Source organism: Lolium rigidum, chromosome 2 (genome assembly GCF_022539505.1).
Source record: "Lolium rigidum isolate FL_2022 chromosome 2, APGP_CSIRO_Lrig_0.1, whole genome shotgun sequence".
In the NCBI taxonomy this organism is placed as follows: domain Eukaryota; kingdom Viridiplantae; phylum Streptophyta; class Magnoliopsida; order Poales; family Poaceae; genus Lolium; species Lolium rigidum.
This window is the reverse complement of record NC_061509.1, coordinates 41,515,398-41,587,103: the sequence shown is the minus strand read 5'-3', so window position 1 is coordinate 41,587,103 and position 71,706 is coordinate 41,515,398. Positions and strand designations below refer to the sequence as shown.

General features: G+C 45.1%; 3 protein-coding genes, 5 long non-coding RNA genes and 3 pseudogenes across 8 annotated transcripts; 3 read left to right on the top strand and 8 right to left on the bottom strand.

Moving 5' to 3' along the window:
- Window positions 1-621: 621 nt before the first annotated feature.
- On the bottom strand, window positions 622-1,043 carry LOC124691649. Its single transcript, XR_006999055.1, has 4 exons — window positions 1,007-1,043; window positions 870-919; window positions 741-802; window positions 622-641 (listed from the first exon to the last, which is right to left on the bottom strand). It is a non-coding gene; the product is annotated as an uncharacterized LOC124691649 (long non-coding RNA).
- A 6,142-nt stretch (window positions 1,044-7,185) lies between these two features.
- On the top strand, window positions 7,186-8,588 carry LOC124689587 (annotated as a pseudogene).
- A 3,422-nt stretch (window positions 8,589-12,010) lies between these two features.
- On the bottom strand, window positions 12,011-14,658 carry LOC124691646. The gene is made up of 5 exons (XR_006999052.1): window positions 14,604-14,658; window positions 14,414-14,511; window positions 13,601-13,681; window positions 13,338-13,436; window positions 12,011-12,143 (listed from the first exon to the last, which is right to left on the bottom strand). It is a non-coding gene; the product is annotated as an uncharacterized LOC124691646 (long non-coding RNA).
- A 44-nt stretch (window positions 14,659-14,702) lies between these two features.
- On the bottom strand, window positions 14,703-15,124 carry LOC124691650. Its single transcript, XR_006999056.1, has 4 exons — window positions 15,088-15,124; window positions 14,951-15,000; window positions 14,822-14,883; window positions 14,703-14,722 (listed from the first exon to the last, which is right to left on the bottom strand). It is a non-coding gene; the product is annotated as an uncharacterized LOC124691650 (long non-coding RNA).
- Window positions 15,125-21,259: 6,135 nt separating this feature from the next.
- On the top strand, window positions 21,260-22,680 carry LOC124689586 (annotated as a pseudogene).
- A 983-nt stretch (window positions 22,681-23,663) lies between these two features.
- Window positions 23,664-25,406, bottom strand: LOC124691644 (pentatricopeptide repeat-containing protein At2g17033-like). The gene is made up of 2 exons (XM_047224923.1): window positions 25,128-25,406; window positions 23,664-25,027 (listed from the first exon to the last, which is right to left on the bottom strand). Exons 1-2 carry the CDS (start codon window positions 25,404-25,406, stop codon window positions 23,840-23,842), a joined length of 1,467 nt encoding a protein of 488 aa, XP_047080879.1. The 3' UTR covers window positions 23,664-23,839.
- A 3,158-nt stretch (window positions 25,407-28,564) lies between these two features.
- On the bottom strand, window positions 28,565-29,703 carry LOC124689585 (pentatricopeptide repeat-containing protein At2g17033-like). The gene is made up of 2 exons (XM_047223094.1): window positions 29,535-29,703; window positions 28,565-29,489 (listed from the first exon to the last, which is right to left on the bottom strand). Exons 1-2 carry the CDS (start codon window positions 29,561-29,563, stop codon window positions 28,565-28,567), a joined length of 954 nt encoding a protein of 317 aa, XP_047079050.1. The 5' UTR covers window positions 29,564-29,703.
- A 1,395-nt stretch (window positions 29,704-31,098) lies between these two features.
- LOC124691647 lies at window positions 31,099-32,174 on the bottom strand. Its single transcript, XR_006999053.1, has 2 exons — window positions 32,064-32,174; window positions 31,099-31,516 (listed from the first exon to the last, which is right to left on the bottom strand). It is a non-coding gene; the product is annotated as an uncharacterized LOC124691647 (long non-coding RNA).
- Window positions 32,175-32,179: 5 nt separating this feature from the next.
- On the bottom strand, window positions 32,180-35,879 carry LOC124691645. The gene is made up of 5 exons (XR_006999051.1): window positions 34,882-35,879; window positions 33,967-34,101; window positions 33,019-33,762; window positions 32,780-32,896; window positions 32,180-32,277 (listed from the first exon to the last, which is right to left on the bottom strand). It is a non-coding gene; the product is annotated as an uncharacterized LOC124691645 (long non-coding RNA).
- Window positions 35,880-45,815: 9,936 nt separating this feature from the next.
- On the top strand, window positions 45,816-47,598 carry LOC124689584 (protein NRT1/ PTR FAMILY 2.6-like). Its single transcript, XM_047223093.1, has 2 exons — window positions 45,816-45,825; window positions 46,268-47,598. The coding sequence occupies exons 1-2, from the start codon at window positions 45,816-45,818 to the stop codon at window positions 47,596-47,598; spliced, it is 1,341 nt and encodes a 446-aa protein (XP_047079049.1).
- Window positions 47,599-48,581: 983 nt separating this feature from the next.
- LOC124686309 lies at window positions 48,582-50,320 on the bottom strand (annotated as a pseudogene).
- Window positions 50,321-71,706: the final 21,386 nt, after the last annotated feature.

The following is a 71,706-nucleotide window of genomic DNA, read 5'->3' as shown; positions in this document are numbered from 1 at the left end:
TCAGATTCGTGGAATAGAATAATCCATAAATCTAGATCGAAGCAGTGACAATAACAAACTATGCTGGCAAGTACTTCTAAATAGCACAGATTCAAACGATCAGTACCGCCAAAAAGGAACCAGCAATCACTCAATCGATATCCAAATATTACAAAAACATCAGTACAACAAAAGTAAGTGTCCAGGCTGTCAATCAGAGAGCACTAAGTAAATGGGAATAACTGTAGGCAAAAATAAATTGCAAAACAAGCTAGAAAAAGTAGGGCGCCCTTTCCAATTTATTAATATTTGCACTAGTAAAAATGAATAAAAAGGTTACGAGGAACTCTCACGTCTGTTCGTTGCATTTTCTATCACTGAAACCAACAATCTTGAATTCTATATTGCCATGAGCGAATATGATACTCCAGATCTTGAGAGCATGCTTAGCCTGTTACGCGAACATATCATAATTATCAAAAACATATATGGTTGGGTAACTTTTCCCGCAATATTATCAAGAGCACCAAAAATGCAACTTACCTTTTGACGGTCAATTCTGTCAGGGTGATCAACTTTATGGTAACCAGTTACCACGAAGAAAGTCGATAACAAGACCAGGTTTAACAATCATTGTACTAGAATCATTGTACTAGAAACATCTACGGGTTAAAATAAGTTTAGACATGAGCATGTAAAATTTGATGGTAGAAATAGCAAAATGAATGGAGTCATACAATATGATAGAGTGAGATGCGTACCGATGTTCAGGGACTCAAATAAATGACTGAAGGGGCCATGTCCAATGTCATATACAGGAGACCTGAACCGATTAATCAGAAAGATCATTAATATGAGAACTTAGTGGAGCCACAGTTAAGAACACCAACCTGCGATTTCACACTGTGCACTCAACGCAATCAATGCCGAGCTCTTTTCCCTGATGACTAAAGAAATGCATAAGCTTCACCAATACTATTACGAACTGTCAGTTGGCAGTATATATCAGCAAATTTGTGATACATACCTAGTTCATTTGAAGATTTTGCATAGCCTACTCAGCTGGCTGATAAGCACCTAACGAATGTTCAAAGCGTGTGTGGACGGCCTCTATTTATTGACACATCACACATGTAAGACCTGCAAAGTTTCTGGATACATCACATATGTAAGACCTGAAAAGCATAGAGAGCATGTTACACAGACATCAATATAAATCATCTAATTATAATGTTAATTCCATAAAAATGGATTTACCATTAAGGAAACTCATAGCTATTCTTGTTTTCATAGGGTCTTCCCCATTTTCAAAAAAAAACTTTGTTTGTTTTACAAACAAAATTTTAAGAACATCCAAATGTCCATCTAAATCATAAACAGTGAACACTGGTTCACAAAGAAGTGAATAGTCAACTAACACAGTTTAGGTAGCAATGCACTCTCATTGTTCACTGGACAAATGATAAACACTAAACACAATCATGATATCTTTCCAATCATAGGTCTCATTGTTATTTTTTTCGAAAAATGCAATGACATCGCGTTTCTTTTCATTGCAAAGAAGAGATTGGTACAGATACAACTGGCCTATAACCAGAGTAGTAAGAAATTATATTAAATTTTACCAGTTCGTAACACTTAAAGTGTAACCAATGCTACTGCCATGCATTGTGTAGAAATGCTCTTTAGTCTTTACCGATTATTCAAATTCATAAAACAGCAATACTAAATCGTATGCGAAAGTCCTTATGCAAAATGCTATCCATGGTAGGAAGTAAAAGGGACCCAGTATAGCTTAAATATAAGCCAGTCAAGATAAATTCATCATCGAAATTAGAATGGACGTCACAATATGTCATATGCAGCTGCTGCACCACAACAAGAGTAAATGCAGTGCAGTACATCAAAATGCTGACGCCTCCAAGCCAAAAATAGCGATGAAGTGAAATGCCAAAAGTGTTTTACTCCCAACAATACTCTCTGCTATCTGGGTTGATCCTATTGTATCCTATACTAGTAGTATAATATATGTTCAATTAACAAGTACTATAGGCTAGTACTTGGAAGCCGCATGTTAGAGCCCGAACACTAATCAATAAACAAGCCAAGCAAGGCTTATTTATTACCCCCATAAGACAATAATATCTGTCGCTCTAAAAGTTAACCCGACGCATAACATTCCCCGGTCGAAATTTAGAACATAATGGCAAATGAGTAGCTAAATAAGCAGTTGATACGCCACGACAACGCAAACATACTCGAATGTGAAAAAGAATAAAAATGGCCATGCATAGTTAGCTAGTAGTAACTACTAACACATTCATAGCAAACAAACTGTGAGACAATAAACAAACTGTGAGACAATAGTACTACTTTTTCTTATTGTTTCAGAGACCGCAAAAAACGAACAAGCCTATCGTGTGTGACCAACTGCTCTGAAATCGGATGAAATTGCAGTATATGAACTACATCAGGATCAAACAAACATAGTTTACATAATATAAATCAGCCATCCAAGTAACCAATTGCAAAATAGTCATATATTAGACTGTTGGGTCAATAAGACAAGCCTTTTTATGTTCAGAAAAGAAGCAGCAGGTGTACTGTTCCACTTGTACCGGATGTAGAGCATTTAGACTCAAAATGGAAACCAATTGAAATGTTACTGAAAATTGATCCAATGCTACTGCATCATGTAGAAATGATCTGCATTCTTTACTGAGCACTTAAATTCAGGAAACTGAAATACTTAACTAGTATGCAATACATGGCAGAAGCAAATAAAACGCAACATTGTGTATTATAGAGGCACAGAGAGGAAGTGTGGTGTTCACTTGGTCAGAACAAAAAGCATTTACCTTATTTTTATTTATCCTAAGAAAACAGCGTTACAAATTTATGCCTGGGAGGGCGACTAAAGAAGACAAGACAGGATTTGGTAGTAATAATCATCGCAATTAACCAGATAAACCTTCACATATAACCAGGGAAGCAGAGAAAAGACAGATTTTGGTAGCAAAAATCTTCACACTGAACCCGAGAAAATCTTGCAAAGAATCATCCACAACACGAAAATAAGAGGGAGAAGCTGTTTGTAATACATACACTCGCCCATGTACAAACCAGAGCAAAACATGTACCCAGGTGAAGCATTTTCCTTCTTTTTGTTTAGTCAAGAAACATATGTTCAAAGAATCTTCATGCCTGGGAAGTCGAGGAAAGAAAACAAGACACAATTTTGGTAGTAAGAATCTTCATGCAAAACCAGAGAAAATCCTGCAAAGAATCCACGACATGAAAAGAAGAGTAACTAAGAACCGTAGCAGAGGCTCGCTATTGTAAAAAACAGAGCAAAACATGTACCCGGATAAGGGGGTTTAACCCTCTATGCAAGACAACATGAACGAAGGCACAATTATAAGACGATCACATCACAATGAAACATGAAGGGGTACAGGTGACAACACAAAGGCCACTAGTTGTCTACACGGCTGCTACAAATCAGAGAAAACATGTGCAGAATCTGAACATCGTGCAAACGTGTACATACATCCAGAAAACACCAAAATTTCCTAGAAAAAATTCTTACAGAAAGCCTGCTTTCTCATAGCCTATTCCTTGCATTTGGCAAGAACACACAATAGATCACCATCTGCACCAACCATGAATATGAAACCAGAAGGGTTGAAGAGAGTGGAATTACCTCATAGCCATAGTTGATGCCAAGCAGCAGGCCGTGAACACGACAATGTTCTCTTCGGACAAGTTCAGAGCTATCATCTGTTGCCAAGAGAGATCACTACCGGTATACTTTGGCGCGACAGACAAGTACTGGAAGGCTGGCTCCAGGGGTGCATCCACTGCTGATGTCGATGTTGAGCCAGAAGCCGCAGCCATGGGTAGCTGCAATAAGTTATTAAGGAAACCTTAGTGAAGCCGGAAATGACTAGTAAGTAGTTGATTCAAACAAGAATGATAATTTCATCACCGCCTATGAATGCTAAGCAGAGAACTATGAAAGAAAAAAAGAACCGAGTTGTATACATGATAAGCCGACAAGTTTCTAATCGAGTGAAAACAGATTTTCCCGCTTCCACACATAGCATGCTTCTCTCTACCACCTAGCCATTCATCCATGAACGGGATATAAAAGTAACAAAAATCAATCACGGACGTATGTGAGCACGACCAAGACGGGCTTCAAAAATCTGCATGCCAACCTTCCTCGGGAACTAAAGCACCTTCACACCACTTGACGATATGTGCTAATAGTAACCTGGCAGCACATACACGAGCGGGCTAGCAAGCAGCAGCCCAAATCTTAATAAATCGATTCATCTACAGCAGTCTGCAGATAGCACCACACCAACGCAGCACATACACACAGGACAGAGCAGCACGCCAGTAGCACATACACGTGAAGGAGTACGTCAGGGCTGAGGCATGACGGACAGCGGAGACGAGGTAGCCTGCTTGGAGGAGGGGAGTAGACATCCCACCGGCCTAGAGGAGGAGGTGGAGGGCACTGGAGGCGCAGCGTCACCGGCGGAGCAGCAAGGGTGTGCTGCCGCCGCTTCTCTCCCCTGTCTCTCTTTGTGTCTCGTGTGCGGGGAATGGTCCATTGGGGTGCCCAGGTACCCTATATTCTACTTGTCCCTCCCACCTACCCTCAATTTTTCGCTTTGCTGCCGGCGACCATGGACGCTCAATGCGCTTTCCTTCGCTTCTGCCCGCTTCCGCGCGCTTAGGTGATGCTCATCGCCTAATCGCAACATTTAATCGCGCTCAGCGCTTAACCTCCCGCTCAGGCCTGAAACAAAGCGGTATTCCACCACTTCGCTATAATGACCGCTTAAGTGCGCCTGAGCATACACTTTTTTGAACGTTGAGTTTTCATGGAAAAAAAGGGAGGATTTGATTATCAAAAAGTATCTATAGGGTAGTAACCCAATACAAAAACTGCAGAAAGGCTACAGTAACATGAAACATAGCTTTTGAAAAGCTTGACTTCATTAGAGAAAAAAAAGAGCCAAAAGCTTTTAAGTTTTAGCTAGCAATCACAATAAGCTCAAATTTCAGGCCACAAGAAGAAACCTAACCAAGCTGGTTGGCAATTTGAGGAAGAAAAAGTAAAACAACACATAATCCAAAGGAAAAAAGAAAGGTGAACTCAAGATGAGAAGATACTGAAAAGCATGTGCACATCAAGGAAGGTTAAAAAGAGGACCGTATTATCTTAGGAATAAGCAGAGAGAAGCTTTCGCCGAAATTAGAAGTGACAAACCATGAACAAAAGTGTAACAAAGAAATGGACTTCAACCCGAATAAGATTAGAAGTGGAGGCGCATAGTTTTAACAATTTTGAATGTTGTGAGACTGCTTTTATATCAGTAAGAAACTGCTCAGGTAAAACATTACATAAACCTCCACTCCAAGTATAGCAACAAAGCTCAATCGGAATCAGAGAAGGGACAGGTGAGAATTCTTTCTGATTCATCACTGCCTTTCAAGCACAACCAATATATATTAGAACCCACTTATATGAAAGCAAAGAAAGTCAACAAAAAAACAAGTCTGAGCTTGCCAAGAGACTGGTTGTTTCTCATGAGCATATTGATATCCATATACCAAATCAAGTGAAGTTTCATATAACATAGAAACTCCGATGGTAAATACAAATTTTTTAAAAACTGTAGATCATCTTCTCTTGTTAGTGTTGGAGATAGGTGGTTAGATTATCTGAATTTATCTGAACCTGTTATTCTAAATAAGGCATGCATAAAGTGCTGGGTGACATACACGTGCAGTATGACAAGTTGATGAAGATACAACAAGATTGGTATGAGCAGCCTACTATGGCATATATAAGGTAAAGATTCAGATTTTAGTAATGAGAAATAGCCGTGCCCTGCAGAAAAATGCAAGGTCAACCCTAATCATGTCCCACTCTCCACTAATAATCATATCACACACAACTGTACCCAAATCAATTGTTGAGCTGACATAAAAATGCACGCATGTGAGGCAAATCTCAATACATCCATGAGAAGTTAGGTTATTTGTAACCCACAACCACAAATAGTATTTCACTCAACGTGATAGATAGATAGATAGATAGATAGATAGATAGATAGATAGATAGATAGGGGATTTGCAAGGATGCTCACCGGGAGTGAGTGGGAGGCATCAGCGGGACAGAGAGGTGGATGGCGCGCGTGGGGAGCAGCAGGTCCAGTCCAGGGATGTTGCCGGCGCGCGTGGGGCCGGAGAAGATGAGGGGAGGTACGGTGGTCGCGCCGGCTGCAGCATCCTGGTGAGGCACCAGGCCTTCCTCCGTCGATCCCCCTGCTGGCGTCCGGCGGCGCCGAGAGCCACACGGTCTGGCCGCCCTTGTTGCTCGGACGGGCCTCCACCAGCTGGATCCCCGCGCGCGATCCATCCTCTTCCGTTGGGTACTCGTCCAGGAGGCGGGTCGGCGCTGCGGTGAGGATTTAGGGGAGCCGCGGCTAGAGAGAGGCGGCGGAGGGAGTGTGCCGGCGGCGAGATTGATCAGGGAGAGGAGGTTGCGTATCCAACAGAGTGGGGAATGAATGAATCCTGAGATGGAACTCGCAATTAGTGTGAGTTGGTTTGCGACTGCGCAATTAGTGTGAGCCTGAGACGAGGCGGTGGAATTTCTTTTCTTTTTTGAGATGTGGAGTGGAGGAATTAATTAAGGCGGAGACGAACGGGCGCGCTGCAAGTTAAGTACTCCAGCCGCTACTACTCGTCCAGCCCCGCGTGCTTAATTTGTTTTGCATCGTGCGCGAGCTCCATGGTCACCCCCATGTCCGTATTGTGGCTCTGCGACCTGATTTACGCGCGCCTAGTGGGTTTTGCACTGAACGCCAAAGACTTTACCTGGAGCCAAATTCTTGGTTCTTCACAGCACCACCTACTGGAAGTTGGAGCACGCCGGCCAGTATCACACTGAATCGAAGTGTGTGATCAGTTCAAAGAAAAAAACTTTACAGAAAAGAGGCTTTCTGAAAAGAAGTCGATATAATCCATTATCATACTCTTCTTTATAACACTGTTGTAATTTCTCAACTGAATACTCCCTCCGTCCATAAATAGATGCTAAAGATTTATCTAAATTCGGATGTATCTATATACTAAATCATGGCTAGATACATTCAAATTTAGACAAATTTTTGGCATCTATTTATGGACAGAGGTAGTATCATTTTACAGGCCTTCGTGCTGTTCACGCTCTCCGCGGCGCTGCCTTCCCTGCGGCCGCCGCCCTGTCCAACGCCATCCACCGCCGCTTGCAAGCACGGGACGCCCGGGCAGCTCGCCGTGCTCTACGCGGCCGTGTTCCTCCTCGCCGTCGCACCGGCGGGACGCGCTTCAACGTGGCGACGATGGGCGCTGATCAGTTCAGCAGCTCGCGCGACCAGGACACCTTCTTCAACTGGTACTTCGTGTTCCTCTACACATCCTTCCTGATCGGCGACAAGGCCATCGTTTACCTCCAGGACGGGGTATCCTGGGCTCTGGGGTTCGGTGTCTGCCTCGCCGCCACCGGCTTCAGCTTGGCCTTGCTTCTCGCTGGCGCGCGGTACTATCGGAAGCCCGCGCCGAAGGGCAGCCCGTACGCGGAGCTTGCCCGTGTTGTCGTGGCTGCCGTGCGCAAGGGCCGTGCCGACGTTGGCAGCGCACGGTACTACGTCGGAGACGATGGCTCCGTCGCGGACTCGGTCGGCGAGGGTGCTCCAAGCAAAAGACTAAGATTTCTTAATCGTGCCGCCATGATCACCGCAAGCGACAACTCCGTGGAGACATCCGGTGGCCTCCGTACCAGCAACCGGCGGCTGTGCACGGTGCAGCAGGTCGAGGACCTCAAGTCCCTGCTCGGCGTCCTCCCGGTGTGGTCAGCCGGCATAACGCTAAGCGTGTCGATCGGCGTGATGATCGGCATGATCGTCCTGCAGGCTCTCGCCATGGACCGCTCCATCGGCGACCACTTCAAGATTCCGGCGGGGTCCATCACCGTCTGCACGCTCGTGGCATTCATCGCGGTCACCCCGGTCCTGGACCGTGTCGTCTTCTCGCTTTGGCGTCGGATCGCCGGCACGCCGCCCTCGGCGCTGCAGCGCGTGGGCCTCGGCCACGTGGTGAACATCGTGGGCATGGTGGTCGCGGCGCTGGTGGAACGCCGGAGGCTGAGCATCGTGCACGAGCTCCATGGCGCCGAGGAGGCCGCTGGGTGGGTCACCCCCATGTCCGTGTTGTGGCTGGTACTCCCTCTTGCCGTCGTCGGCATCGGGGAGGCCCTCCACTTTCCAGGAAACATGGCCTTCTACTACCTGGAATTCCCCAAGTCGTTGAGGAGCTTGGCGACGGCCATGGCGCCGCTGCTCATCGCCATGGGGTTCTACCTCGGCACGGTGTACGTCGACGTCGTGAGGCGAGTCACGCCGTGGCTGCCCGGGAACATAAACCAGGGGAGGCTGGACAACGTGTACTGGACCTTGGCTGTTGTGGTGACTATCAACTTTGGCTATTTCCTAGTTTGTGCCAGACGATACAAGTACCAGGACCAGTCAAGTAGAATTACAATGTAGATATAGATTGGTAAAGCTCCGTCTTGTTTTCTTTGTTCATCTTGAGGAAGGCTTTTGTCTTGTTAATTCTCGGTCGAGGAAACTTTGAATTTTGATAGTATGTAATAAGACGGCAGTCTGCATCAAATGCAAAAATCGGGGCTATGCTCCCCATTTTGAAAAAGAGTCGAGGAAGGTTATTTGGCCATACAGTTTCATGATTAGGTGCGTGATTATATTTGGTTCTGCATCTCTCACTTTCCAGGGGTCGGCCTTGTCCACGCCGGGGATCCTGTTTGGAAAGGAACCAAAGGTTTGCTTTGGACTAGGATTTCAAAGATTACCGGGATTGAGAGTTTGGGGTTCGATTTAGCTTCCATCCATAACTTCAAGTTTTAACTCTTCCTAGTTTGTGCCAGCCGATACAAGTATCAGAACCAGTCGACCACAATTGCAATGTAAATACAGACTAGTACAAATGCCCGTGCTTTGACACGGGTGCGGTGCATAAATGTATCAGCTGCCATTTTATTTTACAAATATAATCATTTTTCACCTCATACCTCTTTATCCCAACTTTGTAACATCATGTCATATTCCTTCTCTACCCAAAATCAAGTTTTAAGAATGCTTTAGTGCTTGCGTGGATAATTTCAGCAAATGAATCAACATGTGTAGTTCATTTTCTGTTATTTATACTCTATTGCTTGCCAGTTGTTAAATGATATAGCATCTTTATTGAAAAATGATCAATACCACAGAAATTGGTACATGGATCAACAAATTGGTGCAAAAAATGAAGTCACCAATTCACAATTATAAATATGATAAGGCACATTTATCAAGAGAAATGATACACATTTTTCCTTATAACTTGCTTAGCCTCCTGGAAGGGCCCCGATGTCTTTAGGTGAGCTTAAAAACTAACTCATCAAACGAAAAAGAGAAGAACCGCGTTGCAGTGTGACCACCGTAATGTAGTCCTGCAGTGTGAATGCATCTAAGCCACGACATCTTTCTCGTACTCTACCCATCTCTTCTACAGCCCATGGCCTTGCATTTTACTCCTCCACCGAAGCCACCTCACCGCCCATTTATCTCTCTTGAGTTCTCCACTTGCGTCGATCGATCTTCGTACCCCCGCTGTCATCTCCCGCGACATCAGGTCTGGATCCCACTGCACAACAATAATGTGTCCCTCAAAGGTCATCAAGGTTTCATCGTCAACGCAAAAACCTACGGAAAGCAGAGAATTTTAAGTGTGTATCCTAGTAAGTGGAATCATATCATGCAGTTGCTATTATCAAGGGGCACATTTGACGATTTGGAAATGATTCCCAGGTAAGCGTTGCATAGTTTACAAATTTAACAATATAATGTGTAGATATATTGCATAGTTCTGATTTTCCTGAATAACAACAGGGCCGCACAATTTGTTGAACAATAAAAATGCATGAATTAATATATGCCTTTACGTCCTATGGAGGATACATGATGATCAGTGTGAATAAGAAGAATGCCAAAATTAATCTACCCTGTTCATCCATATTGATGATACAGAAATAAAACATTTATGCATGATGAAAGATGATTAATGAACTAACAGTTAAAAGGTTCCCATATTATGTAGTATGTACATATAACATTTTTTCTTTGAAAGTGTTGAAAATTTCAAACTCAAGGTTCATCTTCAAGACAATATAAACAACTACAGTCGGGTAGCTATTAAAAATATAAACTAATATTAACAATCAGTAGGAAAGAATGTATGAATGGAACGGAAACTGGAAATACTTCATGGTAAGTGTGAATGGCAATATCAACACGGAGCAAATCTCAGGTTATCCCACTGAAGCACAGCATTTCCTTCATCATCCATGAAACCTCCTTTTAGCTTGATACCGTAGCTTTGCCAGTCCATGCTCATGAGAACATTGAAGGATGATTGTGACATGGGACAGTGTATGAAGTCTTCAAAATGCAAAAACTACAATTAGGCATTTCACCATCCATCAGAAGCAATGAGGCACGTGGAATAGTTGAGATGAGTTGTCTGCAGTACTCTTCCATATCATCTTCAGACATCACAAAAGAGGCTTGCTACAGTGGGTGTCTTCTTAGGTGTTCATAGAATTCTGCATCAGTAATGTATTCTCTTCATGTGAATAGCAATCAATCCAACCGATTACTAATGATGATCACATGCATAACTTTCTCTAAATAGCAGGGAACAAAAATATTGGCATTAAGTAACCTATATAAGGAGAACATGACGAAATAAATCTAACTGTATGAGATTGATTGGATTAGAAGACGAGAGGCAGTACCTAACCTAATGAAAGGATGAGTTCTCAAGAGCAGGATGTGAATCAGCATGGTCAACGTTCAATTGGATACCTGACCGGCAAGAAATGACATCAGATGAATTACAGAATCAAGCTAGAACTAATTGCCCTCTTTCTGACTACCGGTTACAGAGAGGTTTATTACTAACTAAGATTATGAACTTGAGAAGTATCTGCATTTTTATAACAATTCGGAGAGACAAACGAACAATGATGATCTTTCGTTCTTTGTACTTCAACCGAACTGGAAACAATAACGAACCAAAAAGGGAAGCAGCATGAGAACAAGCAAAGCAAGGAACATCAATGAACAAAAGAAGAGCCCACCTGCACGATTCCTGGACCCTGACGCTCATAGGTCACGCTGTGCCCCGAGCCTCTCAATCCACCGTTCATTCTCATCCAATGGCCAGCAGAGAAAACAGCCCAAGACAGCAGCTAGTCAACCTTCCTCCCACACACGGGCAGAATCGAGCGAGCGGGAGCAAGGGGAATCACGGCCAAGCGGAGCTCTGCCGCTGCCACTCCGGCCGCCTCCCCGCGCAGAATCGAGCGAGCGGGAGCAAGAAGAATACTTGTTCAACATCACACTGGGCAGCGGCATATCCATCAATAACTACATTTTTCAAATTTATAGCTTTTGCAAAACCAGAAAAGTATCACTTAAATCGCAGAGCTAGATTCTCTTCTTATTAGTCCAGCTAATTAAGCCTAATCAGATAAGGTCCTTATGATTCATCATAACAAATAAAAAAAAAGCAGACAAGGGTAACAAAATTGCAAAACTAAAACAATATATACAGTTTCGGTACTTAATTTATACTATTTCGGGACCATGATAGTATTAATAGCATGACATGTACAAGAACATTATCCACTGTTTGACTAGGACAAAAGTTTGAACTCTTCTATTCCCTTCTACTGAACTTAAAGTATGTGAAGACAATCCAAAGCAAAAAAGAGTAACAACATGATCAACAAAATCTACGGAAGTCGTCCGTGTGCAACTAAAAGTCACATAATGGCATGTATACGGGTCATACAGAGTACCCTACGCATGCCATGATCAAGAAAAGCATGTCTAAATTACAGGTGCAGACAATCGATAGTTATAGTAAGAGAAAAGACCTTTTACCAGCCTGCATAACACATGTCACGAGTTCTACTTGCGCCTGGAAAAGGTGACCTGCTGCTCTAACAACCGCTGAAGATGTTCCTTCCTCTAGAACCCCTGAGAGACGTGAGAATGTAGTTAACATGTGCAGGTTAAAGAGCTGATGTAATTTTAAGTGAACTCTGTTTTAAAACAGAGAGGTAAATTGCAGCTGCAGTTAGAGAAGAAAGAGACTAAACAACTAGATCATATTTTAATTTAGGCCCACACATTAGCTTGACTACAACAGTAACGAGAAATTAACCATTGAAAGGCCAACTTTGGGCATTGATGAGATCGGTGAGTATCTGCTGCTCTGGCGTCGGCTTGAACACATAAAGCTGACCAACCAAGCCGACACCATGATCTCGAAGTGGAACAACAGCGGCACCTACACCGCTGGTTCGTGCTATAAGGCCACCTTCCTTGGCTGCACCCTGAGCGACGCCTGGCACCTCACTTGGAAAACCTGGGCTCCCCCGAGCATCAAGTTCTTCCACTGGCTGTCCAACCTCGACAGGTGCTGGACCGCTGCTCGCCTTCAACGCCGAGGCCTCCAGCACCACCCACGCTGCATGCTCTGCGAACAGGAGATGGAAACCCTCCAGCACCTGCTCTATGGCTGCTGCTTCTCCCATCAGGTCTGGCACCTCTCCTGGCTGCGAGCAACCTGCAGCCCCCGAGCAGGAAGACGCCCTCCTCAGCTGATGGAACAAGGCCAAGCATGCTACGCCCAAACCGCTGTGCAAGGTCAACGGAGCTGAACCATCCATCCACAATGTCGTCACGAAGATCCGAGACGAAGCTGCCCTTTGGGCAAGGGCTAGTGCGTCGGGCCTGCGTGTTCTACTGCCGCAAAACTAGGATGTGCACTGAGCTGCACCTTTTTGCTTTCCTTTTAGGCTTCTGCCTCTTAGGAGGATTGTAACAACAAACGATTTCCCCCTTTTTTTCAATGAAATGAAACGCAAATGCTTTTTGCGCTTTCTCGGAAAAAATGCCAACTTTAAGGATGACAATAAATCAATCTCTCAAAGTTTTACAAACCATTATGTACAGGAGCTGGAGGAAAATTAAAAGCTACAGCAATGAGATAATTATGGTTTAAACTGTACAAGAGATCAAACAATTATGCATACGACACTAGCATCATAAGCTGGCTGTTAACTGCAACTTAAATCAGACATAACAAATAGTGGAGCTATGTACTGTACACATAACATACGAATCTTTGGCATGTAGATGAGAAAGAAGAGGAGCCCATGGACTCACCTAAAACACGGAGGTGTAGAAGAAGGCCACCGCTGCCACGGTTGCGTCATGGTTGACTCACCGCCATAGCACGACAGCATGGGTGGAGGTGAAGTATGACTGTTACATATCGACAAAGTGCTATCTTAGAACATGCATATACACTGTAAAAGTCATAAGCTGGCAGTTGGTTGGCTTGACCAGCATGGTATGTACAGAGAAATAAAATACGATGCCATTCTCTAATTAGACAAAGCAACATTGGAAATCACTTGGCTGCCAACCTTTCAAGTGCAGCATGCATACTGCTACCTCTTCCTTTAATTCATCCATTGGTTCCAATTCATTCAACTTCGAATTTTAGTCTGCAAGTACAAAGAGTTCAACGAGTACAAGAATAAAAATTCATTCCAAAAAGGAATTATAGTAATAGTTAATTCCGTCGAAAATAAACATGATACTTCTTTCAACCTGAATGTTTCCAAGTACAACAACCTAAGGTAAAAAAATCTCCATGCAACATTTGTCCCTAGTTGGTTTATTCAAGATAAAAAAGAGTTAATTGAATATGCTATCTATGTTGCCAAGCTCTTCCCTAAACAAAAGCAATTTAACACAGCCAATACCCCTTGCACTACTGTAACCCTTCTACTGAAGAAAATGATTCACGTGTTATCCCGATTACACCAACAAACATCTGTTCCGAGTGTTGTTTGGAATACAATCCAGAATTCTAAAGAACCAACTAGCAGCACCAACTAGTGCTCAGATTCGTGGAATAGAATAATCCATAAATCTTGATCGAAGCAGTGACAATAACAAACTATGCTGGCAAGTACTTCTAAATAGCACAGATTCAAATGATCAGTACCGCCAAAAAGGAACCAGCAATCACTCAATCGATATCCAAAAATTACAAAAACATCAGTACAACAAAAGTAAGTGTCCAGGCTGTCAATCAGAGAGCACTAAGTAAATGGCAATAACTGTAGGCAAAAATAAATTGCAAAACAAGCTAGAAAAAGTAGGGCGCCCTTTCCAATTTATTAATATTTGCACTAGTAAAAATGAATAAAAGGGTTACGAGGAACTCTCACGTCTGTTCGTTGCATTTTCTATCACTGAAACCAACAATCTTGAATTCTATATTGCCATGAGCGAATATGATACTCCAGATCTTGAGAGCATGCTTAGCCTGTTACGCGAACATATCATAATTATCAAAAACATATATGGTTGGGTAACTTTTCCCGCAATATTATCAAGAGCAACAAAAATGCAACTTACCTTTTGACGGTCAATTCTGTCAGGGTGATCAACTTTATGGTAACCAGTTACCACGAAGAAAGTCGATAACAAGACCAGGTTTAACAATCATTGTACTAGAATCATTGTACTAGAAACATCTACGGGTTAAAATAAGTTTAGACATGAGCATGTAAAATTTGATGGTAGAAATAGCAAAATGAATGGAGTCATACAATATGATAGAGTGAGATGCGTACCGATGTTCAGGGACTCAAATAAATGACTGAAGGGGCCATGTCCAATGTCATATACAGGAGACCTGAACCGATTAATCAGAAAGATCATTAATATGAGAACTTAGTGGAGCCACAGTTAAGAACACCAACCTGCGATTTCACACTGTGCACTCAACGCAATCAATGCCGAGCTCTTTTCCCTAATGACTAAAGAAATGCATAAGCTTCACCAATACTATTACGAACTGTCAGTTGGCAGTATATATCAGAAAATTTGTGATACATACCTAGTTCATTTGAAGATTTTGCATAGCCTACTCAGCTGGCTGATAAGCACCTAACGAATGTTCAAAGCGTGTGTGGACGGCCTCTATTTATTGACACATCACACATGTAAGACCTGCAAAGTTTCTGGATACATCACATATGTAAGACCTGAAAAGCATAGAGAGCATGTTACACAGACATCAATATAAATCATCTAATTATAATGTTAATTCCATAAAAATGGATTTACCATTAAGGAAACTCATAGCTATTCTTGTTTTCATAATAAATGCATGCATCAGTCGATGCAAAGGCCAGGGTCTTCCCCATTTTCAAAAAAAAACTTTGTTTGTTTTACAAACAAAATTTTAAGAACATCTAAATGTCCATCTAAATCATAAACAGTGAACACTGGTTCACAAAGAAGTGAATAGTCAACTAACACAGTTTAGGTAGCAATGCACTCTCATTGTTCACTGGACAAATGATAAACACTAAACACAATCATGATATCTTTCCAATCATAGGTCTCATTGTTATTTTTTTCGAAAAAATGCAATGACATCGCGTTTCTTTTCATTGCAAAGAAGAGATTGGTACAGATACAACTGGCCTATAACCAGAGTAGTAAGAAATTATATTAAATTTTACCAGTTCGTAACACTTAAAGTGTAACCAATGCTACTGCCATGCATTGTGTAGAAATGCTCGTTAGTCTTTACCGATTATTCAAATTCATAAAACAGCAATACTAAATCGTATGCGGAAGTCCTTATGCAAAATGCTATCCATGGTAGGAAGTAAAAGGGACCCAGTATAGCTTAAATATAAGCTAGTCAAGATAAATTCATCATCGAAATTAGAATGGACGTCACAATATGTCATATGCAGCTGCTGCACCACAACAAGAGTAAATGCAGTGCAGTACATCAAAATGCTGACGCCTCCAAGCCAAAAATAGCGATGAAGTGAAATGCCAAAAGTGTTTTACTCCCAACAATACTCTCTGCTATCTGGGTTGATCCTATTGTATCCTATACTAGTAGTATAATATATGTTCAATTAACAAGTACTATAGGCTAGTACTTGGAAGCCGCATGTTAGAGCCCGAACACTAATCAATAAACAAGCCAAGCAAGGCTTATTTATTACCCCCATAAGACAATAATATCTGTCGCTCTAAAAGTTAACCCGACGCATAACATTCCCCGGTCAAAATTTAGAACATAATGGCAAATGAGTAGCTAAATAAGCAGTTGATACGCCACGACAACGCAAACATACTTGAATCTGAAAAAGAATAAAAATGGCCATGCATAGTTAGCTAGTAGTAACTACTAACACATTCATAGCAAACAAACTGTGAGACAATAAACAAACTGTGAGACAATAGTACTACTTTTTCTTATTGTTTCAGAGACCGCAAAAAACGAACAAGCCTATCGTGTGTGACCAACTGCTCTGAAATCGGATGAAATTGCAGTATATGAACTACATCAGGATCAAACAAACATAGTTTACATAATATAAATCAGCCATCCAAGTAACCAATTGCAAAATAGTCATATATTGGACTGTTGGGTCAGTAAGACAAGCCTTTTTATGTTCAGAAAAGAAGCAGCAGGTGTACTGTTCCAATTGTACCGGATGTAGAGCATTTAGACTCAAAATGGAAACCAATTGAAATGTTACTGAAAATTGATCCAATGCTACTGCATCATGTAGAAATGATCTGCATTCTTTACTGAGCACTTAAATTCAAGAAACTGAAATACTTAACTAGTATGCAATACATGGCAGAAGCAAATAAAACGCAACATTGTGTATTATAGAGGCACAGAGAGGAAGTGTGGTGTTCACTTGGTCAGAACAACAAGCATTTACCTTATTTTTATTTATCCTAAGAAAACAGCGTTACAAATTTATGCCTGGGAGGGCGACTAAAGAAGACAAGACAGGATTTGGTAGTAATAATCTTCGCAATTAACCAGATAAACCTTCACATATAACCAGGGAAGCAGAGAAAAGACAGATTTTGGTAGCAAAAATCTTCACACTGAACCCGAGAAAATCTTGCAAAGAATCATCCACAACACGAAAATAAGAGGGAGAAGCTGTTTGTAATACATACACTCGCCCTTGTACAAACCAGAGCAAAACATGTACCCAGGTGAAGCATTTTCCTTCTTTTTGTTTAGTCAAGAAACATATGTTCAAAGAATCTTCATGCCTGGGAAGTCGAGGAAAGAAAACAAGACACAATTTTGGTAGTAAGAATCTTCATGCAAAACCAGAGAAAATCCTGCAAAGAATCCACGACATGAAAAGAAGAGTAACTAAGAACCGTAGCAGAGGCTCGCTATTGTAAAAAACAGAGCAAAACATGTACCCGGATAAGGGGGTTTAACCCTCTATGCAAGACAACATGAACGAAGGCACAATTATAAGACGATCACATCACAATGAAACATGAAGGGGTACAGGTGACAACACAAAGGCCACTAGTTGTCTACACGGCTGCTACAAATCAGAGAAAACATGTGCAGAATCTGAACATCGTGCAAACGTGTACATACATCCAGAAAACACCAAAATTTCCTAGAAAAAATTCTTACAGAAAGCCTGCTTTCTCATAGCCTATTCCTTGCATTTGGCAAGAACACACAATAGATCACCATCTGCACCAACCATGAATATGAAACCAGAAGGGTTGAAGAGAGTGGAATTACCTCATAGCCATAGTTGATGCCAAGCAGCAGGCCGTGAACACGACAATGTTCTCTTCGGACAAGTTCAGAGCTATCATCTGTTGCCAAGAGAGATCACTACCGGTATACTTTGGCGCGACAGACAAGTACTGGAAGGCTGGCTCCAGGGGTGCATCCACTGTTGATGTCGATGTTGAGCCAGAAGCCGCAGCCATGGGTAGCTGCAATAAGTAATTAAGACCCTTAGTGAAGCCGGAAATGACTAGGAAGTAGTTGATTCAAACAAGAATGATAATTTCATCACCGCCTATGAATGCTAAGCAGAGAACTATGAAAGAAAAAAAGAACCGAGTTGTATACATGATAAGCCGACAAGTTTCTAATCGAGTGAAAACAGATTTTCCCGCTTCCACACATAGCATGCTTCTCTCTACCACCTAGCCATTCATCCATGAACGGGATATAAAAGTAACAAAAATCAATCACGGACGTATGTGAGCACGACCAAGACGGGCTTCAAAAATCTGCATGCCAACCTTCCTCGGGAACTAAAGCACCTTCACACCACTTGACGATATGTGCTAATAGTAACCTGGCAGCACATACACGAGCGGGCTAGCAAGCAGCAGCCCAAATCTTAATAAATCGATTCATCTACAGCAGTCTGCAGATAGCACCACACCAACGCAGCACATACACACAGGACAGAGCAGCACGCCAGTAGCACATACACGTGAAGGAGTACCTCAGGGCTGAGGCATGACGGACAGCGGAGACGAGGTAGCCTGCTTGGAGGAGGGGAGTAGACATCCCACCGGCCTAGAGGAGGAGGTGGAGGGCACTGGAGGCGCAGCGTCACCGGCGGAGCAGCAAGGGTGTGCTGCCGCCGCTTCTCTCCCCTGTCTCTCTTTGTGTCTCGTGTGCGGGGGAATGGTCCATTGGGGTGCCCAGGTACCCTATATTCTACTTGTCCCTCCCACCTACCCTCAATTTTTCGCTTTGCTGCCGACGACCATGGACGCTCAATGCGCTTTCCTTCGCTTCTGCCCGCTTCCGCGCGCTTAGGTGATGCTCATCGCCTAATCGCAACATTTAATCGCGCTCAGCGCTTAACCTCCCGCTCAGGCCTGAAACAAAGCGGTATTCCACCACTTCGCTATAATGACCGCTTAAGTGCGCCTGAGCATACACTTTTTGAACGTTGAGTTTTCATGGAAAAAAAGGGAGGATTTGATTATCAAAAAGTATCTATAGGGTAGTAACCCAATAAAAAAACTGCAGAAAGGCTACAGTAACATGAAACATAGCTTTTGAAAAGCTTGACTTCATTAGAGAAAAAAAAGAGCCAAAAGCTTTTAAGTTTTAGCTAGCAATCACAATAAGCTCAAATTTCAGGCCACAAGAAGAAACCTAACCAAGCTGGTTGGCAATTTGAGGAAGAAAAAGTAAAACAACACATAATCCAAAGGAAAAAAGAAAGGTAAACTCAAGATGAGAAGATACTGAAAAGCATGTGCACATCAAGGAAGGTTAAAAAGAGGACCGTATTATCTTAGAAATAAGCAGAGAGAAGCTTTCCTCTCTCCGAAATTAGAAGTGACAAACCATGAACAAAAGTGTAACAAAGAAATGGACTTCAACCCGAATAAGATTAGAAGTGGAGGCGCATAGTTTTAACAATTTTGAATGTTGTGAGACTGGTTTCATATCAGTAAGAACTGCTCAGGTAAAACATTACATAAACCTCCACTCCAAGTATAGCAACAAAGCTCAATCGGAATCAGAGAAGGGACAGGTGAGAATTCTTTCTGATTCATAACTGCCATTCAAGCACAACCAATATATATTAGAACCCACTTATATGAAAGCTAAGAAAGTCCACAAAAAAAAACAAGTCTGAGCTTGCCAAGAGACTGGTTGTTTCTCATGAGCATATTGATATCCATATACCAAATCAAGTGAAGTTTCATATAACATAGAAACTCCGATGGTAAATACAAATTTTTTTAAAACTGTAGATCATCTTCTCTTGTTAGTGTTGGAGATAGGTGGTTAGATTATCTGAACCTGTTATTCTAAATAAGGCATGCATAAAGTGCTGGGTGACATACACGTGCAGTATGACAAGTTGATGAAGATACAACAAGATTGGTATGAGCAGTCTACTATGGCATATATAAGGTAAAGATTCAGATTTTAGTAATGAGAAATAGCCGTGCCCTGCAGAAAAATGCAAGGTCAACCCTAATCATGTCCCACTCTCCACTAATAATCATATCACACACAACTGTACCCAAATCAATTGTTGAGCTGACATAAAAATGCACGCATGTGAGGCAAATCTCAATACATCCATGAGAAGTTAGGTTATTTGTAACCCACAACCACAAATAGTATTTCACTCAACGTGATAGATAGATAGATAGATAGATAGATAGCAAGGGGATTTACAAGGATGCTCACCAGGAGTGAGTGGGAGGCATCAGCGGGACAGAGAGGTGGATGGCGCGCGTGGGGAGCAGCAGGTCCAGTCCAGGGATGTTGCCGGCGCGCGTGGGGCCGGAGAAGATGAGGGGAGGTACGGTGGTCGCGCCGGCTGCAGCATCCTGGTGAGGCACCAGGCCTTCCTCCGTCGATCCCGTCCGGCGGCGCCGAGAGCCACACGGTCTTGCCGCCCTTGTTGCTCGGACGGCCTCCACCAGCTGGATCCCCGCGCGCGCGCGAGCCATCCTCTTCCGTTGGGTACTCGTCCAGGAGGCGGGTGGGCGCTGCGGTGAGGATTTAGGGGAGCCGCGGCTAGAGGGAGGCGGCGAAGGGAGTGTGCCGGCGGCGAGATTGATCAGGGAGAGGAGGTTGGGAATGAATGAAGGGATCGTGAGATGGAACTCGCAATTAGTGTGAGTTGGTTTGCGACTGCGCAATTAGTGTGAGCCTGAGACGAGGCGGTGGAATTTCTTTTCTTTTTTGAGATGTGGAGTGGAGGAATTAATTAAGGCGGAGACGAACGGGCGCGCTGCAAGTTAAGTACTCCAGCCGCTACTACTCGTCCAGCCCCGCGTGCTTAATTTGTTTTGCATCGTGCGCGAGCTCCATGGTCACCCCCATGTCCGTATTGTGGCTCTGCGACCTGATTTACGCGCGCCTAGTGGGTTTTGCACTGAACGCCAAAGACTTTACCTGGAGCCAAATTCTTGGTTCTTCACAGCACCACCTACTGGAAGTTGGAGCATGCCGGCCAGTATCACACTGAATCGAAGTGTGTGATCAGTTCAAAGAAAAAAACTTTACAGAAAAGAGGCTTTCTGAAAAGAAGTCGATATAATCCATTATCATACTCTTCTTTATAACACTGTTGTAATTTCTCAACTGAATACTCCCTCCGTCCATAAATAGATGCTTAAAGATTTATCTAAATTCGGATGTATCTATATACTAAATCATAGCTAGATACATTCAAATTTAGACAAATTTTTGGCATCTATTTATGGACAGAGGTAGTATCATTTTACGAGCCTTCGTGCTGTTCACGCTCTCCGCGGCTGCGCTTCTCCTGCGGCCGCCGCCCTGTCCAACGCCATCCACCGCCGCTTGCAAGCACGGGACGCCCGGGCAGCTCGCCGTGCTTTACGCGGCCGTGTTACTCCTCGCCATCGGCACCGGCGGGACGCGCTTCAACGTGGCGACGATGGGCGCGGATCAGTTCAGCAGCTCGCGCGATCAGGACACCTTCTTCAACTGGTACTTCGTGTTCCTCTACACATCCTTCCTGATCGGCGACACGGCCATCGTTTACCTCCAGGACGGGGTATCCTGGGCTCTGGGGTTCGGTGTCTGCCTCGCCGCCACCGGCTTCAGCTTGGCCTTGCTACTCGCTGGCGCGCGGTACTATCGGAAGCCCGCGCCAAAGGGCAGCCCGTACGCGGAGCTTGCCCGTGTTGTCGTGGCTGCCGTGCGCAAGGGCCGTGCCGACGTGGGCGGCGCGCGGTACTACGTCGGAGACGATGGCTCCGTCGCGGACTCGGTCGGCGACGGTGCTCCAAGCAAAAGACTAAGATTTCTTAATCGTGCCGCCATGATCACCGCAAGCGACAACTCCGTGGAGACATCCCGGTGGCCGCCGTACCGGCAAACTGGCGGCTGTGCACGGTGCAGCAGGTCGAGGACCTCAAGTCCCTGCTCGGCGTCCTCCCGGTGTGGTCAGCCGGCATAACGCTAAGCGTGTCGATCGGCGTGATGATCGGCATGATCGTCCTGCAGGCTCTTGCCATGGACCGCTCCATCGGCGACCACTTCAAGATTCCGGCGGGGTCCATCACCGTCTGCACGCTCGTGGCATTCATCGCGGTCACCCCGGTCCTGGACCGTGTCGTCTTCCCGCTTTGGCGTCGGATCGCCGGCACGCCGCCCTCGGCGCTGCAGCGTGTGGGGCTCGGCCACGTGGTGAACATCGTGGGCATGGTGGTCGCGGCGCTGGTGGAGCGCCGGAGGCTGGGCATCGTGCGCGAGCTCCATGACGCCGACGAGGCCACTGGGTGGGTCACCCCCATGTCCGTGTTGTGGCTGGTACTCCCTCTTGCCGTCGTGGGCATCGGGGAGGCCCTCCACTTCCCAGGAAACATGGCCTTTTACTACCTGGAGTTCCCTAAGTCGTTGAGGAGCTTGGCGACGGCCATGGCGCCGCTGCTCATCGCCATGGGGTTCTACCTCGGCACGGTGTATGTCGACGTCGTGAGGCGAGTCACGCCGTGGCTGCCCGGGAACATAAACCAGGGGAGGCTGGACAACGTGTACTGGACCTTGGCTGTTGTGGTGACTATCAACTTCGGCTATTTCCTAGTTTGTGCCAGACGATACAGGTACCAGGAATCATATCATGCAGTTGCTATTATCAAGGGGCACATTTGACGATTTGAAAAAGATTCCCAGGTAAGCGTTGCATAGTTTACAAATTTAATAATATAATGTGTAGATATATCATGCAGTTGCTATTATCTAGTGATTTTCCTGAATAACAGGGCTGCACAATTTGTTCAACAATAAAAATGCATGAATTAATATATGCCTTTACGTCCTATGGAGGATACATGATGATCAGTGTGAATAAGAAGAATGCCAAAATTAATCTACCCTTGTTCATCCATATTGATGATACAGAAATAAAGCATTTATGCAAAAAAAAAAAATCTTTTTTCGAAATGGGGGAAATATCGCCCCAGCTTCTGCATCCAAAGGATGCACACGACTTTTTTTATTAGATTATTCACAACACCTTACAAGAGCAATACAAAAGATGAAACGTGAAGCCACCTCGCAAAACCTACAGAGGGATGAAGGGGTGACAATTCACCACCTCACATCAACCAAAAACCAAGACGAGTCGACAACGTGCGAGTACAGAGGAGAACACAAGAACTATAACTACGTCAACAAATATCCCAAAGTGAACAAACCATTTGATAGTACAAGTAACATTATCTCCAACATGTAACCTACCATGCAATATATAAGTAAATATTTCCAGCAATGCAAAACCAAAATAGGAGAATTTATGCAATGGCTGTACTCCAATAGGATAGTGGGCAGTTATGCACTGACACATATCTGTTGCGGCTCAAGAATTGATAGTACCGCCATGACAGTATATTTTTGAATAATGAATAGCATCACTTAATGAAATAGAGCTTTGATTATTTTACAGAGAAAGATGCATCTAAGTCAGAATTATGTGGCACATATATACACAAGTAAGTTACTAGGAGCAACTGAACTTGACATTTTCAAAAGGTTTCTGCAATTTCACCATGAAATAGGATAAGCTAAGAAGGTGCTGAACACCATCAACCAGTTGAAAACATATTGGCAAGGCACTGGAATCAACTTCAAGCAGCTAGTTGAGGAGTTGAGCGTCAACTCTTCTATTCACTCGTGCACTAAGCCGTTCACCATTGAAAAAATCCGATGTTTTTACAACACTCGCACAAAACCCATCTTGTATCATTGCACAGCAGAAGAAAGAATGTATGTCTATTCTGAACTTCCTAATCTACAAGGAACAGCTTGACATTCATCTGGAAACTGACATAAATGAGGAAATAAACTGTCCGAGTTTTCTGAAAAGTTCAGGTAAAAATGGTTGCTGGTCAATCTCGTCGGGCGATTGATCTGCGTTCTCATCATGCACCGGAGAAGCCCAATCGGTGGCTAACCATTGCTTCACCCTGTCTCGCTTTGCCACAAGACGGCCTTTGTTCCTCGTAGACAACCTCAGGGGACTTCCCATCCGGCTCAGAACCTCCTGTGCCAGTTCTCGCACTTTGGGCTCGCCACGGACATCACTGTGCTTCCCGACACCGCACACCACAGACACCTCCAATGGCAACGCACGGCCTCCCTTCACCGCGTCCACCCACTGCAGCATCAAAACATAAGCTGAAGTTATACTGAACCCATGCAGATTCAGCTTCACCTCAGTTTCTGACCAAACCATCGCCTTGTCCGACACTGATGAGGCCGACAGAAGCTCCTGCACCACCTCAGCTTCTGCCGGCCATGGAGACCCAGAATTGAGCTTCTTCACCAACTGCGCCGATGACAACGGCAGTGAAGGGCCCAATTCGCGAGCCATCGATACCACTGTCGGACACGAGTTGAGCACAAAGTTGTAAGCCTTGGTGGTCGGTGCCACACGCAACTTCCTCATCTTCTTCAGCCACATTAGCATCTTCCCATGATCTCGACATGCGCTGTAGCACGAGAGGACGATGTTCGCCGCGCCGGTGCCCATCCGGATGCCGGCGTCCGACATGGACGCAATCACCCTCTCCATCTCAGCCAACTGGCCGGCCTTCCCATAGCACTTCGCCACCAATCCAAACTGAAACGCATCAGGCTGGTACCCCAGAGCGGCCATCTCCCTGAGCGCCCCCTCGGCCTCGTCGGCGAGGCCCATCATGCACAGGGACTTAATCATGGCCATGTAGGTCTTGCCGCCGCCGGCGAGCGGCGGCGGCATCGCCCGGAGCTGCGCGTAGAAATCCATGGCCCGGCCCTTCAGTCCGCGCGAGGAGAAGGCCGCCATGAGGTCGCAGTAGAAGAGTGCCACCTCGGCGGCGGACTCGAGGCGCGCGGCGGAGTCGGCGACGAGGGATCTGGATTCCTCCGCGCCGCCGTTGGTCTCGAGCAAGGCGGCCACCGCGGCGGCGTGGATCGAGCTCCACTTGAACCACCGCGCCTGGGTCACCGCCTCGTAGAACTGCAGCGAATGTGGAATTTTCCGGCGAGGTTAGAGAGAGGGAGGGGATCGGAGTTGGCCAGTTGGGGAGAAGGGATTGATGTGTCTGACGGGGGCTCACGGGGACGGCGAGGGTGTTGGAGTCGATGAGGAGGCGGGAGAGCGCGGCGAGGGCGGCGCGCTCCGACTTGGTGCCGACGAAGTCGCGGATGACGCGCTCCGTCGCGCCCGACGTCACGGTGCGCTCCAGCTCCGACATGAGCCGCCGCTCGCTCCGCCAGCTCGTGCCCCCGCCGGACGCGGCGCGACGCAGCGAAGCCGACGGCGGCGAGAACCTCCGCCCACGCCGCACCGCCGCCGGCGCCGGTGCCGGTGGCGGGAGTGACGCCACCGCCGGCATGGCTGCTTCAGTTGGGGCAGTGGCGAGTTATCAGATGAAGGCGGGGCTTATCTGGGTCCGAATTGTGTGCGCGTTTTTTTATTCTTATTGAAACTAGCAACGTGGCCCTCGCAAATGCGAGGGGAACATTTCTATTTATTTATGGATGTCTGTAAACTAAATCTAAAATTTCACATATATTCATATTATGTTAAGTTTATAATATAGCTATATAACCACCTAGATATTGTGATAACTAAAATACCTCTTCCGTAGGTAACTTCTTTAATCAACCTTACTTTTTGCGGGTGATTATTGCACCTTTTTTAGAGGACCATCTAATGATCGTATGTGTTGCATATTAGATTATTGTATATAATTCAATTCACCTTTTGAATTCTTTCTTGTTATCACATGGCTTATGTGATTGTTGGATCGCAAGTGTCAGCTTTCTGATTTTTGGTAATTGCTATAGTTGTACAACTATGAAAATTTATATGTTATGGTCAAAGTAATGATAAAAATCTAGATAAAAGATCAATGTGTAGTTGATTCTTCAAACAGAATAGCAAATTAAAACTGTTACATGAGATGAATAAAGAAGAGTGTCACATTTATCGGGTTGGACAAAAAAACAGTGAGAACTTTATCTCTTATTGCTTTTTTTTAATATTTATTCCACTCAATTACTTACTAACTTTTGAAATACATGATATTTTAGACTCATTGATGGTCTCCAAAATGCAATCCTGACCATTATTTTGTAGATTATTATGTTTCAAAAATGTGGTGAGTAATAATAGTGTTATTATTTTATTTGCAACCCTTCCAATAGCATAATTTTGTATCGTCAGGACAAATTTAGAGTAGTTTACTGCAAATTTCTTACATATTGTTTATTTAAAAATGGACATAATATTGTGTTTATATATTTTCAACTGATCTCTCAATGTTATTCTCCGCTCTTCAACCTAATTTCTCACAGTCACATGTATTTGCTAGGGTGTGATACATGGCTACTCCAATTAGGATGACATAGTTAAGGCATCTCAATCAATTGTAAATTTAATTGCTTGATTGTAGAAGATCATTCTATTAAATTAACAAAATTGTATGTTTGATTTATCTAGGAAAGACATACGAAACCCACGAACCACATATGTATATATTTCCAAAACATTAGACACAAAGCAATTTGTTTTCTTTTAAATCGTGATATATAAAAAATATTACTAAGACTCGTAATCTTACAACCAAACAATATATGTAGTATACATTCACCTGAACTAACCATTATGTGTTTAAATTACATCTGATAATAAGCTATAGATCTTGATTGTTGATGTCGAAGATTAAAACTACTTGACGTCTTCACCTGTCAACCACCATGTTTTTATTGGCAACATTATTTCTACAGTAGTATAATTGCTCACCATTTTGAAGTAACTACTCACCACCTCATCTCCATGCAAATCTGATATCTCTTCTAGCTTGTTATTAGTGTCGATGTTGTGATAAATTTTACTTTACCGTGTATCATCGCCGGTAATTTTTTTCCACAAAAGTATATGGTAGCTTGTACAGGAAACATATTCTCAAGTATCTTTGTGGCAATGCTACTATGTTTGGTCTATAATAAAAGTTATGAACATTGGCACAATATGGACTACAAACAGCTCAGGTTTACGTTGTAATACTACTAAGAAAATTTACAATTTATCGCTCACAGTTTGTATATTCTAAATATTTTATATAGGATCAATGGAGTGAATATTCTTTCACGTAGATATTAAACATCTAGTAACACGGAGGTTGTGATTGATGAGAGTATTTTTTATCTAGATACTCTCTTCATTTTAAAATAAGTGTTGCTACTTTATCTATATACGGATAGATCTGTAACTAAAATGCATCTAGATAGTTTTGTATCTAGAAAAAATGTGACATTTATTTCGAAACAGAAGAAGTATAAAGTATGAGGAGTGGAGCACACAATGGTAGCATGAAACAAAATATCCTTAAATTAAATCTTATGCTGTAATTAATTAGTACCAAAATCAACTGTATGCAAACGTATATAAATATATTGTATGCAGCCACCATCACTACGTATCTGGCCTTCATTTGGTAGGGGCTTAGAGCGTTTCAAATGCGGTGATGTATATGCTTAGTATATAAATTTCATGATAATTGGTTGATCGCCTAGCCATGTTACCCGCGTAATTCTTTCGTGGTAATCTAACTCAGGTTCAGGTTGTGGATCCTTCCCCGTTAGTGCATGCAAAACATACACAATTTTCTCTTTACATGAGGGTGATTGACTTTCTTTCTTTTGCAACGAAGGAACGTGATTTGTTAGGACTCTTTATTTCCTGGTACGTATACCATATCTGCATGTTACGTGCCTGATGAGATATGTACACATCTACTCCATCTGGTCAAGCGTGATGTGGCTGGTTAGACGTGACAAACAATTGCTTCGTACGTATTTACGTGAACGGAAGTCTATTGATCTCAACCGTTATAATTAGGTCCCACCAAAATTAGACGGATTAGATAATTTTAATGATGTGGATTAACCTCATGTCTCTATTTTAGACCTCTGCATTTTGCTTTTAGTATATAATAGATTAGTCGTGGTCCTTTTTTCAGTAAAAAAGTTGAAGTAAACAAAAAACTGTGAGAAATATATGAAAATGAAACCATATTTCATATGGAGTTTAAATTTTCTATAAAGAAAATATATTAATATCGCAGATAAACCAACACTATTAGAAAAGCCTAGCCACAATATAGCAGTGCCGCACCTATACATGATTAAAAATGATAGAAATTTTAGAAATAAAATAATTCTATATGCTCATGTCTTATGTCATCTAGTTTTATAGATAATTAACAGACATAAATTTTGATTTTGTTTTTTAATAAATGGCATCATGTTTCAGTAAAACAGCTTTTCTGGTTGCATACAATATCCAAATAAAAAAATTATATAAAAATGTATCTAGAAAATTTTACATCGGTTTTAGAGATATTTTACGTTCCTCAAAATTAAAAAGGAAACAGAAGTTCTCAGCATTTAGTTTTCAGGCAAAAAAAATTACCAGTAGAAACTGCTAACCGTCCCGCCTCCAAAATTCGAATCGACCCTCCAAAATAATTAGGAATGGCGGACCATCTCATGGGTGCGCCTCTACTAACTCCCTCCCTCGAAATGGCAACGCACGGACCCCCTTCACCGCGTCCACCCATTGCAGCATCAACACATAAGCTGAAGTTATACTGAACCCATGCAGATTCAACTTCACCTCAGTTTCTGACCAAACCATTGCCTTATCCAGCACTGGTGAGGCTGCCAGAAGCTCCTGCACCACCTCAGCTTCTGCCGGCCATGGAGACCCAGACTTGAGCTTCCTCACCAACTCCGCGGGCGACAACGGCAGCGAAGGGCCCAATTCACGAGCCATCGATACCACCGTCGGGCACGAGTTGAGCACAAAGTTGTAAGCCTTGGTGGTCGGTGCCACACGCAACTTCCTCATCTTCTTCAGCCACATTAGCATCTTCCCATGATCCCGACAGGCGCTGTAGCACGAGAGGACGATGTTCGCCGCGCCGGTGCCCATCCGGATGCCAACGTCCGACATGGACGCGGTCACCCTCTCCATCTCAGCCAATTGGCCCGTCTTCCCATAGCATTTCGCCACCAATCCAAACTGAAACGCATCAGGCTGGTACCCGAGAGCGGCCATCTCCCGGAGCGCCCCCTCGGCCTCGTCGGCGAGCCCCATCATGCACAGGGACTTAATCATGGCCATGTAGGTCTTGCCGCCCCCGGCGAGCGGCGGCGGCATCGCCCGGAGCCGCGCGTAGAAATCCATGGCCCGGCCCTTCAGCCCGCGCGAGGAGAAGGCCAACATGAGGTCGCAGTAGAAGAAGGCAACCTCGGCGGCGGACTTTAGGCGCGCGGCGGAGTCGGCGACGAGGGATCTGGATTCCTCCGCGCCGCCGTTGGTCTCGAGCAAGGCGGCCACCGCGGCGGCGTGGATCGAGCTCCACTTGAACCACCTCGCCTGGGTCACCGCCTCGTAGAACTGCAGCGAATGTGGAATTTTCCGGAGGAAAAAGATGAGTCAACTAATCGCCGCACGTGGAAAAAAAAACCCAATCGATCTCATCCGAACGTGAAAACAAAGATAGGCAGAGGGTCACCTGGTAGAAGATCGCGCGGGCGGCTAGCTTCCTGGGAGCCACGCTCGCCTCCAACCATGCCAACGTACGTGCGTGGGTTCACCTCTGGAACACCATGGCCGAGCCCTTCCCCCAGCATCGCCACCGGCCGGAAACTGCGCAAGCGCCTTCCTTCGACCAAGTCGCCATGGCCGCGCGCCTCCGCCGGCCGGAGCATCACGGCAGCCCCCTCCCCTCCGCTCGCCGAGCAAGAGTCAAAGTCTAAGTCACAAAAGTCACACGCGCTCGCCGCACGCGGACAATAACAAAGAGCCTCTACTTATAGATGGAGAGGATTAGATAGTTTGGAGGAAATAGAAGAGCAGCACGCGGGAATATGGGTATCTTGCTGCTGCTGGGAGATGTGTGGTTGAGAGGAAATGCAACACGGATGACAAGGAAAAGCTAAACAGCCACAGGAACAGAATCGAGGAGGCACGCGCCGCATGCATGGCCATGATTTCTTCCTACTACTACTATTAACAAGTGCACAACCCAAAGTCTGTCTGGGAGTAGTACTGGTTTCACTCCCTCTCACGACAGCTCATATTATCTAAAGGAAACTAGTACTAGTAGCATCAAAATGATCCAGAAATCTCTCCCATGTTTGATTCAAATGCTAACAGCTTCCAACTCTCACTTTGCCCACCGGCGCCGTCGTCTTCCCCTAACCCTCGCCACAAGCACTTAGTGTTGGCACTAATCTTATTATTATTAGTGCTAAATATAGGAGATTAGATCATATTTATTTTTCTTTGTATCAGTATTGTCTAAGTTCTAGTCGGTCGAATGTCCGGCGGCATGGCGTAGCCGTGGATCAGAAACACAAAGATATAGCGGAGTGCATGCGAGCAGATCAGCAAGCCAGGAGATGAGTACCCGTGTACATGGTTTAGTGAAACTTGGTAATATGCATGTGTATTACTATTAGGTGTCCGGGTGAGTAGTGCAGTGTCAAGATGCGCATGCACGCATTGTGTTGGCCTGGTCGTGTGGCCGACACCGCAGGAGCGGCGCAAGTTCTAAATGTGTGTGTGTTGTATAGCTGCTACAGAGTGGTTAATGGATCAATTAGTTGTGGCTTCACTATGTATGAATGTGTTTAATATAAAGGCTTGTAACCTGGTTGTTTATTTGAGATTGAACAAGAGAGAAGGCACATCACAAATGTGCATACAAGCTATTTACCAATGACAAAATCTCTGCTTGTTCTTCTTCCCAAAGTGCTATTTACCAATGACAAAACCAATTGTACGTACAAGCTACACTGCTACTCAAGTGAAATCAATCTATTATTAGCTAGCTGCAAAAACGATCTAGTGCTCCGTTGCTAGCGATTTGGCAGCATGACCCTAGTGTTACAAATTTTTGACAGCAAGCATCCAGTTTTCTGTACATTTTTATAACACGGCAAAAAGTATTTGATGATAAATGTGGAATAAAATGCAAACATCACAACTCTCCACCAGCACAAGTTATAGAATGAGGGTGACAAAATCTTTCAATCAGCCTTGGAAGGGTTTTAACCACAACCTTAATATTTGAGTTTACACACTCATACTAGTACATATTATCTGTAACGAGTAGGTATTATTATGGATACAAATACATGAGAATATGCAGCACCAGCTAGCCAAGCATGCATACATAGGCTTGCAGATCTACCATCTAGTGCATCCTTGAGCATGCATACATACTATTTTCTTGGACGTTCACAGCACAGATTAGTTAACCAAGAATACAACCTAACCAAAATACAGAAAATGGACGATCGACTACCACTCAACACTACAAGCAACTTCAACTATAAATCACAGATGTTGCCAGCAGCGACACCGCAGGAGCCAAGATGCCTTTCCACATGCATAGCTAGTAACAACCATGTAGTCCTCCACAATATCCTGGAAAAAAACATGATGGTCAACAGACAAGTTTTAGCAACAACAAATTCTGAGGACGGTTTCAACATAATCCACACACCAGACTGGAGCACCAGGACATCTACAGGCCACCACACAATCAAAAAGAGCATGTATTTAGTCAAGGCATGTGCCAGATCCGATGACTTATCAATTGCAAGAAGCAGCAAGCATGAACCAACTAACATAGACATCATAGGTAGCTACTAATGAGTTTATGAAAGGTTCAAAGCAAAGGATGCAATATCATCTTAGGCAACATTAATTGTTTTGGAGATCTACTTCAGATCAGCTACAACAAGCGAATGGAACACAACAGAACATTTCCAGGAAATCAATTAGACATTCTTTTCTAAAGAAAATACTGAAGCAAAGCCATAACAGAACACATTTTTTGCTACTTCTTCCCCAAGGAAATGGAAAAATTCCAGGACATCAATTTTTCACATTCTGCATCATGACATGTTTGTGCAACTACAAGAATCTACATATATCGATCGCTTCAATCATGCGCATTTGTGTGTCATACCTGCGCTGACTTGGTCGGTGCAGACCTTGCCATGCCCTGGCTCCAAGGCTGGTGCCCCACTCGCCAGTCTAGCAGAGGCTCCTGGATTGATGGCCGGAAGCAGGAGCAGCAGGTAAGCCTATGCAAGATCTGGAACAAAAATGCCGCAGATAGCGAGGGATACGATGGACCGACCAGAGCGGCGTGAAGAAAAATCTGCAAGAACCACCCCTGCCTGCACATACACACCAGCAAACATAAGAAAATTTGTGCAGCTCAACTCAAACAAACTTTGTTGATGCATAAGATAGGAGATCCATATAAACACCACACTAGTAAAGGAGCCTAAACAATTCCATTTGCCCTTGAATATACCACAAAAATTTGTTCAGCAAAAACTGATGAATGAGCCAAATGACAATGAATGTTCTGCTCAGAGAAATTTTCAAGAGATGTGATGTGCTGAACTGTGCTGTGGAATCTAGTTATACATGGAGCTGCACTAATTCTAGCAAACAACTCCTGAAATAATCTTTTGTTAGTTACATCCAAAAAGTACACATAATTAACTGGCTTCAAAAGACGCCACATTGCAGTGTCAAACAGGGCATTTAAGGTGAAAGTGTGACTGAGCTGTGCTTCAAGTAAAGACACCATATAGCAGTCTACAAGTACCTCTCTGCACAAATCAAGTGTTGAATCGTAATAAAAATACAAAAATGCTAATATGGTGATACCTTTAGCTTGCCTTTCTCCAGGTAATCCCACACATATCAGATCCACAGCCAAGGGGTTCATTCCATGTATCCTCGGAGATAGCAAATGGTCCATCAGCTTTGGACTCCCACACATATCTATTAGAGAAAAATACAACGTCATGACAGCATCAAGAAAATTGCAACGCAAAAGGCAAGGGGGAAGAGCAAAAACACAAGGCAATAGTACTGTGATAAAGAAAATTGCAACGGTGCCTTACTGTTTGCCATCATTGTGCTTGTTGACAACTTCAACATAGTAAGCCACCAAGTATATTGAGTACTCCCTCCGTTCAGAAATATAAGACGTTCTGGGATTTTTCCGACCAGGTGAAAAAGCTGCGAAAAGACATCCCTACCCCTGCCTAACATCGTTCCCTATCCGAGCTTCGTCTTCATGGATCTCGATCCAGATCCCAGCGTCCTCGTCCTCCGCCCCCAACGCCCCAGCCATCACCTCCGCCACCTGCAGAATCCATCCGCGCGCGAGCCTCAAGCCAGCTGAACTGAATCCATCCGACGGGCGCGCCTCAAACCAGCAGAACCGAATCGATCCAAGCGAGCGTCAAGCCAGCTGAATCCAATCCATCTGCGCGCCGCCGCCGGAATCCATCGGCAAACCTCACGGAGGACGGCCGTAGGCCCCTAGCAGAAGCGCCATGCCGGCCGCCACGCATGCTCAACACCCACCGAGCAGAGCACCATACCGCCGGCAACGCCCACGACCATTGCTAGCACCTCCACGCTCGGGGCACTTCCAGGCTTCTCGCTGGCCGCTCCGGCACAGCTCGCCGGCAACATCGTCTTCTCGCCAGCAGCACTTTCTCATCTCCTTGGCAACGTCGCCTTCTCGTCTCAGCTCTGTCTCAGCTCGCTGGCAGTTCCGCCTGTTCCCAAGGTTGTTCAGCCGCGAACCTGTCGCGCCACAAGAAAAATGGTGCTTCCAGATCTTGATTTTAGTCAACCTGAAGAACAAGAAGAGGAAGTCAATAATCCACCTACACTGCTTCCAAATCTTAACACTCCTTGTGCTTGCTTAGTTTGTGATGCAGTATTGTTAAAAACAATGTAATGAATATCTGCACATTTCATGTTTGTAAGTAAATTATGCACTGAATATTGACAACAGTTCAAGAATAAGGGAGGAACATGGTTGTTAGCAAACCAACCTGTCAAGTGCTTCGACAGTTCGACCTTCTTGAAGTCATATCCAAGGAGGGCATGATTAGCATGCTTTGGCAGAGCATCCTGTTGCAATTTTATCCCAATTAGCCAAATCTTCACAGCCTTATATCATAAACAACCTATGTGTAACAGATACACCAAAGTTAGCAATTGACAGTAGCAATCCACAGTACCTCTCATCCTCCACAAAGGCCAATTGTCCACAGATTTTTTTTATTGTCCACATTACTAAGCCATAATAGCAAAGGAGGAAAATAATCTCATGTTGTATGTACTAAATCTCACAGATGTTGATGTTCAAACAATCAGACATCTCTAGCTAGGTGCTATATCAAAGATAACAAATATTCTACTCCATGTGGCCGTGATGTCAAGCTAGGCAACAATTTCTGACGATCCTTTTCCCTACAGAAATTGAACAACCAACACTGTTTTCAGACCATATTTACTAATCAGTAGTAATGACTTAAAAAAAATTCTCAGCCTTATTACTATGCCAACCATTTGCCAAATGCTAACCCTGACTATTTACATAACCAGTAGTGTAGTACTTGTGCCTCCTGTAATCTAACGCAACATTGGATCTCTATTTTAACAGCAACAATAGACACTACCACATCGATGATTATTAGCAGAGGAAAGCATGTCAGAAAGCTACATGCTACTAGTTAGCTTATGGTAAGCATTCACTTTCCAACTACTATCCAACCTGGCATACAAATTTTGTGTCAACCTTCACTCAACAAATTCTGAACCAAGTCATGCAGTCCTGAATCTACAGACGACAGCTCGCAGAATCCAATCGAGGAGCAGTAAAAGCAGCGCGAAGATCTTTTTTTTCTTACACCTGTGTATCTGTCCTGCAACATGTTCCGAAGACAAGGGATGAGAAGTCTCACCGGCTGTGGGGAGGCGGAGGACGCGGCCTTGTTTCCGGCGGAGACCGCGAGGATGGAGCCTAGAAGCTGAGCCGGCCCGAGGCAGAGAGTGCTAACGGATGACACACCTGCCATCGCCAGGAACTTGGCGGCTGTGAAGGACACCGACACCATCTTCTCCTGCCTGCAACTACAGGGTTACAGTATTACAAAACTTTCCTTAATGCAGCTTAAGAACGTGATGTCATGGGCAGATAAATTCCTACATAGAAAAATTAGTTCTTGGATAAGTTATTTTCAGATACTACGGTAGCCTGGAGCTTTCTTGTGACTGGTACTTGTTAAAATATGAAAAGTGAAGTGCATTTCAACAGATCAGAGTACACTCACAAAATAAACAGCACGTCAAATCACCATGGGATGAGAAATCAGACTATTTTACAATCCGCATAAGTGTGAGAACTTGCTTGCCAAATGCTAGCCCTGATTATTTACATAACCAGCAGTTTAGAATTTATTTCTCCTCTAATTACAAGATTACACGACTTTCTTTATTGCAGTAAACATAAAAGCATGATGGCATGGGCCGATAAAATTCTACAGAGCAAAAGTACTCCTTGAAAAAAGTAAAATTTCACAAACAAGGACTGGAGCTTTCTTGTGGCATGCCCTTGTTAAAACATTAAAATCAAAGTGCATTTCAATGGATCCGATTATACTCACAAAAATAATAGCATGTCAAATTTCCGAAGAGTAAGAAATCATCAGTCAGAAGACATAAAGTTGTGTACTATTTCTTTCTCTTCTAATCGAATGCATCGGTGGCTCTATTTGAACAACAGGAGTGACTAGAGTCACGTGAATGATTAAAAGAGAAAATCTATTTTTAACAAGTCGCTCAGCTTAAGAAGGTTAACAAATGCACCTACTGTCAATCTTCCAACAGCATGTGTAAATAATAGCATGTCAAATTTCCGAAGAGTAAGAAATCATCAGTCAGAAGACATAAAGTTGTGTACTACAACCACAAAATCAGTAAGTGCACCCTCTAGGTCTGTCTCGTCCATAGCTGCAGAAGAATACTTGTTCAACATCACACTGGGCAGCGGCATATCCATCAATAACTACATTTTTCAAATTTATAGCTTTTGCAAAACCAGAAAAGTATCACTTAAATCGCAGAGCTAGATTCTCTTCTTATTAGTCCAGCTAATTAAGCCTAATCAGATAAGGTCCTTATGATTCATCATAACAAATAAAAAACAAGACAGACAAGGGTAACAAAATTGCAAAACTAAAACAATATATACAGTTTCGGTACTTAATTTATACTTTTTCGAGACCATGCTAGTATTAATAGCATGACATGTACAAGAACATCATCCACTGTTTGACTAGGACAAAAGTTTGAACTCTTCTATTCCCTTCTACTGAACTTAAAGTATGTGAAGACAATCCAAAGCAAAAAAGAGTAACAACATGATTAACAAAATCTACGGAAGTCGTCCGTGTGCAACTAAAAGTCACATAATGGCATGTATACGGGTCATACAGAGTACCCTACGCATGCCATGATCAAGAAAAGCATGTCTAAATTCCAGGAACGAACTTTTCTTGAGCTCACAACACACGGGTGCAGACAATCGATAGTTATAGTAAGAGAAAAGACCTTTTACCAGCCTGCATAACACATGTCACGAGTTCTACTTGCGCCTGGAAAAGGTGACCTGCTGCTCTAACAACCGCTGAAGATGTTCCTTCCTCTAGAACCCCTGAGAATGTAGTTAACATGTGCAGGTTAAAGAGCTGATGTAATTTTAAGTGAACTCTGTTTTAAAACAGAGAGGTAAATTGCAGCTGCAGTTAGAGAAGAAAGAGACTAAACAACTAGATCATATTTTAATTTAGGCCCACACATTAGCTTGACTACAACAGTAACGAGAAATTAACCATTGAAAGGCCAACTTTGGGCATTGATGAGATTGGCGAGTATCTGCTGCTCTGGCGCCGGCTTGAACACATAAAGCTGACCAACCAAGCCGACACCATGATCTCGAAGTGGAACAACAGCGGCACCTACACCGCTGGTTCGTGCTATAAGGCCACCTTCCTTGGCTGCACCCTGAGCGACGCCTGGCACCTCACTTGGAAAACCTGGGCTCCCCCGAGCATCAAGTTCTTCAACTGGCTGTCCAACCTCGATAGGTGCTGGACCGTTGCTCGCCTTCAACGCCGAGGCTTCCAGCACCACCCACGCTGCATGCTCTGCGAACAGGAGATGGAAACCCTCCAGCACCTGCTCTACGGCTGCTGCTTCTCCCATCAGGTCTGGCACCTCTCCTGGCTGCGAGCAACCTGCAGCCCCCGAGCAGGAAGACGCCCTCCTCAGCTGATGGAACAAGGCCAAGCATGCTACACACAAACCGCTGTGCAAGGTCAACGGAGCTGAACCATCCATCCACAATGTCGTCACGAAGATCCAAGACGAAGCTTCCCTTTGGGCAAGGGCTAGTGTGCCGGGCCTGCGTGTTCTACTGCCGCAAAACTAGGATGTGCACTGAGCTGCACCTTTTTGCTTTTCTTTTAGGCTTCTGCCTCTTAGGAGGATTGTAACAACAAACGATTTTCCCCTTCTTTTCAATGAAATGAATCGCAAATGCTTTTTGCGCTTTCTCGGAAAAAAGGCCAACTTTAAGGATGACAATAAATCAATCTCTCAAAGTTTTACAAACCATTATGTACAGGAGCTGGAGGAAAATTAAAAGCTACAGCAATGAGATAATTATGGTTTAAACTGTACAAGAGATCAAACAATTATGCATACGACACTAGAATCATAAGCTGGCTGTTAACTGCAACTTAAATCAGACATAACAAATAGTGGAGCTATGTAATGTACACATAACATACGAATCTTGGCATATATGTAGATGAGAAAGAAGAGGAGCCCATGGACTCACCTAAAACACGGAGGTGTAGAAGAAGGCCACCGCTGCCACGGTTGCGTCATGGTTGACTCACCGCCATAGCACGACAGCATGGGTGGAGGTGAAGTATGACTGTTACATATCGACAAAGTGCTATCTTAGAACATGCATATACACTGTAAAAGTCATAAGCTGGCAGTTGGTTGGCTTGACCAGCATGGTATGTAAAGAGAAATAAAATACGATGCCATTCTCTAATTAGACAAAGCAACATTGGAAATCACTTGGCTGCCAACCTTTCAAGTGCAGCATGCATACTGCTACCTCTTCCTTTAATTCATCCATTGGTTCCAATTCATTCAACTTCGAATTTTAGTCTGCAAGTACAAAGAGTTCAACGAGTACAAGAATTAAAATTCATTCCAAAAAGGAATTATAGTAACAGTTAATTCCGTCGAAAATAAACATGATACTTCTTTCAACCTGAATGTTTCCAAGTACAACAATCTAAGGTAAAAAAAAATCTCCATGCAACATTTGTCCCTAGTTGGTTTATTCAAGATAAAAAAGAGTTAATTGAATATGCTATCTATGTTGCCAAGCTCTTCCCTAAACAAAAGCAATTTAACACAGCCAATACCCCTTGCACTACTGTAACCCTTCTACTGAAGAAAACGATTCACGTGTTATCCCGATTACACCAACAAACATCTGTTCCGAGTGTTGTTTGGAATATAATCCAGAATTCTAAAGAACCAACTAGCAGCACCAACTAGTGCTCAGATTCGTGGAATAGAATAATCCATAAATCTAGATCGAAGCAGTGACAATACAGCTTTACAAACTATGCTGGCAAGTACTTCTAAATAGCACAGATTCAAACGATCAGTACTGCCAAAAAGGAACCAGCAATCACTCAATCGATATCCAAATATTACAAAAACATCAGTACTACAAAAGTAAGTGTCCAGGCTGTCAATCACAGAGCACTAAGTAAATGGCAATAACTGTAGGCAAAAATAAATTGCAAAACAAGCTAGAAAAAGTAGGGCGCCCTTTCCAATTTATTAATATTTGCACTAGTAAAAATGAATAAAAGGGTTACGAGGAACTCTCACGTCTGTTCGTTGCATTTTCTATCACTGAAGCCAACAATCTTGAATTCTATATTGCCATGAGCGAATATGATACTCCAGATCTTGAGAGCATGCTTAGCCTGTTACGCGAACATATCAGAATTATCAAAAACATATATGGTTGGGTAACTTTTCCCGCAATATTATCAAGAGCACCAAAAATGCAACTTACCTTTTGACGGTCAATTCTGTCAGGGTGATCAACTTTATGGTTACCAGTTACCACGAAGAAAGTCGATAACAAGACCAGGTTTAACAATCATTGTACTAGAAACATCTGCGGGTTAAAATAAGTTTAGACATGAGCATGTAAAATTGGATGGTAGAAATAGCAAAATGAATGGAGTCATACAATATGATAGAGTGAGATGCGTACCGATGTTCAGGGACTCAAATAAATGACTGAAGGGGCCATGTCCAATGTCATATACAGGAGACCTGAACCGAATAATCACAAAGATCATTAATATGAGAACTTAGTGGAGCCACAGTTAAGAACACCAACCTGCGATTTCACACTGTGCACTCAACGCAATCAATGCCGAGCTCTTTTCCCTGATGACTAAAGAAATGCATAAGCTTCACCAATACTATTACGAACTGTCAGTTGGCAGTATATATCAGCAAATTTGTGTTTAGTGATACATACCTAGTTCATTTGAAGATTTTGCATAGCCTACTCAGCTAGCTGATAAGCACCTAACGAATGTTCAAAGCGTGTGTGGACGGCCTCTATTTATTGACACATCACATATGTAAGACCTGCAAAGTTTCTGGATACATCACATATGTAAGACCTGAAAAGCATAGAGAGCATGTTACACAGACATCAATATAAATCATCTAATTATAATGTTAATTCCATAGAAAATGGATTTACCATTAAGGAAACTCATAGCTATTCTTGTTTTCATAACAAATGCATGCATCAGTCGATGCAAAGGCCCGGGTCTTCCCCATTTTCAAAAAAAAACTTTGTTTGTTTTACAAACAAAATTTTAAGAACATCCAAATGTCCATCCAAATCATAAACAGTGAACACTGGTTCACAAAGAAGTGAATAGTCAACTAACACAGTTTAGATAGCAATGCACTCTCATTGTTCACTGGACAAATGATAAACACTAAACACAATCATGATATCTTTCCAATCATAGGTCTCATTGTTATTTTTTTCGAGAAGATGCAATGACATCGCGTTTCTTTTCATTGCAAAGAAGAGATTGGTACAGATACAACTGGCCTATAGCCAGAGTAGTAAGAAACTATATTAAATTTTACCAGTTCGTAACACTTAAAGTGTAACCAATGCTACTGCCATGCATTGTGTACAAATGCTCTTTAGTCTTTACCGATTATTCAAATTCATAAAACAGCAATACTAAATCGTATGCGAAATTTCTTATGCAAAATGCTATCCATGGTAGGAAGTAAAAGGGACCCAGTATAGCTTAAATATAAGCCAGTCAAGATAAATTCATCATCGAAATTAGAATGGACGTCACAATATGTCATATGCAGCTGCTGCACCACAACAAGAGTAAATGCAGTGCAGTACATCAAAATGCTGACGCCTCCAAGCCAAAAATAGCGATGAAGTGAAATGCCAAAAGTGTTTTACTCCCAACAATACCCTCTGCTATCTGGGTCGATCCTATTGTATCCTATACTAGTAGTATAATATATGTTCAATTAACAAGTACTATAGGCTAGTACTTGGAAGCCGCATGTTAGAGCCCGAACACTAATCAATAAACAAGCCAAGCAAGGCTTATTTATTACCCCCATAAGACAATAATACCTGTCGCTCTAAAAGTTAACCCGACGCATAACATTCCCCGGTCGAAATTTAGAACATAATGGCAAATGAGTAGCTAAATAAGCAGTTGATACGCCACGACAACGCAAACATACTCGAATCTGAAAAAGAATAAAAATGGCCATGCATAGTTACCTAGTAGTAACTACTAACACATTCATAGCAAACAAACTGTGAGACAATAAACAAACTGTGAGACAATAGTACTACTTTTTCTTATTGTTTCAGCGACCGCAAAAAACGAACAAGCCTATCGTGTGTGACCAACTGCTCTGAAATCGGATGAAATCGCACTATATGAACTACATCAGGATCAAACAAACATAGTTTACATAATATAAATCAGCCATCCAAGTAACCAATTGCAAAATAGTCATATATTGGACTGTTGGGTCAATAAGACAAGCCTTTTTATGTTCAGAAAAGAAGCAGCAGGTGTACTGTTCCACTTGTACCAGATGTAGAGCATTTAGACTCAAAATGGAAACCAATTGAAATGTTACTGAAAATTGATCCAATGCTACCGCCATCATGTAGAAATGATTTGCATTCTTTACTGAGCACTTAAATTCAGGAAACTGAAATACTTAACTAGTATGCAATCCATGGCAGAAGCAAATAAAACGCAACATTGTGTATTATAGAGGCACAGAGAGGAAGTGTGGTGTTCACTTTGTCAGAACGAAAAGCATTTACCTTATTTTTATTTATCCTAAGAAAACAGCGTTACAAATTTATGCCTGGGAGGGCGACTAAAGAAGACAAGACAGGATTTGGTAGTAATAATCTTCGCAATTAACCAGATAAACCTTCACACATAACCAGGGAAGCAGAGAAAAGACAGATTTTGGTAGCAAAAATCTTCACACTGAACCCGAGAAAATCTTGCAAAGAATCATCCACAACACGAAAATAAGAGGGAGAAGCTGTTTGCAATACATACACTCTCCCTTGTACAAACCAGAGCAAAACATGTACCCAGGTGAAGCATTTTCCTTCTTTTTGTTTAGTCAAGAAACATATGTTCAAAGGATCTTCATGCCTGGGAAGTCGAGGAAAGAAAACAAGACACAATTTTGGTAGTAAGAATCTTCATGCAAAACCAGAGAAAATCCTGCAAAGAATCCACGACATGAAAAGAAGAGTAACTAAGAACCGTAGCAGAGGCTCGCTATTGTAAAAAAACAGAGCAAAACATGTACCCGGATAAGGGGATTTAACCCTCTATGCAAGATAACATGAACGAAGGCACAATTATAAGACGATCACATCACAATGAAACATGAAGGGGTACAGGTGACAACACAAAGGCCACTAGTTGTCTACACGGCTGCTACAAATCAGAGAAAACATGTGCAGAATCTGAACATCGTGCAAACGTGTACATACATCCATAAAACACCAAATTTTCCTAGAAAAAATTCTTACAGAAAGCCTGCTTTCTCATAGCCTATTCCTTGCATTTGGCAAGAACACACAATAGATCACCATCTGCACCAACCATGAATATGAAACCAGAAGGGTTGAAGAGAGTGGAATTACCTCATAGCCATAGTTGATGCCAAGCAGCAGGCCGTGAACACGACGATGTTCTCTTCGGACAAGTTCTGAGCTATCATCTGTTGCCAAGAGAGATCACTACCGGTATACTTTGGCGCGACAGACATGTACTGGAAGGCTGGCTCCAGGGGTGCATCCACTGCTGATGTCGATGTTGAGCCAGAAGCCGCAGCCATGGGTAGCTGCAATAAGTTATTAAGGAAACCTTAGTGAAGCCAGAAATGACTAGTAAGTAGTTGATTCAAACAAGAATGATAATTTCATCACCGCCTATGAATGCTAAGCAGAGAACTATGAAAGAAAAAAAAAGAACCGAGTTGTATACATGATAAGCCGACAAGTTTCTAATCGAGTGAAAACAGATTTTCCCGCTTCCACACATAGCATTTTTCTCTCTACCACCTAGCCATTCATCCATGAACGGGATATAAAACTAACAAAAATCAATCACGGACGTATGTGAGCACGACCAAGACGGGCTTCAAAAATCTGCATGCCAACCTTCCTCGGGAACTAAAGAACCTTCACACCACTTGACGATATGTGCTAATAGTAACCTGGCAGCACATACACGAGCGGGCTAGCAAGCAGCAGCCCAAATCTTAATAAATCGATTCATCTACAGAAGTCTGCAGATAGCACCACACCAACGCAGCACATACACACAGGACAGAGCAGCACGCCAGTAGCACATACACGTGAAGGAGTACCTCAGGGCTGAGGCATGACGGACAGCGGAGACGAGGTCGACCTCGATCTGGGCCTCGGGCGCCTGGGCAAAGAGGGGATGAGCGGGACGGGCAGCCTGCTTGGAGGAGGGGAGTAGACATCCCACCGGCCTAGAGGAGGAGGTGGAGGGCACTGGAGGCGCAGCGTCACCGGCGGAGCAGCAAGGGTGTGCTGCCGCCGCTTCTCTCCCCTGTCTCTCTTTGTGTCTCGTGTGCGGGGGAATGGTCCATTGGGGTGCCCAGGTACCCTATATTCTACTTGTCCCTCCCACCTACCCTCAATTTTTCGCTTTGCTGCCGGCAACCATTGACGCTCAACACTGCGCTTTCCTTCGCTTCTGCCCGCTTCCGCGCGCTTAGGTGATGCTCATCGCCTAATCGCAACATTTAATCGCGCTCAGCGCTTAACCTCCCGCTCAGGCCTGAAACAAAGCGGTATTCCACCACTTCGCTATAATGACCGCTTAAGTGCGCCTGAGCATACACTTTTTTGAACGTTGAGTTTTCATGAAAAAAAGGGTGGATCTGATTATCAAAAAGTATCTATAGGGTAGTAACCCAATAAAAAAACTGCAGAAAGGCTACAGTAACATGAAACATAGCTTTTGAAAAGCTTGACTTCATTAGAGAGAAAAAAAAGAGCCAAAAGCTTTTAAGTTTTAGCTAGCAATCACAATAAGCTCAAATTTCAGGCCACAAGAAGAAACCTAACCAAGCTGGTTGGCAATTTGAGGAAGAAGAAGTAAAACAACACATAATCCAAAGGGAAAAAAATGTAAACTCAATATGAGAAGATACTGAAAAGCATGTGCACAGCAAGGAAGGTTAAAAAGAGGACCATATTATCTTAGGAATAAGCAGAGAGAAGCTTTCGCCGAAATTAGAAGTGTCAAACCATGAACAAAAGTGTAACAAAGAAATGGACTTCAACCCGAATAAGATTAGAAGTGGAGGCGCATAGTTTAACAATTTTGAATGTTGTGAGACTGCTTTCATATCAGTAAGAACTGCTCAGGTAAAACATTACATAAACCTCCAAGTATAGTAACAAAGCTCAATCGGAATCAGAGAAGGGACAGGTCAGAATTCTTTCTGATTCATAACTGCCTTTCAAGCACAACCAATATACTATATTAGAACCCACTTATATGAAAGCAAAGAAAGTCCACAAAAAAACAAGTCTTAGCTTGCCAAGAGACTGGTTGTTTCTCATGAGCATATTGATATCCATATACCAAATCAAGTGAAGTTTCGTATAACAGAGAAATTTGTCACCTTGAATAACATTGAACCACAGGGAATGCTTAATATATCAACCAGGACAAGGTAATTGACGTTTCAGCTAACGAGCTTGTAAAGTTTCATATAACTAAGGAGCCTGAAGACACCGAATTCCTAGAAAGATATCTTACGGAAATCCTGCTCTCTCCTAGCCTATTCCATGCATTTGGCAAGAACACACAACAAATCACCATTTGCAGCAACCATGCATAGGAAATCAGTAAGGTTGAAGAGAGTGGGATTACCTCATCGCCATAGTTGATGCCAAGCAGCAGGACGCGAGGACGACAGTGTTCTCTGGCGGCACCAGCAGCACCCCTCATCCTCTGCCAAGAGAGATCACCACCGGTCTCTACGAGAGACAAGTGGAAGGTTGGCTCCAGGGGTTCATCCACCGCCTATGTTGATGCCGAGCATGCTCCTCCTGTATGTAAGTTGTCAGGCAAGGATCAAGCAAACCATTGGTCGGTTCCGAGTCGAATTCTGAAGTTTGCGGTAAGAAAATGTTCAGTAATAGAACCATTTGATTACCTGGAGATGGTGAGGCTGGTGGCTGTGTACAGCTGGATGGCGGAGAGGTAGGACGTGTCGGAGGAGGCGGAAGAGGGCACGGCGAGGCCATAGGTGCTGCTCTCAGCAAGTGCTCCCACAGGTCAGCCAACAACGCCAAGTAGTCCACCGCGGCTTTTTTCTTCTAGGTTTCGGCCCGTCCAAGCGTTCCTGGTAACCAAAAACAAAGATTGAAAATTTTCTGAGAAAAAAACAGAGAACTCGATGCCCATGGTTTAAACGTTGTAACCCATTCAAGCAGGAAGAAAATTAGGACAGAGATGTACTACTGTAAGCAAAACAGAGTGCATACAATTTTATTTTCAGTTTAACAAGGCTATTGGTTCTTCAAGGAGATGGCAAGGCGGCTTAAACTCCGATGGTAAACACAAATTTTAAACTGTAGAGCCTCTTGTCGTGTTAGTGTTGGAGATAGGTGGTTAGATTATGTGAATTTATCTGAACCTGTTTATTCTAAATAAGGCATGCATAAAGTGCTGGGTGATGCAGTATGACAACTTGATGAAGATACAACAAGATTAATATGAGCAGTCTACTATGGCATGCATCAGGTAAAGAATACGATTGAGTAATGAGAAATAGCCGTGCCCTGCAGAAAAATGCAAGGTCAACCCTAATCATGTCCCACTCTCCAGTAATAATCATATCACACACAAGTGTAGGCAAATCAATTGTTGAGCTGACATAAAAATGCACGCATGTGAGGCAAATCTGAATACATCCATGAGAAGTTAGATTATTTGTAACCCACAACCACAAATAGTATTTCAGTCAACGTGATAGATAGATAGATAGCAAGGGGATTTGCAAGGATGCTCACCGGGAGTGAGTGGGCCGGGAGGCATCAGCGGGACAGAGAGGTGGATGGCGGCGGCGCGTGGGGAGCAGCAGGTCCAGTCCAGGGATGTTGCCGGCGCGCGTGGGGCCGGAGTAGATGAGGGGAGGTACGGTGGTCGCGGCGGCTGCTCCGTCGATCCCCCCTGCTGGCGTCCGGCGGCCCTTGTTGCTCGGACGGCCTCCACCAGCTGGATCCCCCCGCGCGCGCGAGCCATCCAACTCTTCCGTTGGGTACTCGTCCAGGAGGCGGGTCGGCGCTGCGGTGGAGGCTAGAGGGAGGCGGCGGAGGGAGTGTGCCGGCGGCGAGATTGATCAGGGAGAGGAGGCTGCGTATCCTGAGATGGAACTCGCAATTAGTGTGAGTTGGTTTGCGACTGCCGTGCGCAATTAGTGTGAGCGCCTCGGGACCTTTCCTTTTTGAGATGTGGAGTGGAGGAATTATTAATTAAGGCGGAGACGAACGGGCCAGCGCGCTGCACTTCGAAGTGGGTTTTGCACTCAACGCGAAAGAAAGACTTGACCTGGACCCAATTTCTTGGTTCTTCACAGCATCCACCGCCGCTTGCAAGCACGGGACGCCCGGGCAGCTCATCGTGCTTTACGCGGCCGTGTTACTCCTCGCCATCGGCACTGGCGGGACGCGCTTCAACGTGGCGACGATGGGCGCGGACCAGTTCAGCAGCTCGCGCGACCAGGACACCTTCTTCAACTGGTACTTCGTGTTCCTCTACACATCCTTCCTGATCGGCGACACGGCCATCGTCTACCTCCAGGACGAGGTATCCTGGGCTCTGGGGTTCGGTGTCTGCCTCGCCGCCACGGGCGTCAGCTTGGCCTTGCTTCTCGCTGGCGCGGGGTACTATCGGAAGCCCGCGCCAAAGGGCAGCCCGTACGCGGAGCTTGCCCGCGTTGTCGTGGCTGCCGTGCGCAATGGCCGTGCCGACGTTGGCAGCGCGCGGTACTACGTCGGAGACGATGGCTCCATCGCGGACTCGGCCGGCGAGGGTGCTCCAAGCAAAAGACTAAGATTTCTTAATTGTGCCGCCATGATCACCGCAACCGACAACGCCATGGAGACACCACCCGGTGGCCGCCGTACCGGCAGCTGGAGGCTGTGCACGGTGCAGCAGGTCGAGGACCTCAAGTCCCTGCTCGGCGTCCTCCCGGTGTGGTCAGCCGGCATAACGCTAAGCGTGTCGATCGGCGTGATGATCGGCATGATCGTCCTGCAGGCTCTCGCCATGGACCGCTCCATCGGCGACCACTTCAAGATTCCGGCGGGGTCCATCACCGTCTGCACGCTCGTGGCTTTCATCGCTGTCACCCCGGTCCTGGACCGTGCCGTCTTCCCGCTCTGGCGTCGGATCGCCGGCACGCCGCCCTCGGCGCTGCAGCGCGTGGGGCTCGGCCACGTGGTGAACATCGTGGGCATGGTGGTCGCGGCGCTGGTGGAGCGCCGGAGGCTGGGCATCGTGCGCGAGCTCCATGACGCCGACGAGGCCACTGGGTGGGTCACCCCCATGTCCGTGTTGTGGCTGGTACTCCCTCTTGCCGTCGTGGGCATCGGGGAGGCCCTCCACTTCCCAGGAAACATGGCCTTTTACTACCTGGAGTTCCCTAAGTCGTTGAGGAGCTTGGCGACGGCCATGGCGCCGCTGCTCATCGCCATGGGGTTCTACCTCGGCACGGTGTATGTCGACGTCGTGAGGCGAGTCACGCCGTGGCTGCCCGGGAACATAAACCAGGGGAGGCTGGACAACGTGTACTGGACCTTGGCTGTTGTGGTGACTATCAACTTCGGCTATTTCCTAGTTTGTGCCAGACGATACAGGTACCAGGAATCATATCATGCAGTTGCTATTATCAAGGGGCACATTTGACGATTTGAAAAAGATTCCCAGGTAAGCGTTGCATAGTTTACAAATTTAATAATATAATGTGTAGATATATCATGCAGTTGCTATTATCTAGTGATTTTCCTGAATAACAGGGCTGCACAATTTGTTCAACAATAAAAATGCATGAATTAATATATGCCTTTACGTCCTATGGAGGATACATGATGATCAGTGTGAATAAGAAGAATGCCAAAATTAATCTACCCTTGTTCATCCATATTGATGATACAGAAATAAAGCATTTATGCAAAAAAAAAAATCTTTTTTCGAAATGGGGGAAATATCGCCCCAGCTTCTGCATCCAAAGGATGCACACGACTTTTTTTATTAGATTATTCACAACACCTTACAAGAGCAATACAAAAGATGAAACGTGAAGCCACCTCGCAAAACCTACAGAGGGATGAAGGGGGTGACAATTCACCACCTCACATCAACCAAAAACCAAGACGAGTCGACAACGTGCGAGTACAGAGGAGAACACAAGAACTATAACTACGTCAACAAATATCCCAAAGTGAACAAACCATTTGATAGTACAAGTAACATTATCTCCAACATGTAACCTACCATGCAATATATAAGTAAATATTTCCAGCAATGCAAAACCAAAATAGGAGAATTTATGCAATGGCTGTACTCCAATAGGATAGTGGGCAGTTATGCACTGACACATATCTGTTGCGGCTCAAGAATTGATAGTACCGCCATGACAGTATATTTTTGAATAATGAATAGCATCACTTAATGAAATAGAGCTTTGATTATTTTACAGAGAAAGATGCATCTAAGTCAGAATTATGTGGCACATATATACACAAGTAAGTTACTAGGAGCAACTGAACTTGACATTTTCAAAAGGTTTCTGCAATTTCACCATGAAATAGGATAAGCTAAGAAGGTGCTGAACACCATCAACCAGTTGAAAACATATTGGCAAGGCACTGGAATCAACTTCAAGCAGCTAGTTGAGGAGTTGAGCGTCAACTCTTCTATTCACTCGTGCACTAAGCCGTTCACCATTGAAAAAATCCGATGTTTTTACAACACTCGCACAAAACCCATCTTGTATCATTGCACAGCAGAAGAAAGAATGTATGTCTATTCTGAACTTCCTAATCTACAAGGAACAGCTTGACATTCATCTGGAAACTGACATAAATGAGGAAATAAACTGTCCGAGTTTTCTGAAAAGTTCAGGTAAAAATGGTTGCTGGTCAATCTCGTCGGGCGATTGATCTGCGTTCTCATCATGCACCGGAGAAGCCCAATCGGTGGCTAACCATTGCTTCACCCTGTCTCGCTTTGCCACAAGACGGCCTTTGTTCCTCGTAGACAACCTCAGGGGACTTCCCATCCGGCTCAGAACCTCCTGTGCCAGTTCTCGCACTTTGGGCTCGCCACGGACATCACTGTGCTTCCCGACACCGCACACCACAGACACCTCCAATGGCAACGCACGGCCTCCCTTCACCGCGTCCACCCACTGCAGCATCAAAACATAAGCTGAAGTTATACTGAACCCATGCAGATTCAGCTTCACCTCAGTTTCTGACCAAACCATCGCCTTGTCCGACACTGATGAGGCCGACAGAAGCTCCTGCACCACCTCAGCTTCTGCCGGCCATGGAGACCCAGAATTGAGCTTCTTCACCAACTGCGCCGATGACAACGGCAGTGAAGGGCCCAATTCGCGAGCCATCGATACCACTGTCGGACACGAAGTTGAGCACAAAGTTGTAAGCCTTGGTGGTCGGTGCCACACGCAACTTCCTCATCTTCTTCAGCCACATTAGCATCTTCCCATGATCTCGACATGCGCTGTAGCACGAGAGGACGATGTTCGCCGCGCCGGTGCCCATCCGGATGCCGGCGTCCGACATGGACGCAATCACCCTCTCCATCTCAGCCAACTGGCCGGCCTTCCCATAGCACTTCGCCACCAATCCAAACTGAAACGCATCAGGCTGGTACCCGAGAGCGACCATCTCCCGGAGCGCCCCCTCGGCCTCGTCGGCGAGCCCCATCATGCAGAGAGACTTGATCATGGCCATGTAGGTCTTGCCGCCCCCGGCGAGCGGCGGCGGCATCGCCCGGAGCTGCGCGTAGAAATCCATGGCCCGGCCCTTCAGCCCGCGCGAGGAGAATGCCGCCATGAGGTCGCAGTAGAAGAGGGCCACCTCGGCGGCGGACTTTAGGCGCGCGGCGGATTCGGCGACGAGGGATCTGGATTCCTCCGCGCCGCCGTTGGTCTCGAGCAAGGCGGCCACCGCGGCGGCGTGGATCGAGCTCCACTTGAACCACCTCGCCTGGGTCACCGCCTCGTAGAACTGCAGCGAATGTGGATTTTTCCGGCGAGGTTAGAGAGAGGGAGGGGATCGGAGTTGGCCAGTTGGGGAGAAGGGGTTGATGTGCGGGGGCTCACGGGGACGGCGAGGGGGTTGGAATCGATGAGGAGGCGGGAGAGCGCGGCGAGGGCGGCGCGCTCCGACTTGGTGCCGACGAAGTCGCGGATGACGCGCTCCGTCGCGCCCGCCGTCACGGTGCGCTCCAGCTCCGACATGAACCGCCGCTCGCTCCGCCAGCTCGAGCCCCCGCCGGACGCGGCGCGACGCAGTGAAGCCGACGGCGGCGAGAACCTCCGGCTACGCCGCACCGAGGCCGGCGCCAGTGCCGGTGGCGGGAGTGACGCCACCGCCGGCATGGCTGCTTCAGTTGGGGCAGTGGCGCGCTATGCCGGGCGAGTTATCAGATGAAGGCAGGCCTTATCTGGGTCCGAAGTGTGCGCGCGTTTTGTTTCTTGTTGGAATTAGTTTGTGTTCCTTTTTTTCGAGTAAAAGAAATTGAACTTAACAAAAAACTTCTGGCCAGAGACACGGAGAAGGAGAAGACAGTGGGTGAGACCCACTGCTAATAATTTGGGGGCTTTTTCAAAAATAAACACAGATGGAACTAATTTTGGTCTGAGGGCATCTCGAGCGGCGCGACACATTTCAGACGTCCGAAATGTCCGTTTGCGTCGCGCGGCGGACGCGAGACAGACCGTTTTTGTCCGCGCGTCCGTTTGCACCTTGCGGTGGCTCCAGCGGCCCGGCGCATTTCCGCGTTTGCATCAAATATGAAGTTTTGAAACAACAAAATAAGGATTTCAACGAAGTCATAGTTATTACATTTAAATTTTGAAAAGTCTACATGAAAATAAGATACTAGTCCTCTAGGCATGATCTTCATGGTCAGCCATGGTCCATTGATGCTCAATCAAATCCGTCTGCAGCTGTTTGGAGACGGTATCGTTTGTGACTTCTACATTCATACGTAGATAGTCCGCCCAAGTAGAAGCTCCAGGAATTGGCGCAACCAACTCACCTTGGAATTCCCACTGGTTCTCATTGCGGCCATCAGGACGCTCGTTCTCAACGATCATGTTGTGCATGATCACGCAGCATGTCATCACCTCATGCATGGTCTTTAGCGACCATGTTCTTGCCGGGTGACGGACAATTGCCCACCGAGCTTGGAGCACACCAAATCCACGCTCCACATCTTTCCTGCAAGCCTCTTGCATCTTGGCAAACCTCCTCGTCTTCTTGGAGTTTGGAGTACAGACAGTCTTCACCAATGTGGCCCAGTTAGGGTAGATGCCATCAGCAAGATAATATGGCTTGTCATATGCATTTCCATTGATCTCATAGCTCACCCGGGGAGCTTTGCCTTGCATGAGCCTTTCGAAAACCGGTGATCGGTGCAACACATTGATATCATTGTTGGAACCGGCCATGCCAAAGAATGAATGCCAAATCCATAAATCTTGAGATATGACAGCTTCAAGAATGACAATCCGTCCCTCCTCATGCCCGCTGTACTGACCCTGCCATCTAAATGGACAGTTTTTCCACTCCCAGTGCATGCAATCTATGCTGCCAATCATCCCTGGGAACCCTCTAGACTCGTTGATAGACAGGAGCCACCTTGTATCCTCAAGATTTGGCTCCCTACGATGAATACTCTCCGAACACGGCAATCACGGCTCGGCAAAACCTCGTACATGGACTCAAGGCAGGTGCTCTCACCCATTCGAAGATACTCATCGAATATATCAGCAGCCATTCCATATGAGAGCATGCGAATAGCCGCAGAGCATTTTTGGTAGGAGGTGAAGCATAGCGCACCTGTTGCATCGGGCCTGCATTGGAAGTAGGGGTCGTAGTTCCCGACGCCCCGTAAAATGACCAAGAACAGGTCCCTTGACATCCTGTATCGGCGCCGGAACATCTTTTCCGGGTAGATCGGATTGGTGAGGTGGAAGTAGTCCTTGTGGAGGCGGGCTCGCCCTCGCCACTCGTTGCGCGGCAGGTTTTGGAGCGCCCTTCACGAGCCCCGGTGCTGCGGCCTCGGGTTTGAGGTGAACTCGTGGATCATGGAGGCCGCAGTAGTTGCCACCTGCTCGCGACGACCGATCGGACTCGTCGTCCGAAGAGGAGTCAACGATCTCCGCGCGGAACTTCTCCACCATATGCCACGCGTCCATCCGCGTCGATACGAACCGTTGATCAATGGCCGCGCACAAATCGCGCCGAAAAAAGGAGAAGGAACCTACCGGCGCAATAGGTCGAACAGGTCGTGGGCGGCGCGGAAGGGCGGCGCAACCGGCAACGTTTCGCCCGAAAACAGCCGGCAGGTTCGCGCCGGAGCCAACCCTGAGTACGATCCTGCTCTCCCGCGCGGCGACAATGGTGCCGGCGGCGAGTACTGCGGCGCTGCGGCGGATGGCGGGGATTGGGGTGGGGGCGTCGCACTAGGGCACCAACAAGGGGGAAAAAAGAAAACAGGTCGAAACGGTCGATTTCGCTCTCGCTGACTTGCGGGACCGGGTAAGTAATGGAGAACGCTCGGCGCGTCCGCCAAGCGTCCGCGGAGACGCAAACCTGGCGCATATTTGGGCCAGGTTTGCGTCTCCGCGGATGGGCCAGTCACTTTGCGTCGCCCCGCTGGAGCAGGGCCCGGACGCATTTCCGGTCACGACGGACGAAAACGGTCGCTCAGCGACCATTTGCGTCGCGCCGGTGGAGATGCCCTGAGCGGCGAGCAAGGGTGTCGAGTTTGGTGATGAGCCATGTATTTTACTCTTGTGAGAAACATACGAAAATGAAATCATATCTCTTACTACTTCACTGTGTTGCCACGGCTTCATAAGATCCATTTCTCTTGCACATATAAACACATTGCATGTGAAAATTCACCTATATATAAATGAATACCACATAAAATTTTGTAAATATCAATGCATGTCAAACGCGTCTTAATTGGGCTTTGTACGAATGTTATGCAAGAAAAATAAATAATTATATTTTATATTTTACTGTGTTGCCACTGCACGGCTTCATAAAATCCATTCCCTTTCACTTATAAACACATTGTATGTGCAAATTCACTTCTACATAAAAGAATATCCCACATACAGTTTTCTAAATATCAATGCATTTCAAAAACTTTATAATTTGGCTTTGTAGGAATGTTAAGCAAGAAAATAAATAAATATATTTTAGTAACCAAATCTACTTAAACGTGTGCTTAAGATATGCCTTTTTTCCTTAAGGGATGCTTGTGCGCAAGGAAACGATGATTGAACGGGTACACAATTTTTCTGCTTTTTCCCAAATATTTACTTTCAGTCTCATCTAAATAGTGTGTGCATGCATTGGATCCTTTGTTCGTCTGTCCTGAAATGTTACTAAGAGCAGACCAATCATTGATGGTTATGAATAGCAACGCTCGTAGGTTAAATTCTTGCTCGGTGTGCTCATCCCACACACGTACACCTGGTTTGCCCCACAACTCCAAAAGTTCATCGACTAATGGCCTTAGGTACACATCAATGTCGTTGCCCGGTTGCTTTGGGCCTTGGATAAGCACTGGCATTATAATGAACTTCCGCTTCATGCACAACCAAGGAGGAAGGTTGTAGATACATAGAGTCACGGGCCAGGTGTTGTGACTGCAGCTCTGCTCCCCAAAAGGATTCATGCCATCTGTACTTAGACCAAAGTATAAGTTCCTTGCCTCACCTGCAAAATCCGGGAGATGTTTCTCCACTGCCGACCATCAGCGGGGTGCCTCAACATCGCGTCTTTCTTACGTTCTTCCATGTGCCATCGCATCAACTTGGCATGCTCTTTGTTTCTGAACAAACGTTTCAACCGTGGTATTATGGGAGCATACCACATCACCTTCGCAGAAACCATCTTCCTGGGTGGCTCACCCTCGACATCACCAGGTGACATAGGCATCCCAAATGGGCCTGCCGAAGATAGTACCCGGGGTTTACTGAAGGCCCACTACCCGAAGAATAAGAAGATTCGTGAGCCCGAGATATATTAAGGAAAGATAGAGTTGTAATAGGAAGTGTTATTTGTAATCTGGCGGGATGAGTTAGAAACCGTCCCGGACTCTGTAAACTTGTGTATTACGAAACCCTCGGCTCCACCTCCTATATAAGGGGAGTCGAGGGACAAAGAAAGGATCGAATCTATTGTCAACGAACCCTAGTTTTCATAGTCGTCGAGTACTTTTCGGCTGAAACCTTCGAGATCTACTTGCCCTCTACTTCTAACAAAACCCTAGTCTACAATCTGTAGGCATTGACAAAGTAATCCTTTGTCAATTGGCGCCGTCTGTGGGAATTAGAGGTTGCAAGAAGCTGATCTCGATGGAACGTTCAAGATCGTCGACTTCGTCGGCAGCAAGCAATGCGATGGATCGAGGTAACAAGGGAAAAACTGATCTAGTCAATTTTATTCCTCACCCGCCCTCCCGTATGGATGCATGTGCCTATCCGGAGGAGCCCATCATCATGACGTTCGGAGAATTCCGATTTGGCGTCAACAAGGAAGGATCCTACCGTCTCGAAGATCCGATCTCGTCGGAATTTTCAGCGGTCGATTCTAGCTCTTCGTCGAGTGACGAGAAGTTTTCTTCACCATGCTTCATCGACACCAAGGCGAAGGGAAAGCTCGTCAAGATCTTCAGCAACACATCCTTCGAGTCGTCTGCGGACTCCTTTATAAGCAGCGACTCCGATAGCGTCGACAGCTTCAACTTCATCAACAAATCTGCTGCCATCGGAAAGGTCTTCACCACTCTATACGATGGTGTCACCAATCCCGATAAAAATCAATGCTCAAAATATCATCAGATCTATGCGATCGAAGAGGCAGGCCGATCAGAACCAGAAACATCAGAGGCTTTCGACAATTTGGGAAATCCATACGTCGATCCCGCTAATCTCAGGAGAGGCCTAGGCACTAAATACGTCGGGTCCTCGCCTCGTGATAGAGTACAGCTCCCGCAAGCAGCATGGGACAGGGCTGCAAGAGCTATAGACGATTCAGAACCAATGACCACCACTGCTACTGCACAAGAGCTACAAGCATATCAATATAGACTTGCTCGAATAAGTCGAGAGCTGGAAAAAGAGACAGCATCCTTGAATAGGAGAAAAGAGGCGGCTTCCGCGTCTAGCGAGGCGTCGAGCAGGACTCGGTCGTCGATCCGAAACTTCGGCGGATAGCCATAGAGAGGCTCGAAGGAGAGCAAGATCTCGGCCGCAAAATATACCCGAAGGAGAGAGGGGAAACCTAATTCAAAATCTCGACATGTCCTTCATGACGATCGATGACAGGGGAAATATCATCCCAAAAACACCAGAAGCAGGTTACATGGCAACACATGCTTACATCCTCGCATCCAGACCACCTCCTGGAGACCCGAGAGAACCATTGTTCAATATGGCGATGGCTGGAGTAGGAGTTATGGGAACAGCGTTTGCAGCAACGCCTCCCGAAGAAAATCCTAGGCAAAATAGTCCACGACCCACTGCAGCAGTTCAAGACCCCCAAGAACAAGTGGAGCAAGAGACACGAGCAGTTCAAGTAAGAGTGGACAGAGCGCGGCAAGAAAGAAGGGAGCGTCAGCACTCACCAGAGGTTGCCGACGAAGATATGTGTGGGCTCCCGTGTTTCACGAGAAGAGTCCGAAAAACTCGAGTCCCAAAAGGGTTCAAGCTACCCGAAAATTTCAAGAAATTCGACGGCCTGCAAGATCCCGAGGATTGGCTCGCGGATTATCTCGAGATGGTGAAATTGGTAGGAGGAACCAGAGCAACAGCTATGCAAAGTATACAAGTCCACTTGAGCGGTGCCGCGAGATCTTGGATCAAGAAACTTCCCCCAGGCTCCATCGACGAGCTGGGATAATTTCGAAGATATCTTCGTCAAAAACTTTCGATCCACTTGCAAAAAACCTGCGTCATTGGAAGAGCTGAGAGCGTGTCGACAGAAACATGACGAGTCGATGAGGAAATACATACAGCGGTGGAACATTATAAAAAACTCGGCAGAAGATATATCTGACGAGCGAGCAATAGATGCGTTCGTGGCAGGAATTCGGCGAGGAGATTTCGTCGAGGACTTGGGGAGAACTAACCCTAAGACCATATCAGCACTCATGGAGATAGCCAATAAATGGGCGGATGGAGAAGACGCAATATACAATAAAAGACACGAGGTCGCCAGAAGACGATCGTAGTCGAAATTATCAAAATAGAAGGCGATTTTCTCGCCAGTTCTACAACAACGATGCTCCCGGCCATATATCGGCCGGATTTCGGGGAAATCCTGGAGGAAATAGTCGAGATGATTATCAAAGGAGTAATGAGCAACAAGGCGACAGTAGAGGGGATTTTCGCGGCAACAGGCAAAATAGTGGACCAAGGATTCCAAGACCTTACGTGTCTCCCGAGGAGATGATGAACGGAATTGCAAATGCCCAAGCAAACAACAGAAACCCTCGGCAGCCAAGGAGCGAGATCCACCTTCCACCTCCTCCCGCAATTACCGAAGAAAATCGACACCAGCTCAGAATAGCGGCAGCACCACACCCACCTCCATATGTAGATCCTAATTCTAACGGTGCGGTCTCGATGATTCAGAAAGCTAGGCCATCCAACGGGCGCGGAAGGTAATTTCGCGACAAGTGTTCATGGCGGAGAAGATGCCTCCACCAACGATCGAGTACTTAAATTGGTCGGGGCAAGACATCGGCTTCACAATCGCGGACCATCCGCAGCAAGTTCCTCGACCGGGACGGTCGAGCACTCATCTTACCCGCGGTAATCGCTGGTTTTGACGTGTCGAGAGTTTTCATAGATGGCGGCAGCAGCTTAAACCTCATGTACGCAGATACATTGAGGAAGATGAACATATCCCTGGCAAACTTGAAACCAACTGATACACGTTTCCATGGGATCACACCAGAGAAGCCAAGTTATCCGCTGGGCAAGATCAACCTCGACGTTTAGTTTGGAACTCGAGAAAACTACAGGATAGAGAATTTGGAGTTCGAAGTTGTGGATTTCCCGTCGCAATATCACGCTTTGTTGGGACGACCAGCGTACGCTAGGTTCATGGCAGTGCCGCATTATACATATCTCGTTGTGGAGGTTGCCCGGGCCCAAGGGACCTATCACAATCAAAGGAAATTTTGCGCTATCCGATAAATGCGACAAAGATTTTCATAGACTCGTCGAAACTTTCGGGATGCAAGCGAGTATGCAGCGCCAAGGTTCACCGATTATGATGTGCTTGCCGAGAGGTAGGGAGATCTTCTAAGGAGCCAACTTTCAATACAGCCAAGGATTCAAAAGAGGTACAGATCCACCCGACGGATCCAAAGAAAACGACGTCCATTGCCGCAAACATGGATGTCGCATAGGAAAGCGCGCTCGTCGAGTTCCTCCGTGAGCACCTGGAAAATCTTCGCATGGTGTCCAGCCGACATGCCAGGAGTACCCAGGGAACTTGCCGAGCACCACCTCAATTTGGACCCTCTCGCAAGACCAGTAAAGCAACCTTTGCGGCGTTTTTCGGAACCTAGCCGCAAAGCCATGTTATCAGAAATAGATCGACTCAAAGATGCTGGTTTCATCAGAGAAATATCTACAGAAGCCACATGGGTAGCTAACCCAGTGATGGTGCCGAAAAAACACACAATAGTCCTTCGCATGTGCGTCGACTTCACGTGTCTCAATAAACATTGTCTCAAGGATCACTTTCCCCTCCCAAGGATCGATCAAATCATCGACTCCACGGCGGGATGCGAACGTCTTTCCTTTACGGACGCATACTCTGGTTATAACCAGATCAGATTAAAAGAAGAAGACGAAGCCAAAACAGCGTTCATCACACCTTACGGCGTGTTTTGCTACAAAACAATGCCCTTTGGTTTGAAAAACGCGGGAGCAACATATCAACGGATGATGCAGAAGTGCTTAGCAACACAGATTGGAAAAAATGTACAAGTCTACATCGACGATGTCGTGATAACGTCAAAAAAGGGGTCAACCTTGATCGAAGATTTGAAGGAAACCTTCGACAACCTCGACAGGTTTTGTCTCAAGTTGAACCCGACAAAGTGCTCGTTCGGAGTTCCTGCAGGAGAACTTCTCGGGTTCTTGGTATCAGCAAGGGGGATTGAAGCTAATCCCGAAAAAATACAGGCCATCGTTACTATGCGAAAGCCAACAAAGCTGAAAGAAATACAACAGTTAACGGGGCGAGTCGCAGCTTTAAGCAGATTCGTCGCCAGGCTAGGAGAAAAGGCGCTGCCGTTCTATGCATTGATCAAACAGGGGGAAAAATTTCAATGGAACGAAGAAGCAGATAGAGCCTTTGAAAACCTCAAGCGAGCAATTTCGACACCACCAATATTGGTGGCACCGAAAGAGAAGGAACCTCTCCTCTTATACATTGCAGCCACACCTCAGGTGGTCAGCACAGCTCTAGTAGTCGAGAGAGAAGAAGAGGGCAAGCTTCATGGAGTTCAGAGGCCGGTATATTTCATCAGCGAAGTACTGTCGCCTTCAAAACAGCGGTACCCGCAATATCAGAAACTTGCATATGGAGTATTCACGACAGCAAGAAAATTGCGACACTATTTTTCGGCACACCCGATAATAGTGGTCAACGAGGCTCCCTTGTCAAATATACTGAACAACCCAGAAGCTACGGGTCGTGTCTCCCTTTGGGGAATAGAACTTTCCCCTCGGGACATCACGTACGAAAAAGAAAAGCAATAAAATCGCAGGTCTTACCGGATTTCATTGCGAGTGGATGGAGCTACAAAACACGGGACCCCGGATTTATCGAGAACTTGGACTATGAACTTCGACGGGTCCAAAAGGCTGGAAGGTGCTTGGAGCAGGCGTGATATTGGTATCACCTGAAGGCGACAAGTTGAAGTACGTTTTGCGGATGACATTCCCAAACGCGTCTAATAACGAAGCAGAATATGAAGCTCTCATACACGGGATGAAGATGGCGAAAGCTTGCGGTGCAACCAGATTGAAAATTTTTGGCGACTCACAATTGGTGGCACAGCAAGTCATGAATCAATGCGATGCAGTCAACGAAAGTATGATAGCATACAAAGAGGTGTACAATGAACTGGAGAAGTTATTCGATGGTTGTGAGGTAAACCACATCGGCGAGGATGAGCAACGATGAAGCCGACGTTCTTGCAAACATCGGGTCGCAGGTGTCTCGCAATCCCTCCGGGCGTGTTTTGGGAAGAGATAAGCGAGAGATCAACAAAGCCGATAAAAACAAAGAAGGAGAAAAAAGCGAAATCCTCAAGTACCACCAGCGACACGGTAGAAGAAGAAGAAGAGCAGGAGCTAGTCATGATGGTGCAAATTCCATGGATGCAGGCCTACATATCATACATCCTAAGGAAAACGATACCCGACGATCCAGTTGAAGCAAGGCGAATAATTAGGAGATCAAAAGCTTTCACTGTGGTAAAAGGGGAGTTGTACAAACGAAGTATTTCGGGCGTACTACAAAGATGCGTTACACCCGAAGAAGGATGAATTATCCTGAAGGATGTGCACGAAGGGATATGTGGGCACCACGCGAGCAGCCGGGCTATCGCGGCCAAGGTTTTCAGAGCAGGATTCTATTGGTTAACAGCAATCGAGGACGCAAAGGAAATAGTGAGAACTTGCGACGCGTGCCAAAGATTCGCCGCCAAACCTCACTCTCCTGCAGCAGAACTTATGCCAATCCCATTGTCTTGGCCCTTTGCTCAATGGGGTCTCGACATGGTGGGAAAACTACACAAAGCTTCGCCAGGAGGTTATGAGTATATGCTGGTTGCTGTCGACAAATTTACAAAGTGGATAGAAGCAAAGCCGATAAATTCACCGGACGGCGCATCGGCGATTAAGTTCATAAAAAGCATCGTCTTCAGATTCGGAGTTCCTCATAGCATTGTCACAGACAACGGCAGTAACTTCACGTTCAAGGAGTTCAAAGCATACTGCGCAGAAGTAGGTATCAAATTGAGTTTTGCGTCTGTCGCACATCCACAGACCAACAGTCAAGTCGAGAAGGCCAATGGCATCATATGCAATGGTATCAAGAAACGCCTACTAGGACCATTGGAAAAAGCTCGGCATACTTGGCCAGAGGAATTGCCGAGCGTTTTGTGGAGTATTCAAACAACACCAAATACGGCGACACAAGAAATACCGTTTTTTCTGGTCCATGGCGCCGAAGCAGTCCTGCCGATAGAAATAGAGCACGATTCTCCAAGAGTCACAGAATATGATGAAGAAACCTCGAGAGAAGCCTTGGAGGACGATGTCGATGCACTTGACGAAGCTCGAGATGAAGTCCCGTCACGAGTCGCCAAATATCAACAGGACTCGAAGAATTACCACGGTCGACGATTGCGCCCAAGGTCTTTTCAAGTTGGTGATTTAGTTCTGCGACTCAACCAAAAAAGTCACGAAAAACTTGAGTCACCATGGCTTGGACCCTACATCGTAACAGAGGTAATCGAAGGAGGAGCATACAGAATCAAAGACAAGAAGACAGGGATTGCCGAGCCAAATCCCTGGAATGTGGCACAACTCAGGCGTTTTTACGCTTAGATGCCGAAATATAGTCTACTTTGTAAACATACAATGTACTGAAACGCCCGCGAGTTTTCAGACGCACTCTTTTCCTTTTTCGGGGCACCGAGTGGGGCCGGAGAAGGTTTTTAATGAGGCGGGCTCGCGGTGCTGCAATATAATAAAGATAGTATCAATATAACTTTTCTTTATCGACATGCTCAAAGTCTCTGATCCGACGAATTCCAATATAGTTGCTCGACAAGCCTCACCTTGGTATTAACATACCTCGTGAGTCAATAAAAATACAAAGCAGTACAAAAAAAAATAGCTCGGGGGCTGATGATTAGCTAAAACTACATATTTAAATGCCTTGGTTCAAAATCTCGCATTATACAAATACAGCGAATAGCCACCGAAAACACTCGGGGGCTAGACAAACATAGAAATATGATGTTTGCTTCTCAATATAATCACAATTATGGTTTACAAAAAAGAATTATCTACAGAAGGAAAATAATCAGTCTTGATTCAATATATTATCAAGAGTAACTCTGTTTTCTTCAGGAGCAGCGCCAAGAAAATCAGCATAATGACCATCTGCAAAAAAGTCGGCATCCATCCGAAGAAGGTCTTCAATCATCTCTTCGGCTACAGGTGAAACCTTCGTGTTGATACGATCGATACCAACTCTTCGGCGCCGTACCTTCTCGTGAACTTTCTCAACAACTTGGTTCGGATCAAGTTTTGAGTGACAGATCTGAAGCATGATAAGGGCAAATGCGGCGCCAGCTACCAGTTGAGCTCTGACAAAGTTATGGATCCTGTGGGAATCCTTAAACTTTTCCATTAACTCGGGAAGAGTTTTTGGTTGAATGTTCCGAGGAAACATAGAGTTATAAACCATCGACAGGGTCTTAGTACAGAAGTCAAGATACTCGCGAACCTGGAAGCGCGCGATCTTGAAATCGACAATACGGCGAGTTCGTTCAGGTGTACCCCAAAATAGCACTCCATTCTCTGTGGCAAGACGAAAAAGTACATTGGACCGAGCTTCGACACGTTCGTCCTCAGCAGTAGCATCCAAAAAAGAACCTATTTTTTCAAAGAATCAGTGCGCAATGAGAAGACAAGCAAAAAGGAAAAGAAAAGCATGACAATGAACAATACCTGCTATATCCAAGCTAGCATCTGTCAGAAGTTGGAGCATGGCATTTTCGCGAGAGATGGCTGCAGCAACTTCAGCAACAGCGGCGTCCTTCTCAGTCATGGCATCTCGAGCTTGTTGGAGTGCAATTTTCTCCCTTGCAGAAGATTCTCGAGATTGCTCCATAAGCATAAGCGATTGCTTCTTCACGGACTGGAGTTGTACTCGAAGTTCTTTCAATTCTTCCGTCGAGATCCTTACTCGCAGAATCGTCAAGAAGGTTAACAGGGACAGAAGACTTCTTCGAAAGAGACGAAGGAAAAACTTCGGAAGGACCAGGACTTGATGTATAGTTGTCAAAAATCAGCTGAAAAATAGAAAAACGTCGACATCAATCATTGAGACAAAGTTCGACTTCCATTCATTCTCATAATATATACATGTCTATTACAAAAGAAGGACCTCTAGAAGACATAATCATCGCCAGGAGCACCATGGCGACAATACCAAAAGGAGGAGGAAAACTAAAAACACAACAAAAGAATATGAAACTAGACCTCCGGCCTTGATGAGCTGGGAGTCGAAGCTGGCTTGATCCCGAGATACGCCAAGATTTTCTTCGAGTTGGGCTTGGCTGCCTTAATCAGCGACCTCCACCTCGATTGCTCTATATGATCGGTGTCGCCAACCTTCATCCAATCAACAGTCTGTTGGCTGTCAGCAACCAGGGCAACAGTGCTTTCGACAGCAACCTTCATGTTTTCCTGGCGCATCTTCAGTCCAAGGTCTTCTGATGAATTGAAGCTTTTGGCGAGAGTAAGGAAAGTCGGGGGCTCCTCTTTCTTCGGGAAGAAGTAGGGGAACAGCGTCGACAATCCTGCACTAGCATTTGACACGCCTTCACGAATTTCGGACCCATGAAGCTCCAGATAAGAAAGAGTGTCAAGGAGAGGATCATCGAGGGGATTTTCCAGGTCAAAACCTTGGTTTGTTTGCGCTGCCGCAGGAAACAAAACATCAACCAACAAAACAAGAAACAGGAAGTCCACTAAAAAATAGAAGGGATCGATAATATTACTTTCAGTACGTCGAATTTGTGACTTCAGACGCTTGAGGATCCCCTCCTCACGAGCAGCTTGTGCAGTTTTATGCTCGTTTAAAGCGGATTCGGCATCCTCAAGTCTTTTCGCAGTTCCTCGACACTAGCGACTTTTGCTTTGGCTTCATCAGCCTCGGCCTTGGCTTCGCTAGCAACAAGCTCGGCTTTCTTGCGGGCCGCCTCACTTTGCTCCAGCTTTTGAATAAGTGCGTCGGCACGATTATTGGCCTCTGCAAGATTCTCTGTTGAGATAAAAAAAGAGGAAAGGTCAAAAATTGCGACAAACAACAGGAGCAAAAAGTCAGAAAGAACGGCAAGTATAAAGGTTGTTACCTTCGGTTTTGATGGCATATTCTCGGTACCCAATGAACTGAGATCCGATGCGGATAAGATCTTTGATCATAGGCTGTCAAAAAAGAACAAAGCAAGAGAAACATCGGCATAAAAAAAAAGTAAAAAAAAAGTGAAGGCGTGAAAAAGCAAAATAGAGGAAACACAGATATCGATAAACTTACATCATCCAAGAGAGGGTTAGAAGAGCTACTCGACTGAAGAGTAGGTTCCGGAATTATTTCAATCCTTGCCCTTTTTGGTGAAGGGACAAGGGGGCTTGACGGAGGAGTCGCAGTGCCGACATTCTGTCGAGGAGGCGACGTTTCTTCTCCTTCGACTGGCGTCTCCGAGGCGACTAATGTATGTGACGTACTCGTTCGAGTAGTCACATCAACGTTTGGTACTACTTCTTCATCATCACTACGAGTAAATGTCGACAATATAAAAGGCAAGATAGACAAAAATCTTCAAAGTGCAAAAAAAACAGGGAGAGGGTACTTACGAACTGATGAGAGCCTCGAGGTATGGATCATAAGCCGCCTTCGGACGAGAAGGAACAGCTTCTTCAGGTTTGGAGGTGCCAGAAGTTTCGGCATCATCCCTTTTCCTCTTGTTCTTTGGGGAAACAGCGAGGAGGAAGGGATTGCGTCGACTCGGCGGCTTCAGATTCAACTTCTTTTTCATGGGAAGCCGCAGATTTGTGAGAACCTGCGACTTCACTTTCATGAAGAGAAGAACCTTGGTTATCTTCGGCAACAACAACTTGTTCGTCGACTTCTCCATCCTCAGGAAGGGGAGGAAGGGAAGCCATAGTAGGATGGTTCTGCAGAAAAATATCGACAAAAGAAAAATCAGCGAAATATCAATACAATGAGATGCAGGGAACGCTCGGAACAAGATAAAAAATTCGAGAAGACAAAATACCTCGGGGAGAGGATTAGCGGAGCTGTATGGTTCCACGCGACAGGAGGAAGGAACAGGATCCTTCTTGTTCAAACGGGAAATTCTTCGAATCAGCTTCTCCAAGTCCTTTGCAGAAAGATCACTGGAGAGCCTATTGGCGTCATTTCCACCAGCATACGTCCAAAGGGGATTTTTGCGAGCCTGGAGAGGCTGCACTCTAATTCTAGGAAAGTAGGCAGTGATTTGAACACCAGACAGCTCTTTGCCTCGAGTATTTTGAAGCTGATGAATACGAGACATAAGTGCTTCTGTCGCCTTTTTCTCTTCTTCGGAAGCTTCAGCATCCCAGGAGCGGCGGCGCTGAATTTTGGCATTTCCGTCGAAAGGGATTATGTTGTGTTCTACAGAATTGGCACTTTCTTCGTGTATGTAGAGCCACTTTTTGCGCCACCCTTGGACAGAATCAGGAAATTTGACGTCGAAGTAATCAACTTCCGTTCGAACACAGATAACAACGCCGCCTATGTTATAAGTGCCGTTGCGGGAGGCATTGCGGCGGAGGCAGAAAATGCGTTTCCAAAGAGCCCAGTTAGGAGGGACTCCAAGGAAGCATTCGCACGGCGTGATAAAAATGGAAATATGGAGGATGGAATTGGGGGTCAAGCTGGTGCGGTTGAATCCCATAAACAAAAAGAAGGCCGCGGAGGAAATCGTGAATTGGGGCAGAAAGGCCGCGGATGAGGTGATCAACGAAACTAACCCGATACTCCATTGGAGGGTTTGGGTAGCTCTCTTCGCTGGGAAAGCGGATGGCGTCCTCTTTCTTCATTAGGCCAAGCCTCTTCAGCATGTTGAGGTCTTGGTTGGAGATTTTAGATCTCTCCCACTCAAGATCTTCGGCGGCCATCTTGGACTCCGGAGTACTGTGGCGAGTGAGTCGCGTGCGCGGTGGCATCAACAGCACTGGAAAAGCAATGCTCGTGCGTGCGGAAGATCAAAGAAAAGTGGGCGCGGGGAAATTTTTGCAAAGAGGAACGGATATGCGGCGCAAGCGAAGGAGTGAACCGAGGTTGAAGAAAGGTTTATATAGGAATCGGGCGAAGCAATACACCGTTGGATGGAAAAAGTGTGCGAGAGATGATAACCACGTGGAGATGAGGGTAAAACAGTACTTCAACATCGACGAGGTTACAGATCGTGCGCCAGAAAAAGGGGAGAACATGTGTCTCCCACTTGCACGACGTGTCCGTTAGATCAGGAATTGAGACCCACAAGGCAGTGAAAGAGGCGGCAATGGTCAGTTTCCAAAATAGAAATCGTGGCTATCATCAGCAATGACGTCGTCAAAGTCAAAGAAAAGCTCGACTATGAGGTTTCAAAAGTTTATCGACAATGCAAGATTATCTTGGGAGCCTTTGATCAAATACAAGTTTTTGCCCAAATGCTCGGGGGCTACTTTGGAAAAATAGAAAATTTCCAGTATGACAATATAGAATTGGCGAGAGCCTCTGACCAAATGCAAGCATTTGTTCATAGCCTCGGGGGCTACTCCCATCGGGAGCGCTGGTCGCGCACCCGATAAATAAAAAACTATCGAGAAGAGTCATAAAAATAGCGGCAACGGATACTAATCTGTGGAGCCTACACCCAAGCACAAGTCCTTGGATGTAGCCTCGGGGGCTACTCCCATCGGGAACGCTGTTCGCGTGCCCGATGAATTTTTATCAAAATAAAGAAATAGAAGTGAGTATATTTCGAGTTATACAGATAACTCTACATATACTCCCATCGGGAAGACAAAATAAGTCATTAAATATGACTCGATAAAATGTGCTATTCCAAAGCCGAAAAGCACTCGACAATATATTCTCAGAACGCCAAAGTTGCGATCAATTTCTGAATGCCGCAAATTTGCGAAGGTAAGACCCCAGATCCGTTCTGCTGGGCGTGGCATCGCCAAAGACTGCGCTCTGCTACTTTTATCCGTATCAACAGATACGAAGAAAAATCCTAACGGACGCGTTAGGTACTCGATAAATTTGACCGGGACTCGACGGAATGGTAAGACCTTAAGCGGCACCTGTCGAAGTTTACACCGAGTATCCCAAGATCATGTCCGGGGACGTGATTTTGAAGTAGGTTTTTGCGGATTGCCACTAGAGCAGTTAACTAGTACCTGATCCGTCAGATGAACTAGCCCCAACTACCATTATCCCTGTACAATATAGAATTTTATGTGAAGAAGTACAGAAAAGATAAAGCTTTCGAATAAAAATAAACAGTAGAGATTTTCCCTGACTCTGCAATTCAAGCAAAATCTCGGGGGCTACTGACATAGGCATCCCAAATGGGCCTGCCGAAGATAGTACCCGGGTTTTACTGAAGGCCCACTACCCGAAGAATAAGAAGATTCGTGAGCCCGAGATATATTAAGGAAAGATAGAGTTGTAATAGGAAGTGTTATTTGTAATCTGGCGGGATGAGTTAGAAACCGTCCCGGACTCTGTAAACTTGTGTATTACGAAACCCTCGGCTCCACCTCCTATATAAGGGGGAGTCGAGAGACAAAGAAAGGATCGAATCTATTGTCAACAGAACCCTAGTTTTCATAGTCGTCGAGTACTTTTTGGCTGAAACCTTCGAGATCTACTTGCCCTCTACTTCTAACAAAACCCTAGTCTACAATCTGTAGGCATTGACAAAGTAATCCTTTGTCACCAGGGTCATCTTTTCTGATCTTATACCGCAAGGCACCGCATATCGGGCATTTATTCAAATTCTCGTACTTCTCACCGCGGTAGAGGATACAGTCATTAATGCATGCATGTATCTTCTGCACATCTAATTCTAGAGGGCAGACAAGCTTCTTTGCTTCATATGTACTTACGGGTGATACGTCTCCAACGTATCGATAATTTCTTATGTTCCATGCTACATTATTGATGATATCTACATGTTTTACACACATTATATGTCGTATTTACGCATTTTCTGGAACTAACCTATTAACAAGATGCCGAAGAGCCGCTTCGTTGTTCTCGCTGTTTTTGGTTTCGAAATCCTAGTAACGAAATATTCTCGGAATTGGACGAAATCAACGCCCGGGTTCCTATTTTGCCCGGAAGCATCCGGAACACCCGAGAGTCGCCGGAGGGAGGCCACGTGGGGCCCACACATGGTGGCGGCGCGGCCCGAGGCCCCGGCCGCGCCGCCCTAGTGTCTGGCCCCACCAGACCCCCTCTGACCTTGCCCTTTCGCCTACTTAAAGCCTCCGTCGCGAAACTCCCAGTACCGAGAGCCACGATACGGAAAACCTTCCAGAGACGTTGCCGCCGCGAATCCCATCTCGGGGGATTCAGGAGATCGCCTCCGGCACCCTGCCGGAGAGGGGATTCATCTCCCGGAGGACTCTTCATCGCCATGATCGCCTCCGGAGTGATGAGTGAGTAGTTCACCCCTGGACTATGGGTCCATAGCAGTAGCTAGATGGTCGTCTTCTCCTAATTGTGCTTCATTGTTGGATCTTGTGAGCTGCCTAACATGATCAAGATCATCTATCTGTAATACTATATGTTGTGTTTGTCGGGATCCGATGGATAAAGAATACTATGTTATGCTGATTATCAATCTATTACTTATGTGTTGTTTATGATCTTGCATGCTCTCCGTTACTAGTAGAGGCTCTGGCCAAGTTTTTACTCTTAACTCCAAGAGGGAGTATTTATGCTCGATAGTGGGTTCATGCCTTCATTGATACCGGGACGATGTGACGTAAAGTTCTAAGGTTGTGATGTGCTTGTTGCCACTAGGGATAAAACATTGATTCTATCTCTAAGGATGTAGTTGTCGATTACATTACGCACCATACTTAATGCAATTGTCCGTTGCTTTGCAACTTAATACCGAATGGGGTTCGGATGATAACTCGAAGGTGGACTTTTTAGGCATAGATGCGGTTGGATGGCGGTCTATGTACTTTGTCGTAATGCCCAATTAAATCTCACTATATTTATCATATCATGTATATGCATTGTTATGCCCTTTTCTATTTGTCAATTGCCCGACTGTAATTTGTTCACCCAACATGCTTTTTATCTTATGGGAGAGACACCTCTAGTGAACTGTGGACCCCGGTCCTATTCTTTACATCGCATACAATCTACTGCAATACTTGCTTTACTGTTTTCTTCGCAAACAATCATCTTCCACATAATACGGTTAATCCTTTGTTACAGCAAGCCGGTGAGATTGACAACCTCACTGTTTCGTTGGGGCAAAGTACTTTGGTTGTGTTGTGCAGGTTTCACGTTGGCGCCGGAATCCCTGGTGTTGCGCCGCATCACATTTCGCCACCATCAACCTTCAACGTGCTTCTTGGCTCCTCCTGGTTCGATAAACTGATACGTCTCCAACGTATCGATAATTTCTTTTGTTCCATGCTAATTTATTGATGATACCTACATGTTTTATGCACATTATATGTCATATTTATGCATTTTCTGGAACTAACCTATTAACAAGATGCCGAAGAGCCGATTGTCTGTTTTCTGCTGTTTTTGGTTTCGAAATCCTAGTAAGGAAATATTCTCGGAATTGGACGAAATCTTCGCCCAGGGTCCTATTTTTGCACGAAGCTTCCAGAAGACCGAAGAGATAACGAAGTGGGGCCACGAGGCAGCCAGGGGATAGGGCGGCGCGGCCCAAGCCCTGGCCGCGCCGGCCTGCCCCTGGGCCCCTCGTGTGGCCCCCCGCGTTGCCCTTCCGCCTACTTAAAGTCTCCGTCGTGAAACCCCCGGCACCGAGAGCCACGATACGGAAAACCTTCCGCAGACGCCGCCGCCGCGAATCCCATCTCGGGGATTCAGGAGATCGCCTCCGGCACCCTGCCGGAGAGGGGATTCATCTCCCGGAGGACTCTTCATCGCCATGATCGCCTCCGGAGTGATGAGTGAGTAGTTCACCCCTGGACTATGGGTCCATAGCAGTAGCTAGATGGTCGTCTTCTCCTCGTTGTGCTTCATTGTTGGATCTTGTGAGCTGCCTAACATGATCAAGATCATCTATATGTAATTCTATATGTTGTGTTTGTCGGGATCCGATGGATAGAGAGTACTATGATTATGGTGATTATCAATCTATTGTTTATGTGTTGTTTATGATCTTGCATGCTCTCCGTTACTAGTAGAGGCTCCGGCCAAGTTTTTACTTTTAACTCCAAGAGGGAGTATTTATGCTCGATAGTGGGTTCATGCCTTCATTGACACCGGGACAAGTGACGTAAAGTTCTAAGGTTGTGATGTGCTTGTTGCCACTAGGGATAAAACATTGATTCTATGTCTAAGGATGTAGTTGTCGATTACATTACGCACCATACTTAATGCAATTGTCTCGTTGCTTAGCAACTTAATACCGAATGGGGTTCGGATGATAACCTCGAAGGTGGACTTTTTAGGCATAGATGCAGTTGGATGGCGGTCTATGTACTTTGTCGTAATGCCCAATTAAATCTCACTATATTTATCATATCATGTATATGCATTGTTATGCCTTTCTCTATTTGTCAATTGCCCGACTGTAATTTGTTCACCCAACATGCTTTTATCTTATGGGAGAGACACCTCTAGTGAACTGTGGACCCCGGTCCTATTCTTTACATAGCATACAATCTACTGCAATTGTGTTTTATTATTTTCTTGCAAACAAACATCTTCCACTCGATACGCTTAATCCTTTGTTACAGCAAGCCGGTGAGATTGACAACCTCACTGTTTCATTGGGACAAAGTACTTGGGTTGTGTTGTGCAGGTTCCACGTTGGCGCCGGAATCCCTGGTGTTGCGCCGCATCACATTTCGCGACCATCAACCTTCAACATGCTTCTTGGCTCCTACTGGTTCGATTAAACCTTGGTTTCTTTCTGAGGGAAAACTTGCTACTGTGCGCATCATACCTTCCTCTTGGGGTTCCCAACGAACGTGTGAGTTACACGCCATCAAGCTCTTTTTCTGGCGCCGTTGCCGGGGAGATCAAGACACGCTGCAAGGGGAGTCTCCACTTCTCAATCTCTTTACTTTGTTTTTGTCTTGCTTATTTTATTTACTACTTTGTTTGCTGCACCTAAACAAAACACAAAAAAATTAGTTGCTAGTTTTACTTTATTTACTGTCTTGCTCTCTATATCAAAAACACACAAAAAAATTAGTTACTTGCATTTACTTTATCTAGTTTGCTTTATTGTCTTGCTCTCTATATTAAAAATACAAAAAAATTTAGTTACTTTTGTTACCATGTCTAGCTCTGAACCTGTTACTTCTTCACCCGAGGAATTAGTTTTTACTTTTAAACAAGGGGATGAGGAGAGTTTTAAGGATGCTTGGTCTAGAATTTTTACTTCTTATCGTAAAACTGAACCTCAAATGACTCTAAGTTTGCTCCTTAGTAATTTTTATTTTGGTCTTATGGTTCGCTATAGATATGCTTTGGACACTTTAGTAGGAGGAGATTTCCTTCATTGTAATGGGGATCAAGCTTTTAATGCCATAAAAAATTGGTTGCATCACATGATTCAGCTAATAACTTTGATTCAGCCCTTATTAGCATTTATAATAGATTGAACAATCTCGAGATAAGTACATCTCGCTTGAATGACAATTATCACTGTGTTCGTAATCGTCTTGAACAAGTCTTAGAGAATCCTAAACCTTCATTATGGGATCCTGCTGTTAAAATTGTTATCGGTGATCGAACTCTTCATGCCTACTCGTGATATTATGTATGAATTTTGCCTTATGCCTGAAAGCATTTATAAATCTTTGAAACTTTGGGGAGTCGATGAAGGGGGAGAAGAAATAACTCTCATTGATAACTCTACTATAATTCCTAAGGGAATAGCTGCAGGTGTGCATACAACCATTTTTGGAAGAACAATATCCATTGATTATCTTGTTATTGACACAGGAAAAATCATACTCGGAAGATCCTTGTTGAAACTATTGGGAGCAGTCATTGATGTGGGAGAAGGCACTCTGAAATTCACCTCTATACCGGGTGGAAATCATATATTTCCTAAACCAAAGGGAAAGAAAAACAATAAGAAAGGTAAGGATAAAGCCCAAGGTAAGGTTGACACACCGTCTCTTGATAATACTTGATTTGCACTTTCTGCGCCTAGCTGAAAGGCGTTAAAGAAAAGCGCTTATGGGAGACAACCCATGTTTTTACTACAGCAATTTTTTGTTTTGTTGAGTCTTGGAAGTTGTTTACTACTGTAGCAACCTCTCCTTATCATGTTTTTGTGCCAAATAAAGTTTCTATGTCAAAGTTGATGTTATATTTGAGATCGCTGCGCAGAAACAGCATTGCTGTCTGTCACGAATCTGGGCACAGTTCTCTGTACAAAATTCGAAAAAATCTGCCAATTTACGAGCGTGATCCTCAGATATGTACGCAACTTTCATTAGTTTTGAGTTTTTCCATTTGAGCAATTCTGGTGCCAGCTTTAAATTCGTCTTTACGGACTGTTCTGTTTTTGACAGATTCTGCCTTTTATTTCGCATTGCCACTTTTGCTATGTTGGATTTATTTCTTTGATCCATTAATGTCCAGTAGCATTATGCAATGTCCAGAAGTGTAAAGAATGATTGTGTCACCTCTGAATGTG

Coding starts and splice junctions, on each gene's coding strand:
- LOC124689585 (XM_047223094.1), bottom strand. CDS start 29,563: ATGAGATCGATTGGGTTTTTTTTTCCACG. Junction 29,490..29,534: donor ATTGGGTTTTTTTTTCCACG/TGCGGCGATTAG, acceptor GAAAATTCCACA/TTCGCTGCAGTTCTACGAGG.
- LOC124691644 (XM_047224923.1), bottom strand. CDS start 25,406: ATGCCGGCGGTGGCGTCACTCCCGCCACCGGCACCGGCGCCGGCGGCG. Junction 25,028..25,127: donor CCAACACCCTCGCCGTCCCC/GTGAGCCCCCGT, acceptor CATTCGCTGCAG/TTCTACGAGGCGGTGACCCA.